Source organism: Schistocerca nitens, chromosome 2 (genome assembly GCF_023898315.1).
Source record: "Schistocerca nitens isolate TAMUIC-IGC-003100 chromosome 2, iqSchNite1.1, whole genome shotgun sequence".
In the NCBI taxonomy this organism is placed as follows: domain Eukaryota; kingdom Metazoa; phylum Arthropoda; class Insecta; order Orthoptera; family Acrididae; genus Schistocerca; species Schistocerca nitens.
In genome coordinates, this window is record NC_064615.1 from 233822212 (window position 1) to 233894300 (window position 72089).

Consider the following 72089-nt stretch of genomic DNA (forward strand, 5'->3'; position numbering starts at 1 on the left):
AAGTTGATCTTGGTGGTTGTTGTAAACATGAAATTACAATTTAATGTGTTTTTCTTTGTCTGAACGTGAATTTTCAACTCTGAGAATACTGTTTCAGTGTTACGAGAATTAAAAGCTAACGTTAGTAGCAGCATTTGTGTGAATTTAACGTGTATCACAATTTCTATTTGAGACGTAATTTACGTAATCAATACTTGAAATTTATCGCAACCAAACAGATTTGACATTATCTAAACTGCATTGTATGTATTCTGCCCTCAATACTTTTCACTTAGATATAAATTATCGAAAAGCAGTAATTTGTAAAAGCGCCTAAATTTTTATGATAACTTTTTCATCATTTTGTAATGAGTCAATTTTGTATTCCTTAACAGTTTGGCTGACTTTACGGCTTTCTACTTATTATGTAATCATTTGTGAATTGAATCAAGTATTACTCACAAGTAAATTGCTTCTCAAGATTCTATCTTTAGATATGTAGCCAGTCACAAACATGGCTGTGATAGTTAAGCTCAGGAGCCCTTCTCTAGTTTATCAGAAGAGAGGGAATATACGAGGTGCATTCAAGTTCTAAGGCCTCCGATTTTTTTTCTAATTAACTACTCACCCGAAATCGATGAAACTGGCGTTACTTCTCGACGTAATCGCCCTGCAGACGTACACATTTTTCACAATGCTGACGCTATGATTCCATGGCAGCGGCGAAGGCTTCTTTAGGAGTCTGTTTTGACCACTGGAAAATCGCTGAGGCATTAGCAGCACGGCTGGTGAATGTGCGGCCACGGAGAGTGTCTTTCATTGTTGGAAAACGCAAAAAGTCACTAGGAGCCAGGTCAGGTGAGTAGGGAGCATGAGGAATCACTTCAAAGTTGTTATCACGAAGAAACTGTTGCGTAACGTTAGCTCGATGTGCGGGTGCGTTGTCTTGGTGAAACAGCACACGCGCAGCCCTTCCCGGACGTTTTTGTTGCAGTGCAGGAAGGAATTTGTTCTTCAAAACATTTTCGTAGGATGCACCTGTTACCGTAGTGCCCTTTGGAACGCAATGGGTAAGCGCCCTCGCTGTCCCAGAACATGGACACCATCATTTTTTCAGCACTGGCGATTACCCGAAATTTTTTTGGTGGCGGTGAATCTGTGTGCTTCCATTGAGCTGACTGGCGCTTTGTTTCTGGATTGAAAAATGGCATCCACGTCTCATCCATTGTCACAACCGACGAAAAGAAAGTCCCATTCATGCTGTCGTTGCGCGTCAACATTGCTTGGCAACGTGCCACACGGGCAGCCATGTGGTCGTCCGTCAGCATTCGTGGCACCCACCTGGATGACACTTTTCGCATTTTCAGGTCGTCATGCAGGATTGTGTGCACAGAACCCACAGAAATGCCAACTCTAGAGGCGATCTGTTCAACAGTCATTCGGCGATCCCCCAAAACAATTCTCTCCACTTTCTCGATCATGTCGTCAGACCAGCTTGTACGAGCCCGAGGTTGTTTCGGTTTGTTGTCAGACGATTTTCTGCCTTCATTAAACTGTCGCACCCACGAACGCACTTTCGACACATCCATAACTCCATCACCAAATGTCTCCTTCAACTGTCGATGAATTTGAATTGGTTTCACACCACGCAAATTCAGAAAACGAATGATTGCACGCTGTTCACGTAAGGAAAACGTCGCCATTTTAAGTATTTAAAACACTCATTCTCGCCGCTGGCGGTAAAATTCCATCTGACGTACGGTGCTGCCATCTCTGGGACGTATTGAAAATGAACGCGGCCTCATTTTAAAACAATGCGCATGTTTCTATCTCTTTCCAGTCCGGAGAAAAATAATCGGAGGCCTTAGAACTTGAATGAACCTAGTAAATTGAACATTATAAAATTCTAGAAGTATACGTATCACGGACAGTATTCTGATGAGTGGATTTTATTTCCATGGGTGACCGTTCAAAAGAGTATTGTAGTATCCGGTACACAGTCTAATTCGTTACGACTGACAGTCCCTACACCTTAGTCTGCCTGGGTGTACATTCCCTAGACGCATTCTCCTCCGCGGTAATCTGGTTCCGATACACTCAAGTGCTCCTTTGGCTCCGGTCTCTAAGTTACACACACTCGCGTATCAGCGTACCGCAACCGGCCATCCGTGCATCGCTTGCTGCTCCTTTCCGCGTTCGAGCCGCGCCCACCGATCGCAGCCATCGCTTCCTGCGATCGTCTTTACGGACCTAATGGCGATAAGGGCCAACCGCTGGACACGGCTCACTAGCCGCTGTCGGCGCTATCGTGTGTTACACGAGCGGCCGGGCAGTGCTCGCGGTCCTGGGTGCGCTACTCGGCGCGCGCCACTTGCCAAGTAGGCCTAACCGAGTCGGTGCCGCTCCGTGAGGTGTCTGTCGTGCGCGCGGAGCATTAGCCGGCCGCGCCAGACACGGGGGAACCGGCACCTCGGCCGGCCTGCTCACGGAAACCAGTCTCGCGACCCGGGGTCACCGTGCCGGCCACACGCGGCGCCAGTCCTCGTCCGCAGCGTGGCGCGAAAGTACCCAAACCGAGAGGCAGATTCCGCCACTCTGATACACGACCATCCGATTACAACCTCTTTCTAACCATCCTGATTTGATAGTCACATCTTGTGAGGCGAACATAAGTGAACGACCGTATTTACATGAATTTAGTAAGACCCTCAGTGAAAGTCTAGAGACCGCTCGCACAAAACTGGAAAAGACTTCTTATTTCTTAAAAAAACAAAAAAAAGACAGGTGCAATAGCACTCGCGCACTCAGGGTTACGTATAAACCTAATTGTGAATGCAGATAGTTGATCCACTCCGAGAATCGAGAATCGACAATTTCATTGATATTGTCGAGTTATCAGTCCCTGGAATTACAAGACGTTCGAGAGTGTTTAATTTCAGTAATATAATGTGACATAAAATCATGCTGGAGACAGGCAAACATTATAATACACTGAAGCGTCAAAGAAATTGGAGAGGTATGCATACTCAAATACTGAGATATCATAAGGGTTGGATTCCCTCAACTTCCAAATCAAAGGATTACGCCGCCTGGACTCCTCTCAGGGTGCAACTGACGTTTTTGGCAGAGGCCGCCGACGCCGCCGTCCGTTCGCCTCTCCGCCCGTCCGTCAGTCGTCGCCCGGTGCTCGCCGCCGCCGCCACCTCTCGGTGCTCCCCACCGCCGCCGCCACCACCGCCTGGTGCTTGCCACGGCCGCAGCCACCCGGTGGTCGCCGTCGCCGCCGCCACCACCGCCCGGCGCTCATCAAAGTCTCCGACCCGTGCTCGCCACCGCTGCCGCCGCACCCACTACCGCTCGATCCTCGCCGCCGCTGCCACCGCCCCGCCCCCTGGTGCTCGCCGCCACCGCCTCCACCACCACCGCCTGGTGCTCACTGCCACCGCCGCCACTGCCACAGCCTGGTGCTCGCCGCCACGGCGCGGTGGTGGCCGCCGTCGTCGCCTGGTGCTCGCCAGCGCCACCGCCCGGTGCTTGCTGCATCCACCATCGCCTGGTGCTCGCCCCCACCACCGCTCGGTGCTCGCTGCCGCTGCCGCCGCTGCCCGGTGCTCGCTCCTGCCGCCACCGCCCGGTGATCGCTGCCACCATTACCTGGTGCTCGCCGCCAGAGCGCCCCACTTCCATTCACAGTGCTGCCACCTCACAAGAGGGACTTGCCTCCCATCACCTCCCAATCCGTCCAGTCCCTCACCCCTCCTCCCAGGCCACACCTGCAAAAAAAACTCCCAAGCGCCAAGTGGCGACCTCACCTCCATCCTCTCCTCAAAACAAGCACTGCCCACCCCTCTTCCTTCTGATCCCCCCATCGACACCTCCCCTCCTGCACATCCCCAGCCCCCACCCTGTATGCCTTCATCCTTGCCAACCCCAATCAATTCCTTGAAGCCCACACCCTCACCCTCGAAATCCATAAGTACATCCCCAATGCCTCCATTACCCAACTTATCCCCCACAGAGACTCTGTGCTTATCAAATCGTCCTCACCCTGTTTCCACACTGGTCTCCTCCAGCAACTTCCCTGCATCTCCCTTGGCCTCCAAGCATCCCTCACCCCTTTCCTTACATCCTCCTCTCCTCATCAGCCCCAAACCCCTCGTTTTCCGCCAACCCTCACCGCCATGATCACAAAACTCAGCCCTGTGGGCATGGAGGCGGAGGTGTTGATGGGACTGAATGCCCACTCTGGGAATCTTCTCGGCCCTCTGTGTTTGCAACAACTCCAGCCCTACCTTCCTCATGCACGTCTTTACCGAGTCTGTCTCCTCCACAGATCACCTCCTCACACACTGCTGACCCACCCAATTCCCCTCCTCAACCCTACTGCTTCCAATGCTGTCTCCTCTACAACAACCACCTCACCCAAAACTGCAAGAACCCTCCCACCTGCCCCCATTGTAAAGCCTCCCACATCCTTAAACAGTGTCCTAACCTCATTTCTCCTCCTCGCTGCAACACCTGCAATGAAACCTACCCTACCTACTCCTCAAAATGCAAAGCCAAACCCCCTCCCACCATCCCTGATCTTACTGTCTCCATTCACCCCATCGACCAGCCAATCCTCCCCAACAGTTACCTCTGCCCTCCTCCTGCAGCTGAAGACATCATCCAGTTCCTGACCATCATCCTTCAGTATCTGCGAATGCCCCCACACCCTGCAGCATATCTCCCTTGCTGCACACTCCATCTTCCATTTGAATACCTACACCATCGACTCCCACAACCGTGCCCACTTTACCTTCACTCGCCTCAACACCCTCGTTTAAGCCCCTCTCTCTGCCCCCTGCTCCCTTTCCCCCCTCCCCTTCTGCTGGTACATAAATGGTATCATCTCCTCTACTGAAACATTCGATTCCTCCCTGCCAAAATGGCTCTGAGCACTATGTGACTTAACATCTGAGGTCATCAGTCCCCTAGAACGTAGAACTACTTAAACCAAACTAACCTAAGGACATCACACACATCCATGCCCGAGGCAGGATTCGAACTGGTGACCATAGTGGTCGCGCGATTCCAGACTGAAGCACCTAGAACTGCTCGGCCACACCGGCTGGCTCCCTGCCAACAAATACCTCCTCATGCATATTCTGTCCCAGCACCAGGTCGACTCCATCCTTAATGAAACCTTCCTCCAATCTCACCATGTTGTCTGCACGTCTCTATATCTCCTTCACTGCACCAAAAACCCCTTCCCCTTGCATGAGGTCGGGTTGCTATTGGCCACCTCAAGCACCTCTCTGTTTGGCCACAACTTCTACTCAATAATGACCTGATGGAACAACTTCTCCTCAGCATCTTTTTTTCCTCCCTCACGATCACCTGTGCTACTATCTATATCCATCCCACAGCTCCTCTCCCCTATGACTTCAGTTCCCACATAATATCATCTCCCCCTATGTGAATGCCGCCAATGTCAACATCCACAGCCATGACCCTGCCACCCTTTGGCGCTGGGATCAGTTCCTTTCCACCCTCCATGATGACCTTGTTCCTCTCTCACACCCATTCTGAAAGTAACTCCACCCCAGATGTCATCCATACTTCTCCCAACTTTCTTGGTCGTGCCACTGCAAACATCCTCGATCCCACTGGTAGTGACCACCTTCCAATGCTTCTCACCATCTCCTCCACCCATGGCTCCCCTCAAGCCTCCCACCCTGTTGTCCCTCCAAAGTCCATCCACGACTACCACTGTGTTGACTGGGATGCCTTCTGGGAATCCATTGCCTCGCAGGTCGAAAGCCACCCCCTTACCTTTCACCATCCCACTGACATCACCCATGCCTCTTCCTTCCTCCACAAGATGCTGTGGAGGTCCATGTTCCTACCAAACTCAGCCACCCTCACCACCCTATGCTTCCTCCACAGGCAGTTAGTCTTCTCTGTGAATCCCGCAGGCTCAACAGCTCCTTCCTTTGCACCTATGACCAGGATACATTCCTCTGCCACTGGCAATTACGAAACATTTGGAAGCTCCTTACAGCAAAGAAGCGCTGGGACTAGCTCCAGACATGTACATGCCTCAACTCCAACAATCCCTGTCAACTCCTCCAAGTACTGGTCAGCCTTCCATTGCCTTACTGGTAGCCATCCCACCCTGCATTACCCTGTTTCCACGACAACCACCCCTTCCCTGACAGCCTGAGTAAGGCTAACCATTTTACTTCCGACCTATCTGATCCCCATTTTGATTACTCTCTCTTCCCCACTGTTCTTGAATGCACTGATACCTTGGTCCCACTGCTCGCCCTTAGTTTTCGGTACTTGGATCGCTTACCCCCTTCAGACATAAACACTCCCATCACAACACATGACATCAAACTCGTCCTCAGCTTCATGCACAACACCGCCCCTGGTCATGATGGTGTCACCACCACCTCAAGGAATTCCTCCCCCCCCCCCACCCTTCGTGGCTCCCCTTGCTACCCTGTACAACATCCTCCCCTCCACTGGCTTTCACCCTGACCTGTGAATAACTTCCTGTGTCCTGCTGTTTCCTAAACCCAACAGACCCACCTCTGACACCTCTTCCTATTGTCCCATCTGGCTCACCTCAGTGTTCAGTAAGGTCTTAAGAGCCCATCCTCTCTCGCCATATTCATCACCACCTTAACCAGCATCACTTCCTTCCCCTACCCAGTGTGGCTTCTGGCCCTCCTTCTCAGCCAACAGCCAGCTCCTTAACCTAACCAATCTTCTTTCCCTCCAACGTAACTCCTGTCACTCTGCTATCTTTGTTTCCCTCTACCTCCAGAAGGCCTACGACAGTGTCTGGCATCCTGGGCTCCCCTCATACCCCAGACTTAACGCTCTCCCCATCAATTTTATCCGTCTCATTTCTTCCTTCCTCTCCCATCGTCCTTCCTATGTCACTATCCTGTACTTTCTATCCCATCACCAGTCTGCCCCAAGGCTCCATCCTTTCCCATCTCCTGTATACTGCTGATATGCCCAAACCTCCCCACCTGATCACCTCCTCCAATTTGCTGATGACACTGCCTTCGTGGCCCTTTATCCTAACCTTAAACGGTCCGAACGTAACCTTCAAATGCACCTTGTCCAGTTCACCACATCGTGCAACCAGTGGTTCCTTCGCATCAACCATTCCAAGACCCAGGCAATCATCATAGGTCATACCGTCTGCTCCTTTCGGCTCCACAATTCTTACCTCACCATACGTGGTCGTCCTATCCACATCATTCCTACGCTGAAATACCTTAGCCTCACACTCGACTGTCACGTCACCTGGACTCCCCATCTGCTTATGATCCAACAAAAAGCCCACAATAGACTCCGCCTCCTGAAACACCGGTCCAGCCAGATATGGGGACCGCATCCCTCCACCATCCTTCACACCAACAAATCCTTGACCTGCCCCATCCTTTGTTATGTCAATTTTGCTTGGATTTCCACCTCCAAATCCTATAGCACCATGCACTCTACCTCACTTTCCGTATCTGCCTTCTGTCCCCCCACATGAATCCTCTATGACCTCATCCCCTTCCCCCATCTCTTCTTTTCCTCGAACACATTCGCATCCTGTACATTGTCTGCAGACTCGATCCCTTACACCCCTTGGCATCTTCGCTCCTCTCCACCCCCAGCCCGTTCCGCGCCTGTGCTTTTGTGTCCCACACTCTCTCCATCTCCACACCCTTTGCACATGCAACTTCCAGCACCTACCCCTCCTGGATGATGAGCTTTGCCCTGATATCTACCCTTCCTACCAACTCTAATCCCACCTTCCCCCTCCTCCACCTCATGACTCCCTCTCCCTTCCTCTTCCCTTCCCCTGAGTGGATTTCCTCCCTCCTATGTCCACCCTTTAATGCGCTCACTTCTGTGTCTCTGCACTACCTCCTGACTTGCCTTCCCTTTTCATCTCCCACCCAACCAAATCCTGCTCTTGGTGAGCCCACAGCCCCCTTTTTACTTTTCCTCCAACCCCCTCCAGGCCCTTCCCCACTGCACCTTCCTCTCCCCTCTTTATTCCTCCTCTCAGGCCTCCCGTCCTTCGGCAGGTTCCTATCAGCATTTGTGTGCTCCTTCGCTTACACTGGTTTTATAAGTATCTCTTCTATGTATGTTTTTATACTGTGGCCGACTTTTAACTTGTGTGTGTGACTCCAGTGTATTTTAAGTGCCCCACAAATACCGACTGTGTTATTTTAACTTAATGTCGATTTTTTAACTGACCCTCAATAAACGTCCCTGTGTTAGTGCATATTTTAACTTGCATTATCTCCATTTACGGTGTGTTATAGCACCTTTTTTCGCCCTTTTTTATGTATAGGATTCCTCTTTTATTATTTGTACGTCACTCGGCTGAAGCGCTCCGGCTAGTGTCACTGCCAGTCCTCTTCTGCACAGGAACATGAAACTACAGTAAAGGGAAAAGAAGAGCATGGAATGCCTTGCGGCGTGCTGTTCAGAAGAGATCTCCACCCCCTCTTCCTTTTACAGATTTATGGACAGCCCTGAAGAATTCATACTGTCAGTTCCATCCAGCACTACTTCACACATTAGTCGAGTCCAAGGCATGTCGTGTTGCGGCACTTCTGCGTGCTCGCGGGGGCCCTACACGATATTAGGCAGGTATACCAGTTTCTTTGCCTCTTCACTGTAATATGATGTTTTTCGGAATTTATCTATCATCAGATATCCTGGACTGATAAATCACGGAATCCTAAAACTACAAGTTCTTGAATTTTGTAGACCCGCTTTCGTTTATTTATACATTTAACATGTTTCATTACATTTTAAGATTACATATGTGAAGGTTAACTTGAAATGTTATCAGCAGAATTTTAGATTAACAAAGTCAATACAACTAATACGGCTACAATGGGTGCATTTCTTTCCAAACACTAATTCAGAGTATACAATTTACTGAAGAACTGCATTTATACAGGATGTTTCAGCTGCTCCTTCCGGTGGCTTTTTGTGCAAATTGCAACCGCTTCAAAAACACGCGTGAGATCCCTACAGAAAAAATGAGCAACATCCTTTTGTAGGGAATTTAATGTAGTTAAAATTTGTGATGGGACTCTCTCCTATCACAGTACAAAAATTTCTCTTCAGAGAAAACAGAATATCTTGAACGACTAGAGAGAGGACGTGGAGTTTCATATTCACAAGAGATGTACGTTAGTATGCTCTGCAGAAATGATTGGCATTTGAAATGTGTCGGCCCGCGGGTTTAGGGTCAACATCGATATCGCGGCGAAACACCACCTGCCGGTAAAATGTACCTGCGGTTCTGATTATCTCTATAAACCGGAGATAATGGATCAGTGTGACTTGAGCAAACGTGCAGTTTACCACGCAGACGTATGGGTGAATCGGGCCGTCAGATCAAAAAATTGGCTCTGAGCACTATGGGACTTAACATCTATGGCCATCAGTCCCCTAGACCTTAGAACTACTTAAACCTAACTAACCTAAGGACATCACACAACACTCAGTCATCACGAGGCAGAGAAAATCCCTGACCCCGCCGGGAATCGAACCCGGGAACGTGCCGTCAGATCAGTGAGTCTGAAAGAGGGTGCATTACTGGCATGAAAGAATGTGATACATTCGTCCGAGAAACTGTCCCACCTGCGAGACGAACTATTTCGGCAGTGCGAAGGGTGTGTGGAGAACGGTTCACGGAAGGCCGTAGAAAGCGACGAGATGGGTCAGGTCGCACCAATCAGACCACCCCCCCCCCCTCCGACCCTTTCCCCCCAAGAAAATCGATACCCTGTCCGAATGGTACTGAAGGACAGATCTGCGTCCTCCTCGGCTCTGGCGCAACAGTGGAACAGTGTAACACATCGTACGCCGTCAGGAGGGACAGTCCGTTGTCGTTTATTACGGCGCGGGCTACGCGCGCGTCTTCCATTTCGCCGCCTGCCTTTGACGAATGTGCAGAAACATGCTAGATGGCAACGGTGTATGGAATGACGTCATTGGGGACAGGAATGACATAAGATAATGTTTTCGGACCAATCAAAGTTCTGTTTGTCTGAAAATGATGACCGCATTTTGGTTCGCCGCAGACGGGTAGCAGCTCACAATGACTGCAGTCGCACAAGACATACGGCGCCAAATCAAGGCCTTATGGTGTGGGCTGCTACTGGGAACAGCCACAAATCAGAGCTGGTGCGTGTCCAAGGCATTGTGTCCAGTGTGACATACGTAACTGACATCCTGCGGCCTGCAGACATACTCTTTCTACACAAAACCTCTGACGCCATTTTTCAGCAAGACAATGCATGACCACATGTTGCGCAACGAACACGTGCCTTCTTGGTGTCACAGTGTGTTAGTCTTTTGCCGTGCCCGATAGATCACCAGACTTGTCACCAACAGAAAATGTGTGGGACATGGTGAAACGACAGATGCAGCACTGTGACCCAATGCTGATCACCACAGATGAACTTTGGAACCAGGTCAAAGCAGCATGGATGGCTATATCACAGTGTAACGCCGGAAATGCATATCCTCCTATTTCCATCGATTGTACTATAATTTTTTTTCCTTGCTTTGTTACCTCAAGATATGACATTTCTGTCTCTTTATATATTGTAATTGTTTTACTGTTTGTATATATATATATTTATTCATTTATGTTTGTTTGTTTCGTAAATATTATTTGTATTTTTACGCTGGGTCTTGCCTAGGGAAAACTGCTATCGAACGATTACATCGATAGGTCGTGTGAAGAATCAAAGTGTGTAGGATCTTTGGAAGTGTTAACTCTGCCGCGTGGAGCGCGGGCAGAGAGGGAGTCTGGCGGGAGTAGCGAGTGGAGCAGGTGTGTTGTGTGAAGCTCCCGCGAGTTGCCGCGCTTTCGGGGTTTGGCAGCATGTAATTGCACTCGACTTGCGGTGATAGTTTCTGACCTGGTGTCGCGGACGGGAAGCATCAGCTGGCGCACATCAAGAGCCCGTTTCGTCTGGTGACCGTGTCGAGAAGAAGGCGCGCCAACATCCAGCTTCTGCAACAGCGACGGCCGACAATGAGTGACTGTCGCCACCTCCTCGATCGACGGCTTCAAACCTTCAATCAACCAACAAGGAAGACTGGAAGCACGTAAAGCTTCAGAACTGTATGGCAGACCTCAGATTTTCAAACTGTTCAAATCACAAAATTACAGCAATGTAGCATGAACCTTTGTTGCTCATTGTCCCAACTGCATTGCCAAGCAGGGTCCCTTCCTTTTTCCGAAATGAACCCGAGTGTCGTTGAAATTCAAACGCCAGCATAATTCCATTTCACTGCTTTAATTTCAAAGTTCACTTTAAGTATTCATAGCTGGCTACAATATTTAGATTACACAAGCACAAATTAAGAGTGCGAGTTTTGTTTGCATATTTTAGCTTACCTGCGACTCCAGCTCAGCTTGGTACGTACTAAATTTTACTATTGTTAATTGTTCAGAATCATTAAATTCAAGTTCAAAGTTAAATCTCTTATTTCTAAATCGTGTAGAGTCAAGTTGCTTTTGAAATGATTGTTGAGGTAGTCCAAGACTAACCGTATTTTACTGAATTTCGATGTGCTTCAGAAAGAAAGCTCACTATTAACTTCAGTCACTAAATTAACTTCCGATTTTCCGGTTTTATTAATTCTTTTGCTAAATTAAGTCAGAGTGTAGCGAAATTTATTACTTCTAACAAACTTTCAGTTTTCACACTACACGTGTCAACCTTCAGTTGCCACGCTTCTAGTGCTAATTATATGTGTAATAACCTTTCTTTTTTAGTTACTATAGTAATTGTCCTTAGGACTGGCGACCGTAATTTCCTCCAAATCTCAAATATCTAATTACTGCTAGTCAATTGTTAACGTAACGGCCGCACATTTACTTTTTTTATAACTTTACCCCTTTTCAAAATTAATTTCCACCAGTTTCATTGGCATTTTTCCTTTCATAAAGATGTACCCTTTCCTCCCTCTTTACCGACAAATTAACTTCGGTGACGATTGCTTTTTTCCAAATTTCCATTAGGTACACACGGTTTAATTTTTCACTGTCATTAAGGTCGATAAGTGGGGGGGGGGGGGGGGAGGTTACAACAGGACGCCATTCGCGCCTATATGCGTTGATGAGTTCACGCATGGAACAAGTTACCAGGGCCTTTGGCGGATCCCGTGCATACTAGGCAACATGACACATGCCGAACCGAAGTAACTGAAATTCTAATCGTTTCTGCAGAAAATACTAATGTACATGTCCCTTGAATATCAACGTCCTGTCTATAGTCGTTCAGGGTGTTCTGTCTTTTTCAAACATGAGTGTGTTCCTGATGTTAGCCCTTTTATGGTCGCTATTCACCGGGCTATTGCGCCACCAGCGTGGTAGGATGCTTTTTAACATTATTAATTTAAGCTTGCACTAGAGAGTGATGAAAGAAAAACGATTTTTGTTAACGTTGCGCTAAAATTAATTACGTTGAAAATTCGATCAAAACTTAACCCTTGCAAGCATAGTAGTTTAGCCAGAAGGTCTGACGAATACAATGACATAATTATTTTATGCTTCTAGAATTAACGAATTTGTTTCGTAAAATTTACACAAAACGCCAGTTTTACAGTTTTTCCGTGCTAGACTAAGCCGTTGGCGTAATAAGGCCAGTCAATGAAGACCAAAACAGATCGAACCAGGGAAGTAATTCGTGTAGTCGCAAATTTTAGTACGGTGGTAGGAGGGGGTGCCATGAGCAACGTACTAGAAATCCTGACTGTTGGGGGCTGAGTTTGGGAATGCAGGTGAGTCTGAAGGTCACTTTTGCAGATTTTTTAGCGTAACACGAAAATTACGGCCTCAATCAAAAACGTATCAGAGTGCAAACCTTCAGTACATTAAATTTTCTCCGTGAAAGTCGTGTTCATTTTTTTCTGTGGGTCTAATAGTTTGCACGTAGCGAGCGAGCGGATATGATAAACTCGCGCACGGTATTTGAAGGCATTGTGGGTTGTATAAAACCCATCAGTAGAAACAGCTGGCTCACCCTGTATGAACATGCACGGATCTTTATCTTCAGTTATAATTACAAATTGTTAGCCTTCTAGCATACATCCAGGTTTTGTCAGGGTATGTGTAAAGCTACAGCCGCGTGGGATTAGCCGAGCGGTCTAAAGCGCTGCAGTCATGGACTGTGCGGCTGGTCCCGGCGGAGGTTCGAGTCCTCCCTTGGGCATGGTTGTGTGTATTTGTCCTTAGGATAATTTATGTTAAGTAGTGTGTAAGCTTATGGACTGATGACCTTAGCAGTTAAGTCCCATAAGATTTCACACACATTTGAACACATTTTGTAAAGTTACAGTTGACACCAAAGGACTGTCATGCGGCTGAAAGTCTTACTCAATTGCAAAAGTTGTAAAAACTTGTTGTGAGTTTATGAACTAAGTCTGATGTATTGATGGGTGATCCTCTTCCTTTTTCAGTAATTTGTTTCCTGAGATTGTCCTCTCTTTTCTTAAATCATTGCAAGCTAGAAGCAAGTGGGCAATAGTTTGGTCTCCTCCATTAAATGTGCACAGTGCATCTTTAATTATTTAGAACCGTTTATAATAGGCTTTCAGTTTTTCATGACCTGAGGACATGGCTGTAAAGTTCAGTAATAGTGGTAGCTTAATCGTTAAATGTCGGATGATGGTAGAAAAATAGAGCTGTGTGTTTTCCCCATTTGAAGTCCGTGATCACTCACTCTCCATTTGTTACGAAACTCTGTAACTTACTCCTTTCAAACTGCTCTCTTTGCTAGATTATCAGCTACTTAACTGCCCAACACCCTTTTATGATTACCTGTCAGTTGTGCATGTGCAATCCTCTGATTTTGCATCGTATTTCTTCATACTTCGGATTTCGTAACGAATACAATGTTACCCTGCTGTGAGAACTCTGCAACTCTGTCAATATTCGTTAAGTGTTCATTGAATCAAGCGCTTTTTGAATGCTAAATTTTTCCGCTTGGTTATTTTTAGCTTTCATCATGCAATCTGAACTGTACTTGATGAGTAAGCTTCTTGTTGTTAAGTATTACTGTCCCTGCAGCCACCCTGTTGTCTAATTTGCGACTATTTGTATATAGTTCTACAGACTAGTACTTATTTTCGCCCTTCTCAGTTATTCTAGAAAACTCGGCTGGATTTAGCCAGATTCTGCACGCTACAAGGAACGAGTGGTTTTCTTTAGCGACTTTAGATTTTTACTGTTCTAGCGTTAGGCCATTTCTACTATATTCATACTTACGGGCGAGAGACCTGCTAAAACATACAGCCCTACATTGGATATCGTCCTCTAAAGCGGGCTACAGAAGGAATACCTTTGAAATTCACTAACTTATTCATTAGAGCATAACTTTTCATTTGAAGTAGCAATAGTTATTTCAGCAACTGTAGCAGGTAGCCTAAGCCACGAAAACAGACTCAAAGTGTCCCTAGCACTTTAAACAACTAATTCAACAATTTATATCAATGCTGTGGCGTCTGCGTCTCCTTAGAGTTGTTACGACTCGGTGGTGATGGTTGTCCCAGTCGGTATGACGTGGAACGGCGTCCGTCGCTCACGACAACGCCACCCTGTAACTAGTAGAAAAACACAAACTCCTCGCATGGTTTTCTTTTGTAGTGGGACCGCGACAGACTTTTCAGCTTGCGCAAAATGGCTAACTGTAGTTCTTCTTTTGATTATGCCCGGTTAGATAATGGATGTTGAATATTAATCATATAAAGTCTTTAGTCTTCAATCCATCACCCAAGTCGTAGCCACATTATGGAATTGCGAGGATGTAAGTTAATGAATGGTTATTCCGTCGTCAAGACGTCGCTACATCGCGTGTTCAATAACTACACGACGTAATTCCAGAGATAACATATACTTAAGTGATGTTCAGAATGCGTCGTAATCTTGGAACAAATCGATGACTGTTGACTGTTAAATAACCATGAATCCACTTTTCACTTCATAATATTCTAATAGTCAATTAATTGTCACTAATTCAATGATAATGTCTATTCAATTATGTAGGTGACACGAATAATTAAAATTTGAATCCAATTTTATTGTTTCTTGTAATTAATTGTCCCCACGCTGAGCACACACATCGATTACTCACGCAGGGAATTGCTTCCGTTTGCATCAGTAGTCCTGTCGTTAACGACAACTTCTGACAACTCGGCGCAATTGTACGTTCTTCGTGTTTGCGTTTGTCTGTTACCTACTCGAGACTAATAATTGTTTTTCTGTCGGCGATCTTTCTTTTTCAATGTCCTTGAATGTTCGTGCTTATTCAATATCACGAAGGCTAAGTCCCATCAAAATTCTCACACGATTTAATTTCGTCGCGAATCTCTGTATCCCGTTGTCTTGCTAACGGTAAAGATGACTTTGCTTTAGTATGACTTCTGAATAATACTTCAGTCTATATCGCAAAACTTTCAAACTTCCGATTAGCTTAAAACAATCTTGTAGCGCTTAAATGCGTGCTACTATCGCAATAGTACTAGAGAGCGACTAGATAGCAACTGAAGCTAACATTTCCATTCCCGAGTTACATTGGAGTCATATCGAACTTCCTTCGCGATGCGGCTGCAACTCTCTTCTATGGTAAATGTTATCTTTGACCAGTTTAACATCTGGGCTTTAACCTTCGTTATTAATTATTCTGCAATTCTTTCTTTGATGTTTTTGTTGCGTATCCTATCATGGTCTTTTATTCAGTCTCTATTCCATTATAAATATTACTATTCACATGACATTCCTGTTGATCAAATTATCACAAGTGTAAATTTTGTCGTCAGTAGCTGCTGTCACTGTCAGGATGACTAATTTTCCTACTTCTTTTACAACGAAGGGTTGTTTACTATGTTTCTGTAATTGGGGTGCTACAATGCTCTTTCTTTTGAGAACGTTAAAACTCCTTTCTTGTCCCACTCGGGGAAAAATTCAAAGGCATTTTGTGAAATACTACAAACAAGTCCTTGCACCATGTGGCCACTTTAGACCCAGAAATCAAATCACACAAACTTTAAGAAGTCGCGCTCTCGAGGTAGAGCTGTTCAAACTTTGAAGATCAGAATCAAGATTCCTTCCAGTCTTGACACCCAAAAGCAGCTCTGCAATTGCGACTTGAAGTCACGCATGAGATATGTGAGCAGATCGTGGATGCTCCGTAGAAATGTTGTATAGAACCCAAACGCGTTTTGGGGGTGACGCATCCACAGACAGTCCGTTAAAAAATATACATCACGATGCACATATTTTTTAACAGATTGTGTGATGATGGGCCATGCTCGAAACACGTAATAAAGAGATTGGATTCAATACACCATTTTTATGGAACACCCAGGCTCTGATATTAGCGAGCAGTCAGCACTGTATATGTTTTTTGCAACCCCCACTACTCGTTTTAGCTTGCTTCCTGTTTTTTGCCACAGTCATCTCATCCTTACCACGCTATTCTGTCGTACTGATGTGCATTACATTAGTGTTCATTGCAAAGTTAGGACAAATCGACCAACATTAATAAAAAAAGTTTCTTGATGAACGGTCCTTGAATACTCAGAAACATGACATCAAACACAATACACAGGGTGATTCAGCTGCGCCTACATTTGGGTTTTATGCAACCAGGAATGGTTTGAAGCGGCCCGCCACGAATTCCTCTCCTGTGCCAACCTCTTCATCTCAGAGTAGCACTCGCAACCTGTAACCTCACCCTTCCTAATCGGCCTATTGTATTCCATACGAATAATACTGTGAATATGGCTATCATTACCGAAGGGAAACAACGCTGGTTAGTTTGAGGAAGTGTAAAACAGACTCTTCTGAAGGAAGAATCTATTCTAAATTTAAGCTAAATTTAGATGACAATGTGGAATTTAGTGTAATTGCTCACGAACCGTACAGGGAGGGAAAACGAAACCACTTAATTTTTACTAAAAAATTCACTGATAACACAAAGAAAACGCTGATTAGCTGAAAAGGGGATAATTAAACGGTCGCCCGCCCGATAGGGCAATGAGTCTCCAGAATCTTGAGAAAGGTAATGGCAAAGAACTTTCAGCAAATAATCACTGGCGTGGCAACATAATGTTGTCGCACTCTTCCACAGCACAACAGTTCACGAGAAAATAAAAAGATCAGAAACCACTGAGTTTGCAGTTACTTATTCTGAAAGTAACGTTGAAAATTAGTGGTTAAATAAATGACTGGCTTAACTTAAACTTTGTTATGTAAAAAAATAACTTTCAATAACCTCAGTGTACCGTAATGCAAAATTTAGAGAAAGGCAAGCAATTTACTTTTGATTATTGAGACACTGAACTGAATTTACTTTAAGCAAATGAGCAATTGGTTTTGCTCTTAAAATAACAACAATAAAATACATACGAAGCCAGCAGAAGTCGCTCGCTAAGCTAAATACAGAAGAAATGAAATTGCGCAGCCATAATTTGTGCTACGTATATCTTTAGTTATTAGTTTTGCCAGTGAAATTTTACTTTCCTTTAAGTAGCCTCTGTTATGTAATACAAGAGCGAACATTTACTGTGGCAGAAAAATTAGACTGAAACTGGCAGAAAATATTTAATTTTTGATATCGTTACGACACTCGCTGATTGCATGGAAAGGAAAGGGACGCTGCTTGGTAATAAATCCAGAGGATAAGGACAACACACGTGCCCTACAAGTTTTAACTATTGCAAGTTATTATTCAAGTTATTCATACTTTGTGAAAGAAATGTTGCTGGGTAGAACCTCCACATTTCTATGTTTGTCAGTTAACAGCCTTACGATGTTGCAGCTGTTTGCGGACGACGAAGAACGTAACCAGCGACAATGCTGGGCTGGCGTTGTTGTTGCTGCTGCTGCTTCCATGAGAAGAGCCCCGAGTCGTCTCCAGAGCCACAGATAATTATGGGACAGAAAATAGCTGGATTTGCAGATTCCTCCGCCTGCCATCTCTTACCGTACTCTCAATACTCGCGGGTTTGCAAATCAGGCGCGTGTGCATTGGTGCGAGCACAGCTTCACACGGCGGCGCCCAACAAAAAATTCCGCACTCTTTTCATAACTCAAGCTGCTCTGCTTCCTCTCTGCTTGCAGCGCGACAGAGACTCCTTGTACACAAAGATAAACAACGGCACAGCTACTACCATTTTGTTGTTGATATCGATACATTTATTCATAAAGTTCCCTCGGCTATTACCCAGCAGTTTGCAATATTTTCATCATAATTACAATCAGTTACATACAGTCAAAAATAAATACACTAGAAGATCGCTTATGTATTAAATATAGTTTCTGTAATACAGCTTACAGCTTCAGAATCAAAAGTACAATTATCAACGAAAATTAAACGGCGAAATTTTTGGATGGTGCAGAAAGCATTTTATTTGCATTTTCGGCGTTACAGTCCTACGTCCTCAATTATTTGCTGGATGTACTCCAATCTCTGCCTTCCTCTACAGTTTTTGACATCTACAGCTCCCTCTAGTACCATGAAAGTCATTCCCTCATGTCTTAACAGATGTCCTATCGTCCTGGCCCTTCTCCTTATCAGTGTTTTCTACATATTCCTTTCCTCTCCGATTCTGCGCACAACCTCCTCATTCGTTACCTTCTCAGCCCACCTAGTTTTCAACATTCGTCTGTAGCACCACACCTCAAATGCTGCGATTCTGTTCTGTTCCGGTTTCCCCACAGTCCATGTTTCACTACTACACAGCGTGAATCACTAACTATTGCCACCAAGAAAAACTCCGAAAGTATGATAGGAGCTGAAACGTATGTGGGACAAAAGCTGCATGGGACAACGGGGGCCATAATATGAGGTTGGTATTTTTGTCGCTAGGTGGGGTCGCTTCAGAGATATGAAGGTCAACTTTGTTTTTTTGAATTGGATGCTATATTTTGGCACTTACTTTCTGATAGCGGCTATCGAGACGTGATGTGTGACAATTAGGTCTTTGAAGGTCAACGAAAGTCAGAAAGGTGGCATGAACGTCCATTTACAGAAGGTGTTCGAAGTGATGACTATTAGTATCAATGCAGTGCTGCAATCTTCTTATCATGGATTGAGTAGTATTCCTTATCACTGTGGCACTTATCGAAGCACATGCTCTGACAGTTCTCTCTCGCATATCTTCAGGTGTAGTTTGAACCTCTCCATAAACAATGTCTTCTAGGAATACCCACAAGAAAAAATCCAGAGGGGTCAAGTCTGGCGAACGAGACAAATCCAACGATTTGGGAATTGTCTCTGCAGCTCATTTCTAGGCATCAGCGAAAAATGTGCCGGACACCCTTCGTGTTGTTACCACATTCTGTTCCTTGTTCTTAAAGGGATTTCTTCGCATAACAGACCTAATGTTTCTTGCAGGAATGTGGTGTACTTCCTACCATTAAGATTTCCTTCGATGAAATAGGGGCCTATGATTCTGTCCTCCAGAATCCCACACCATACATTCACCGACCACGGTTTTTGGTATGCAGCTTGCCGTAACATTTCCATGGTTCGTGAATGTAGCCTCGTCAGTAAATAAAGCCAAATTAATAAATGTGGAATCCCTCTGAGTCTGAAGTTGAGCCCATCGGCAGAATTCAATGCGACGCACACAATCCGTACCAGATAATTCTTGATAGAGACTGATATAGTAAGGATGATGTTTACGGCGATGCAAAACACGAACAACACTACTCTAGCACATGCCAGATTCCCTTGCTATTGGACGCGAACCAGCAAAAGGATCTCGAACCACAGTCTCAAGAATACCAATTTCCGTTCCCTCGTTAGTAACTTTCCTTTGCCGGATATGTTTTCTATGATTTAAAGATCCAGTTGTTCTCAATTTATCATACACATATTTAAATGTACGACGTGTGAGGTGAGTACGTTGAGGATGTCTTTCAGTGTATATGTCTTTAGCTCTCACTGAATTGCTTTGGCAAATGAGAAGCATTTCGACTTGTTCTTCGCTTGATTCGACGATAGTAGTCTTACCGTTCCTATTAGTGTTGCATTGCGAAACAGTCGAATGTTGTTTACATGCCAATGCCACGTTAGATGGATACGAAGTATTCGGCGATTATTTACTATTTGCACGATATACGAGAGAGAATTGTCAGAGCATGTGCTTCGATAAGTGCCTAAGTGATAAGGAATACCACTCAATCCATGATAAGAAGATTGCAGCACTGCATTGATACCAATGGTCATCACTTCGAACACCTTCTGTAAATGGACGTTCATGCCACCTTTTTGACCTTCGTTGACCTTCAAAGACATTACTATTACACCTCAATGGATTCGTCTCGATGGCCGCTATCCGAAAATAAGTACCAAAATATAGCATCCCATTTAAAAAAAAAAAAAACAAAGTTGACCTTCATATCTCTGACGCGACACCACCTAGCAACAAAAAACCAACGTCATATAATGGCCCTCGTTGTCCCATGCAACATTTGTCCGACAAACGTTTCAAGCACTATCACACTTTCGGAGTTATTCTAGGTGAGTTAGTGACTCACCCTGTATATTTCTGTACTCGAAACGTACATACTCAGAAATTTCTTCCTCAAATTAAGGCCGTCATTTGATACTAGTAGATTCCTCTTGGTCAGGAATGTCCTTTTTTCCATTTCTAGTCTGCTTTTGGTGTCTTCCTTGCTCTGTCCGACATTGGTTATTTTACTACCTAGGTGGTAAAATTCCTTAACTTCATATACTTCGTGATCATCAATCCTGATATTAAGTTTCTCTCCGTTCTCATTTCTGCTACTGCGCATTACTTTCGTCTTTCTTGTATCTACTTTCAACCCATTAGATTGTTCATTCCATTCAGCAGATCATGTTATTCTTCTTCACTTTCACTCAGGATAGCAATGCCATCAGCGAATCGTATCACTGATATCTTTTCATCTTGAATTTTAATTCCACTTTTTGTAACGTCTCCTGGCAAAACACATATTACATGTGTTAAAAAGGAGAAAATAATAATTTAACTGGATGATTGTAATTGCGTGGACATTGATTGTATGAACTTTATGTAATAAAGAGAAACTACTATGTGTCACGTTTTATACTTGTATAGAATTATGTACCGATTTTTTTAAAGATAATATCTGTGTCGGCGAGTACTGAAACCGCCACAGACGATACTTATTAAATCTCAAACAAAGTTGAGAATATGTCACAACGAGTGTAAATAGTAGTGACCGAGCATTAATTTCTCTGTCGTCTTCTTGGAGTTACGTGAGTAGGAAGTGCCTGTGACGTTGTATTGTATGCTTGTGTATCATTCTTTTGTCAAGAGTGAGGAAAGGACGCCATTAGGTACTGATTGTAAAGATGTGTAATAATTTAATCTATCTAAATGTTTTGAATAGAGTTACTTAGTGAAAACTTGCATTATGATTTGTAATAAGCTTGCCCGGTATTTTATCCCATCCTTTTAAGATATTTTCAGCTATTTAAATATTATTCGTGGTGCAGAGCTGCGCTACGAACGAACGACCCGCTGCCGCGGCGCATTCAAACTCCATTAAATGAAACCAATATACCGCAAAGAAGCGGACAGGTAATAGTGAACTAAAATTATTTCTTTCAGCTTTCGGGATTGCAGGGCAGAGCAGCAGATTTTTATGATGTGTTTTACAGGTGGCCGCGGGCTGCGGATGATATATTATTAACAGTGCAAAAAGGTAATTTACCTTCAAAACATAAAAGAAATCTCGCTTTGCGTAGTTCTGGTCTGGCAAACATTATAGTAAAAACATCTTTTTCTCTGATAATAGTCTCATGTTCTCGTGTTAATTGTGGTACTTATTGGTGTTTTACTGTTAACAAAAATCCACTGCAAAATTTTGACGTTGAATAAACATTGCGTACTGTAAGATCAGTATTGATAATGAAATAACTTTCAGTAACCTTTTCAATAACTGTAAAGAAAGGAAGATATGTTGAACTTTATAGCGAGTTACAGTAACGCCGGCCGAAGTGGCCGTGCGGTTAAAGGCGCTGCAGTCTGGAACCGCAAGACCGCTACGGTCGCAGGTTCGAATCCTGCCTCGGGCATGGATGTTTGTGATGTCCTTAGGTTAGTTAGGTTTAACTAGTTCTAAGTTCTAGGGGACTAATGACCTCAGCAGTTGAGTCCCATAGTGCTCAGAGCCATTTTACAGTAACGAAACAATGTTACTTTAATAGAAAGCCAAATCCAGAATAATAAGAACATAATATATTTCGTTTTGTTGAAAATTAATGATCCAAAGAAAGTCACAGCACAGCATCCCTAAAAAGTATTTCAGGGCTCTTTTCGTAGCAACATATTTTATCCCATATACTAGTTGTTACGCGAGCAATAACAAAGCAGAGAGCCAGCGAAATCTTGAACCTTTCTTTTATTTCGATCATCGCTTCTTAGATGTACAGATTGACCATTGGGGGCGAAAGGCTACATCCCTGTTTTACACCTTTTTTAATCCGAGCACTTCGTTCATGGTCGTCCACTCATATTATTTCTTCTTGGCTGTTGTACGTATTGTATATTATCCGTTTCTCCCTCTAGCTTACCCTGTTTTTCTCAACATTTAGAACATCTTGCACCATTTTACACTGTCGAAAGCTTTTTCCCGGTCGACAAATCCTAAGAAAGTGTCTTGAGTTTTCTTTAGTCTGGCTTTCATTATTAGCTGCAGCGTCAGAATTGCCGTCGTGGTGCCTTTGCCTTTCCAAAAGCCAAACTGAACGTTACCTAACACATCCTCAATTTTCTTTTCCATTCTTCTGTATATCATTCTTGGATGCATGAGCTGTTAAGCTGATTGTGCGGTAATTCTCGCACTTGGCAACGTTTGCATCTTCGGGATTGTGTGGATGATATTTTTTCCGAAAATTAGATGGTAGGTCGCCAGACTCCTACATTCTACACACCAATGTGAATAGTTGTTTTGTTGCCACTTTCCCCAATTATTTTATAAATTATGATGGAATGTTATCTATCCCTTCTGCCATATTTTGTCTTAAGTCCTCCAAAGTTCTTTTAAAGGTTCAAATGGTTCAAATGGCTCTGAGCACTATGGGACTCAACTGCTGAGGTCATTAGTCCCCTAGAACTTAGAACTAGTTAAACCTAACTAACCTAAGGACTTCACACACATCTATGCCCTAGGCAGGATTCGAACCGGCGACCGTAGCGGTTGCGCGGTTCCAGGCTGAAGCGCCTAGAACCGCTCGGCCATTCCCATTGCACTCTGAATGTTACTACCCTTGCTTTTTGTTTTGACTTTCCTGTATGCTGCGTCTGTCCTGCGACTATCATTTCTTTTTCGATTTCTTCACATTTTTCATGCAGCCATTTCATCTTAGCTTCTCTGACTTCCTGTTTATTTCATTTCTCAACTACGTGTATTTCTCTATTCCTGAGTTTCCCGGAACATTTTTGCACTTCCTCCCTTCGTCGATCAACTGAAGTATTTCTTCTGTTACGCGAGGCTTCTTCACAGCTACCTTCTCTGTACCGATGATTTTCTTTCCAACTTCTGTGATCGCTCTTGTTAGGTCACATATGAGATTTTTGTGTTCTCTTGCTCCCTACGTGCAAAAAGAAATGTAGGGAATTACTTGTAGTTGAATTTTGGGCTACGATAGGTTTTCCTTGTAGGCCATGGTCAAGAAAAATTTGTTTGCAGGTCATTTTTGTACGACGTTCTTGAATAATTTGACAACTATGGCCTCTGGCAAAAACGTATACCAGTGCAAAATATAACTACTTTAAACGACCTACAAAAACGCCTGTTTAATTTTTTTCTGTAGAATTAATTGTTCGCGCGTAGTGAGAGAGAGAATATGAAATTCTCGCACATGATCTCTGAATAGGTAGCGGCTTGCATAACACCCGCAGGTAGGGGCAGACAGATCACCCTGTATACTGGACAGTAAAAGTATCTTTAATATGATGAAACTTGGACCTTACATAGAAGGAACTGATACAGAATAGTACAGAAAGTAAATGAGAGAAATACACAATGACACGAGCAGAAAAAACAGTTTTATTCAAAGAAAATAATTACACTGAAGCCATCGTGGTTGATGATAATTCACTGGGTATTAAATGGCGCCCGCATCTAGTGGTCGTGCGGTAGCGTTCTCGCTTCCCACGCCCGGGTTCCCGGGTTCGATTCCCGGCGGGGTCAGGGATTTTCTCTGCCTCGTGACGGCTGGGTGTTGTGTGCTGTCCTTAGGTTAGTTACGTTTAAGTAGTTCTAAGTTCTAGGGGACTTATGACCACAGCAGTTGAGTCCCATAGTGCTCAGAGCCATTTGAACCATATTAAATGGCGGGATGTGGTTCTTAATAGGATGTGTGATCCCCACAGACGGCAGTACATGCCGTGTAATTTGCTCCCGTGGTTGGCGGTCGAAGACTTCCGGGATCAGAATTCACCCTCATTCTGCCAACGGCCTTCTCAAAGAGGACGGAGGAGCGGAAAGAGGTTCAGGGCATTCTCTTGTCTTAGGTGTGGGAAACTGACTCTAAATGCGAAAGAATCAGCAATGATCAACGGCATGAGGCTGCAGAAAGTAATCGAAACCACTACATTAAAGACACATAACGTGAATCCACAGGACACGTGACCTGTAATTGGAAAAAAGTGACATGATGATCTCTCAATTGGCAAAAGATGCAGGAATATAGCCCCTTTCGGATCTCTGGGAGGGAATTGACAAGGAAAAGATGACCGTGAGAAAAAGATTGAATAACCAACGAAAAGATAACATTCTACGACCCGTAGTGTGGAATGTCATAAGCTAGAAAATCTGAAAATGGAAATGCAAACGCTCAATCTAGATATAGTAGGGGTCAAGAAGTTAAATGGAAAGAAGACAAGGATTTCTGGTGAGATGAATTTAGGCTAATATCAACAGCGGCAGAAAATGTTATAACGGGAGTAGGATTCATTCTGTATAGGATGGTAAGGACGAGAATGTGTTACTGTGAACAGTTCAATGATTGGGTTGTTATCAGGATCGGCAGCAAACTAACACCGACAACGATAGTTCAAGTATACATGCCGACGTCGCAAGCTGAAGATGAAGAGATAGAGAAAGTGTATGAGGATACTGAAACAGTAATACAGTACGTAAAGGGTTATGAAAATCTAATAGTTTCGGCGAATGGAATGCCGTTGAAGGGGAAGGAGCAGAGGAAAAGGTTACAGAAGAATATGGGCTTGCGACAAGGAATGAGAGGGGAGAAAGGCTAATTGAGCTCTGTAATAAATTTCAGTTAGTAATAGCAAATACTCTGTTCAAGAATCACAAGAGGAGGAGGTATACCTGGAAAACGCCGGGTGATATGGGAAGATTTCATTTAGATTAGATCATGGTCAGACAGAGATTCCGAAATCGGATAGTGGATTGTAAGGCATACCCAGGAGCAGATACAGACTCAGATAACTATTTAGTAATGATGGAGAATATGCTGAAGTTTAAGAGATTAGTCAGGACGAATCAACACGCAAGGAAATGGGATACGGAAGTACAGAGGAAAGACGAGATACACTGGAAGTTTTCTAAGGCTGTAGGTAGAGAAATAGCGAGTAGTTCAGTAGGTGGTACAGTTGAAGGGGAATGGAGATATCTGAAAACAGCAATCACAGAAGTTGGAAAGAAAACCATAAGCACAAAGAAAAGTACAGGGAAGCTAAGACGAAATGGCTGAATGAAAAATGAGAAGAAATCGGAAAAGAAATGACTGTCGGAAGGACCGACTGGTAAAATTAAAAGCAAGAGTAGTAACGCTAAGAGAGCATCGGGAATTTCACTGTTAAATGCAGAGGAGAAAGTTGATAGGTAGAAATAGTACATTGAAAGCCTCTAAGATGGCGAAAATTTCTGTGATGTGATAGAAGAAACAAGAGTCGATTTAGAAGAGATAGAGTATCCAGTACTAGGATCATAAAATAAGAGAGCTTTGGGGGACTTCAGATCAAATGAGGCAGAAGGAATAGATAACATTCCATCAGAATTTCTAAAATCGTGGGAGGAAGTGGCAACAAAATGACTATTCACGTTGGTGTATAAAATATATGAGTCTGGCTACATAACATCTGATTTTCGGAAAAATATCATCCACACAATTCCGAAGACTGCAAGAGATGCCAAGTGCGAGAATTACCGCACAATCAGCTTAACCTCTCATGCATCTAAGTTACTGACAATAATTATATACAGAAGAATGGGAAAGAAAATTGAGGATCTGTTAGATGACGTTCAGTTTGGCTTTAGGAAAGCTAAAGGCAACAGGAAGGCAATTCTGACGATGCGGTTAATAATGGAAGCAAGACTATAGAAAAATAATAGGATTTTGAAACGCCCGCCAAACCCGCTGGGCAGAACAGGTGATTAGGATTGTGGAAAGGGCCAAATAGGGTGTCGGTCAGGTTCACTCAAAATTGTATTTATTGTAATTTAATAACACATTTAAACCAAAACGGCACATAGCCGAACCTTTAGAACTACGAGTTTCAAAAGGGAAATTATTTCATGGCTGAAGGCCTTCAAGCAAGAAATCTTAAAGCAACAAGATAAATCTCTAGTGGTAAAAACATGCAGTTAAAATTGCAAATAAAATAAGTAACACACACACACACACACACACACACACACACATATATATATATATATATATATATATATATATATATATATATATATATATACAACATGCAATACAAACGGCTGAAGGCCCACAATAACATTTTCAAGATTTTAAAATAAATTACTATAACATTTCAAAGGCAGAAGCCCGCAATTTTTGGCACACAATTGATTTTTCAAAACTGAAAGATACATAAAATCCAGTAAAAGCAAGAATTTTTTAAATCATTGGCTATGATAGATTATAAACAGACAATTAAACACCGGTAAGGAGAACAACAAAGGAAACGGCACTCAGAAGCCCCCAGGGAGATCGGTCTGCCCTCGTTCACTTAGGCGAGACAGGTGGTGAGCCCAGCTGCACTTGATCCATCGGAACCCAGCCAGGGGACAGTCACGGACCGACCGACACAACGACTTGCTTGCCACCAATCGGTACATGAGATCTCAAATACAGAAGGTTACGAACGTGATTATCCACAATGAAATATGTATTAAGCTGTCAAGTGAGGAAAGGACGCTGCCTGAAATTACGTTAGTGGCCAGGGCAGGTAACCGGAACACTAACGGCATAAGGCAGAAAATTCCACTGGTACACTTGAATTTGAAATACGTTAATACAGTTAGCTTCACCCAAAAGGAACACTGCCTGAATTTACGTCAGTGGCCAGGGCAGGTAACCGGAACACTAACGGCCATAAGGCAGAAAATTCCACTATTGCACTTGAATTGTAGTCAACAAATATAGTTAATTGCACCGCATGGCAGCTAAATTTCAGCAATAGAAACACTCGGTGTTGTTCACAGGAAAACCTCCCCAACATGAATGGACGTGGCTTAGGTAGTTGAAACCACTACTCAACTTTGACGTCCTGGGTGAACCACGAAGCTCATAGCGATCGGACAGCTCCACACACGTTCCAACACTGCGCAGGGACCGCCAGCGGACCCAGACGACCGCACCGCGCAGAGATAACTTCCCTGGTCCGCAGCAACCGACCGACTCAGAATGCAGACAACATCTAAAATAGTCGTCAGTGGAAATTACGCCAACAACACACACAACGTGACAAACACTTGCATGAAGACCCGAACGATACCCAACACTAAGCACACACGAAGACAAATCAAGAAACTAATGATCCGGTGTGTAAACTCTGAAAAGGAATACAAAAAGCTGTAGCACGAAGTACAACAAAAGATATTTAGTTGTAGCTACTAACAGTAAGAATGAGACTCTATATCCCTCACATAAAATTATTTCTAAAATGAAATATTTATGACACTAGTTCATTTACGAAACTGATGTATGTTTCAGAAGGCGTCTTCTGTATATATCACGAATGTGCATGTGCAATGCTAATAGAATCAACCTGTGGGTCAGAAAAACTACTAAGTTGTTCTTCGATTCTTGTTTTGGACATTGTTCTTTAAAGCTTTGCGCAGTAATTCTGCCACACGAACTCTAATTGTTAGCTAAAGAGTAAATGGTTTCCTTGTTTTGCCGCTCATTGACCACTTTTACAGAGCTGCGGTTCCTCTGTTATTTTGTTTCGTTGGATGTGATCGCGGGACAGTCCAGCGCAGAGCAGTGGTGTGCGGTCTCACTCCCTCCGCAGCTCTCTCTCTCTCTCTCGCTCCTATGCCGACACTAGCGACACACGGTCGCGTGCGGGGCGCTGAACTTCAATGCCTTGCGCCCGGCGAGCGCAATTCTTGGATGAGCCTGTACTAGGTGTCAATGTGTCGTGTGGTCTGTCATTGCGCTGTCTGACTGGGCCATTCTTCTTTGAAGGTACTTTAACTGGTGAGGTGTGTGTTCATATGGCGCAAACATCGATTTTACCTGTCATGAGAGAGGTTTTAGGAAATGAAAGAGCCGGCCGAAGTGGCCGTGCGGTTAAAGGCGCTGCAGTCTGGAACCGCAAGACCGCTACGTCGCAGGTTCGAATCCTGCCTCGGGCATGGATGTTTGTGATGTCCTTAGGTTAGTTAGGTTTAACTAGTTCTAAGTTCTAGGGGACTAATGACCCCAGCAGTTGAGTCCCATAGTGCTCAGAGCCATTTGAACCATTTTGAAATGAAAGATTTTACCTACAACAAGATGGCTCTCCGCCTCGCTACCACAAACGTATTAGAGCATACATGCATCAAAACCTACCTGGACGATGGATAGGTCGAATGGGAGCTGTTGGGTATCCACCACGGTCTCTAGATCTTACACCTCTTGACTTCTACATATGGGGGACCTTGAAAAGAGAAGTTTGTCAGCAGAGGCCAGCTACACTGAACACTGTGCGGCTATCACACCGGAAACACTGACAGCCTAGTTCGGTCAGCATCGAGATTGTTTGGCTGCTAATGGGGCTCACTTTGAACACAAAAAATAACCTCCCATCGTGCAAGTATTGTAACGGTATGTCATTTTTTTTCTATTAATATTGACTATCAAAGAGTGTCTACATTTTTCTGGACCCCTCTGTATAACTATCGATAATTGGCATTCCACTGCTCCGCTCTCCACTCATCTTTCATTGCAACCTAAACTGATGGCCGTTGCAACATTGTAGAAAAACAAACCAGAGATTACGAAAGAGTTTGTTGAAATGAAGAAGGAACAAGTAGCTTCTTATTTATTTGGTTCCAAAGGTAACGCCACGCTAGCTTTCTAAGCCCCAAGAAAGGGAAAGTTTGTCGTTATTATCAACGATGCATCATGATAAACAGATAGATGAAGGACCAGCGGAGAAAAAAAAAGATGGAAATAATATTTGACTGAAGGAGGATTCTATGAATCTTAAACGATTATGTTTCCAGAAATTTAGGAAGCCGGGAATTAACTGTGCTATTTTCAACAATGAATATTGTTGCATTAGTGCACATATAAAGTGAAGAGAATGCGTAAGGAAATTTCAGAGGTTAGAAAGTAATATCCAACGTAAATCAGAGTCATCGGGTAGACTGTCGAGAGATATTCATCTGAGGTCGTAAAGAGAATCTAACATAAATTCCAATGAAGCTACCCCTGAAAGAACATCACAGGGATGGTGTATGATATATCCCAGTTCCAAAGATAGGGAAACTAAACATCGGTGCCATATATGCAGTAAATTTTCGTGCTTAGAAACATTGTTACAATGAGTGAAAGGTGCTTCTGTAATGAAAGACACATTGAATGAAAATCGTTTGCTCCAGGTATTAGGTATAAGCGAAGTGTACATTACAACTAAAATTGGGAAAATATAAGTTTAGAAAGAGGGCGCTACAAATGAAGAACAAAATAAAGTGGCACTGTAAGCAATAAGGAAATGAACGTATACCTCTAAAACCCTACGTAGTACTGTTAGAGAGAAATGTTCTTAAAGGTCGCTGTGGACTTGGAGCAATAGAAGGGTGTAATTGACGGCAAAAGTAAATGTAAAATACGGGGCGTGCTCAGAAGTATTTCCTCCGAATTTTTTATTCTGTTCTCAATATCAGTTGAGGTATGACATGTCAGGGGTAGTACACGGTCCACTTCCTCCCTTCGAAGACGCAATTTGCTACCCTGTGCCGGTCGAGGGCTGCGAATTGTAGCGTGCAACATTGTGTCTAACGTAGTTATGTCGGCGCGTGAGAAACAGCGTGCTGTAATTTGGTTTCTGAAAGCAGGAATTTGAAGAGTTCATCCACTCGTGGAACACCCTCTACTTCAGCGTGACAATGCCATATCGCACACGAGCGCTGCTGCATCTGCAAGAGTCCGATGCCTTGGTTTCGCCGGCATCGATCATCCTCCATACAGTTTCAACTTGGCCCCATCCGATTTTCAACTGTTTCCAAAACTTAAATAACAACTTCTAGCACTTCATTTCGATAGTGATGAAGTGGTGCAAGCTGCGGTGAGGTTGTGGCTCCGTCAACAAAGTCAAGCATTCTACAGTGACGGTGTCAACAAATTGATCTTTCTTTCTTTTGCTGGTGCCTTGTCCCGCGGTTTCGCAGGGTCGGAACGGTTAGGAACGGATTTGGCAAGGTTAGTTTTAAGGGGTGGCCGGATGCCCTTCCTGCCACCACCCTATACCCCCTGGGACGGAATTAGTGTACCCCAGCTGTCTGCCTCTAGTGTAATCCATGCCATAGTGCGAACGCGTTCAGATGCCTGCGAGTCGTGCAACTGAGGTTGAACGTGGGAACCAGCCCAGTATTCACCTCGCGGGATGTGGAAAACCGCCTAAAAACCACATCAAGGCTGGCCGACACACCGGCCGACGTCGCTAATCCGCCAGGCGGATTCGATCCGGGGCCGGCGCGCCTACCCGAGTCCAGGAAGCAGCTCCTTAGCGCTCTCGGCTAACCTGGCGGGTTTGTCAACAAATTGAACTCTCTTCATAGAAATTTGATCGTCGCTAGCATGAACGTGTTGAGAAATAAATAGGCAGACACGAAGAATAAAGATGTGTAATAATAATATTTATTTTACAAACGTAGGCTTCCACGGGCATTGTCACAGTAAATAAAAATTCTTTCTGGGCTTATGACTACATCGTCAATATGTAAAACTACCAACGTTTCGGTTACTGTTGCAAGTGACCTTCTTCAGGGTGTTTTTGTTTACAAACACAGAATTGAAAACTGTTAAGTCGGATATGAGGCGTGCTGGATAACAGAGATGGTAAGGGGTTTCTAGAAACATGTACATATTCAAATTCAAAAAAAAGAAAGTGAAGGTAAAGCGCTAGAAAAATACTGTACCAGCGAAGAAAGCACAGAGAATCATTAAACGCGTCTCTAGAAGCTTTCTAGTAGTCTTTTACTGGCGTGCGAGTGTAGACAGAAAGAGAGAGATTCGCCCTTGTCGCTATATCCTTATAATAGCATCATCTACCACTTCCGTGTCTTGAAATAATCATTGTCTTTCAGCGTAATTTCATACGGCGGTTAGAACGTGTTCTAACAGTATAGTACTCTTGTGATTACGACTGTGTGTGGTTTTACGACAGCGTGCCATTTCTCGTGAGGCTACCTAGCAGCTCGTAAACTGCACGAGACACGCTATACATTGTGCGAGCGAGCGGGGAGCGGCCAAGGAGGGAAGGGAGGGGGAGCCATGTCCGTACACGGGATTCCGCTACCTGGTGGCGAGGAGCGAAAGGAAACTTCATCAACGTGCACAGACGTCGGGACTAACATAGTGAAGACTGCGTAATAGAAGCCACGGCTCTTTGATAACCGTCAGAATACATCGCTCTAGAACTGGCGGCTGGTTATAACTAAACTGCGTCTACTCACGGAGCTCCAGCGTGGACTGTAATTTTCATATGGCAGCGAAACTTAGAAGACATGCTAATGCGTTAATACGAAACCGATTTACGTTGAGAAGAAATTAGTTCCATTTTGGCCACTAGATGCAAATCTGACGCTGTGCAGCATCTCGTCAACGTCTCTGGCGCTCATATTGTGGACAAATTGTGCAAGCCGTAGTTAACAATAGAATCAACGTAATGCCTTTCTCACTTGTTTGATCTATTCTATTCACGATCCGGCCCTAATCCATTATATATGGTAACATTTCTATACGTATTTCTTGCATTCACAGCGCCTTACTTGCACTGGTGCCCAAAATTGGAACAAATTTTTTCCACTGTAAATCGTTTCCTCATTAACAGGTTGGAATATCTACCAAGTAGCGCTGCCATATGATAATTACAGCCCACACTGGACCTCTGTGAGGAGCTGCACTTTAATTATAAACACCCACTCTTCTAGGGGCGTACACTCTCGGAACTTTAACAACAAAAAGTACAGTAATGCACAACGCCTCTCTTGCAGCGTCTGCCACTGGAGCTGCCACTGGAGTTGATTGATCATCTCTGTGACGGTTTCGTGCTTCCTAAATGAACCTGTAACGAAACGCGCTGCTCTTCTTTTGAATTTTCCTTTTTTTCTCCATTAGTCCTATCTGGTTCGGATCCGATATTGACGGGCGATACTCAAATATTGGTCGAACGAGTGTTCTGTAAGCTACACTACTGGTCATTAAAATTGCTACACCACGAAGATGACGTACTACAGACGCGAAATTTAACCGACAGGAAGAAGATGCTGTGATATGCAAATGATTAGCTTTTCAGAGCATTCACACAAGGTTGGCGCCGGTGCCGACACCTAAAACGTGCTGACATGAGGAAAGTTTGCAACCGATTTCTCATACACAAACAGCAGTTGACCGGCGTTGCCTGCTGAAACGTTGTTGTGATGCCTCGTGTAAGGAGGAGAAATGCGTACCAGCACGTTTCCGACTTTGATAAAGGTCGGATTGTAGACTATCGCGATTGCGGTTTATCGTATCGCGACATTGCTGCTCGCGTTGGTCGAGATCCAATGACTGTTAGCAGAATATGGAATCGGTGGGTTCAGCAGGGAAGTACGGAACGCCGTGCTGGATCCCAACGGCCTCGTATCACTAGCAGTCGAGATGACAGGCATCTTATCCGCATGGCTGTAACGGATCGTGCAGGCACGTCTCGATCCCTGAGTCAACAGATGGGGACGTTTGCAAGACAACAACCATCTGCACGAACAGTTCGACGACGTTTGCAACAACATGGACTACCAGCTCTGAGACTCGGAGACAATGGCTGCGGTTACCCTTGACGCTGCATCACAGACAGGAACCCCTGCGATGGTGTACTCAACGACGAACCTGGGTGTACGAATGGCAAAACGTCATTTTTTCGGATGAATCCAGGTTCTGTTTACAGCATCATGATGGTCGCATCCGTGTTTGGCGACATTGCGGTGAACACCCATTGGAAGCGTGTATTTGTCATAGCCATACTGGCGTATCATCCGGCGTGATGTTATGGGGTGCCATTGGTTACACGTCTCGGTCACCCCTTCTTCGCATTGACGGCACTTTGAACAGGGGACGCTACATTTCGGATGTATTTTCATTGTGATGAACTACGTGTCCTAAGGATTCGTCCAATGAATCTCAGCCTAGTAGCAGTTTTACTCGGGATAAACTTTATGTGGTCGTTCCACTTAAAATCGCTCCGTACGCATACTCCTTAATCTTTTTATGGAAGTAACTGCTTCCAGAGGCTGTTCTGCAGTTGTACTGTCCTACAATAAAGGATTCTTCTGTCCATATATTCGCAATATGTTACCTATCTTTATGCTGAGGGTCAACTGCTACGCACTGCACCAAGCGCCGATTCGCTGCAGGTCTTCCTGCACTTCGCTACAATTTTCTAGGTCCCGACTCCTCTATGTGCAACGGCATCATACGCGAAAACCATCATAAAATCTCCGATGTTGTCTAATAACATTCCCTTTGTTCACGCCCCAAATACTTCTATGTCTGAAGACCTCTCTCCATTTAGAATGGCATGCTATTCTGTCTGTTAGACTTCTCCAATCCAGTCACACAGTTGGCCTTATATTCCGTACAGTCGTATTTTGTTCATTAAGTGGCAGTGCGCAACTGCATCGAATGTCTTCCCGAAGTCAAGGAGCTTGGAATGTACCTAGGCGGCTGTATCTACTTCTTCCTGGGTCTCGCAGACGAACAGAGCGAGCTATGTTTCACATGGTGGTTGTTTTCAGAACCTACTGTATGTTGCTTCCTACAGATGAGATTTTGGGCCTCCAGAAACGTTATAATACGCTATCATAAAACATGTTCCAACATTCCACAACTGACCGACGTCAGAAACACATTTCTATTCTTTTATGTTCTACGACCCGTCTTGAAAACGGGAACGACCTGCGCTTTTTTCCAATCAACGCGAACACTTTGCACCTCCAAGGACCTACGATACATTGCCGCTATAAAAAGGCCAAGTTCGTTCGCATACCCTACGCAGGATAGTGTTGAGATGCGGTCAGGTCCAATGGCCTCCCCTGTCTTCAGTGGCTCTGGCTCTGAGCACTATGGGACTTAACATCTATGGTCATCAGTCCCCTAGAACTTAGAACTACTTAAACCTAACTAACCTAAGGACATCACACAACACCCAGTCGTCACGAGGCAGAGAAAATCTCTGACCCCGCCGGGAATCGAACCCGGGAACCCGGGCGTGGGAAGCCAGAACGCTACCGCACGACCACGAGCTGCGGACTGTCTTCAGTGATTTCAGTTACTTCTGTAGCCCATGGTCACTTATTTCGATATGGGCCATTTATTCTATCGTGCGACGATTTACAGAAGGCGCTACAACGTGATCTTCCTCTGTGAAACAGTTTTGGAAAAAGAGGTTTTGACCTTCTCGGTGTCATCCTCCGTTTCCATGTCATTATCGTCACAGTGTCTGGACAGCTAGATACGTTCTGTTTATTAATTTAACGTAAGACCAAAACATTTGGATTTTCTGTCGAGTCGGTAGACAGGATTTTACTTAAGAATTCGTTGAATGCTTCACGCATGGGTCTCCGTGCACTGATTTTTGGTTCGTTTAGTTTTTGTTTGTCTGTGAGACTTGGACTGCATTTAAATTTGCATTGAAGCTCCTTTTGTTTTCGTAGCAGTTTTCTAACATGGCTGTCGAACCATGCCGGGTCTTTTCCATCTCTCACAACTTTGCTGGGCACATAGCTGTCTAAAGCGTTTTGTACAATGCTCTTGATCTTTATCCATTGCTACTCAGTGTTGTTAGTGCTGTAGATGCTGACCGCTCAGGTAATCTGAAATCTGCTTCTTGTCGCCCTTGCTAAGCAGAAAGATCTTCCTGCCTTTGTTTCTGTCCCTTTTTATACCTGTTTCCAGATGCTGTAACAACTGATTCCCTGTCCTATACTAAATGAGTAGAAATTTTCGGATCTGTTTGTCACTAGCATGTCTAAGATGATGTGTTTGCGACTTGGTTCTCTGATTAAATGCTCTACATAAGTTTCAGTTAAAACACTTCGAACAATTTCCATTGATTTTCTGTCGCTACTACCTGTCATAATCACCTGAGTCTCTCAGTTTATAGCTGTTAAAGTTTAAATATCCAGCTAAAACTATAACAAGACCAGGAAATTTTCGGGAAGTACTTTCTAAGCTTACTTTGTTTTCCACTACAACTGCTGAGGCAGAGGATCTGTAAGAGCATCAGATGACCGCGTTTGATCTACCGTTAACAATCGTTTTCACTCAAATTATTTCGCATTCGGAATCTGCACTAATCTCACTAGATATTATTGTATTTTTTTATTGCTGTAAGAAGGTCTCCGCCATTAGCGTTTAGCCTGTCTTTGCGGTACACATTTCAAACGGAGTTTATAATTTCGTTGTTACTGGCATCTGGTTTCAGCCTGCCTTCTGTCCCTATCTATTTGTGGGCATTGTTACCGTCTATAAGCGAGATTAGTTCCGTGACCTCTCCATAGACGATCCTGCAGTTAACTAGTATTGTAATAACACTTTCTTTCTCCGATCTCCTATGACGAGTGCTACACGGTCTGGACTCAGAAGGAAACTTATCACGACTGAGAAAACCACATGCACGCGCCACGTGTACTCCGCTACCCTAGGAGCCGATTCTTGCATGTAGTTCACGTCTGACCTATTAAGGGGAACTCCACGGTTCTCCATCCTCCAAATCCTTCAGCTCGTGCACTGTCCGTTGATTGCCGCATCTGTTTATTGTTTCCCCACGTTTGTCCTCTACCATACCATCAAATTCTCACCTCTCCTCACCCATATAGAACACCTCCGCATGTCATATAATATCCGCAAACTACTTTCCAATAACCTCATTGTTTCCTGTCTGATCACAAATCCTGATATACTACCGTGCCTTTGCAAATAAGTCCCACCGTCCCTACAGCTACACACCCTTCATATCCTACCCGATTGCTGCTTCAACTGACTTTCTCTCCCAGACAGTGGAATCCTTCCCCATATTTATCCTTCCTACCGACTATAATTCCTCATCTCAGGGCTCCCCTCCTGTTAGCTCTCTTCATTTATCCCATTCTCTTCCCCTCTTCATGCGACAGCTCTACCGACGCACCAGACTCCTCGCTTTCCGTCTCCCCACTATCGAAGCTGAAACCTATCTTCATTACCTTAGATGTCACCGAAGGGGCGGTATATTCATGTCACACCTTTCTTCGATACAGAACACACAGTGTCTTCTCTTGCATAACCATTTTTCCCCAGTGCAAGTCATTAAGCTGTTTACGTTACTACAGTGCTCCCTTTCTAAAGAACATCGTCGTCTTTTTCACCGTGTTTTAACTATCGATTTTTCTTTTTATCTTTATCTGCTCGCCCTTCTGATTTTGCTAAAGAGAAGAAAAAAGAAAACGAAGATAAGAAAATCATATTTTTATGCATTTTGCAATGATTTTATAGTTTTTTTTTAAACCTCTTTAAATTTGAGTTCTTAAATTTTGTTGTTTAGCTTACCAGTGGAGAGATTTATTTCGAGACACATGTAGGCATTTTCAAGATTTGTAGCCCTCCAAATCTCCCTACCTAAATCCATGTGACTTCTGGTTGGAGGATATCTGAAAGATCACGTCTATCAGGGGTGTATCCGGATTCTTCCTGATCTGAGGAACAACATACAAAGACAGCATTCTGATTACATTGGAAATGCTGCGAGCAACTGTCGATCGTGCCATGTTGTGGATGCAATACGTTGCTGAATCGGGAGACCATACTGAACAACATTGTAACTTGTGACCATATCAGCCGGTAGCGGTGGCCGAGCTGTTCTAGGCGCTTCAGTCTGGAACCACGCGGCTGCTACGGTCGCAGGTTCCAATCCTGCCTCGGGCATGGATGTGTGTGATGTCCTTAGGTTAGTTAGGTTTAAGTAGTTCTAAGTCTAGGGGACTGATGATCCAGATGTTAAGTCCCATAATGCTCAGAGCCATTTGAACCATTTTTTGACCATATCCAAATAAACGTTATCGTGTGTTTGATCGTTCCTCTCCTTTTACTGCACCCACACCACATTCTGACTGCTTACAGCGGCAAACTTTCATCTGACGGCAGAAAGTGAAACTATTATTTTTTGCAGCTTGCTCCGCTAGCGCGCCAGTTAATATACCGACGATATTTCAGCGTCCTGCGATGTATACAGCCCGCACTGCAGCGCTCGCTAGTCAGAACTACTAGCTATAATTCTGTTTCTCCTCTACAAGTATGCTCAAAATAACTCGGGCTTGAACTGTTCACACGGAATGCTGATCTGCATACAAATTCAAGAAAATTTAAAAATCACTGTAGAAATGTAAGCGTTGTTACACGCGAGGACCCAACCTGAATTTAGCACAATAAACATGGCGTCTCGAGAATGCCTACAGTCTCTTAGGCCATTTAGTAACACGTAACAGAGTTGCTCACCATTTTCTTGGTACGCCTGTGATCGGTTGTAAGTTAATCCCGACAGCACAACATCCGCATGTAGAGGAAGAGAAGTAAGAAACGTGCCGACGCCGAAGACACAAACCCGCGACCATGAACGCGGAAGGAAGCAGTGATTCTTCAGCTGTCGTGTGCACACCGTTTCGTTTGTACGCCCATCCTTGGTTGCAAGTAAATACTGGAACTACGACATCCACAACCAAGGCAGCCAAACTGAGAAACGCGCTGACTCCGAAGACACAAACCTACGACCATACAAGGCGAGGGAAGGCAACAATTCTTCAACCGTCGCATGTTCACTGTTTTTACAGCATCCGATAACACGACGAATCAGACCTCTGTTCTAGGTGAACGGCCCCCGTTACTAAACCGAAAGCCACACACACGGTCGGCCGTGGTGGCCGAGCGGTTCTAGGCGCTATAGTCTGGAACCGCGCGACACTCATCAGTGCGTCGGTTGTTACGGTCGCAGGTTCGAATCCTGCCTCGGGCGTGGATGTGTGTGATGTCCTTAGGTTAGATAGGTTTAAGTAGTTATAAGTTCTAGGGGATTGATGACCTCAGACGTTAAGTCCCATAGTGCTCAGAACCAGTTGAACCACACACACGTTGAGACCAGTTAAAAGAATGCATATTAAGTGAGTTCGGCGAGCGACTCCATGCCCTCTCGCGAGACGCCCACCAACGTGTTGCTTGGAAACGCCAAGCAAAGAAGTTTTATGAGCGGCATGAATCAATTTTATCATGTGCACGGCTCACTGACAAAGGATTGGTGAGTAGATAAGAAGGATGATATGAAGCGTACGTTGTTAACTGGAAGTACGTACTGTAGATCTGGAGTTTGAGAAACAGACCAGAATGCCATACGTGATCATCCGTATTCTCCAGGTCGAGAAATACAAAAAATAGCGGAGTTTCGGTGGTCGAGGTGGTGGGGTAGGAGATGAGTGAGTTACAGCAGCTGGTCATCAGAGAAGAAGATGGAACATTAACGACACCCCCCTGATGTGTTGGTCCAGGTTTTGTTGTATATGTCCGTAGATGATGGGTTCAAAGACCTCACTAAAGACTAAGTTCGGGGTTAATGGGGCGGTAAGAGGAAGTATCGGCAGAGGGTATGTGCAGCTTGAAGAAAAGTAGGATTTTTAAGGTGAGGTGGGAGGAGAAGGGAGTGATGGAGTCAGTTGGTGGACAGCGAATATCGGGAGGCCTTCTCCATAGTTGGTGCACCGAGACAGGCCGCTGTATGGATAGAAGAAAGCCAGTACTGGAGCAGATAGTATCTTTTCCTGGGCCAGAATACAGCAGTTCCAGAGGATACGCAGACATTACAAGAGATGCACTAGCTTTAATGACAGCCATATTTTCCTCGGTTGTGGTGATTCAGCGTATTGAGCAATGAAGAGTGTAGGCTATACATTCAATGTGACGAATCATGAGTAATATTGCACGTGGAAGGTCCGTGGGTATAGTGCGGCGCGTCGAGGGTATTCTCTGTTGACACGCTGGGTGTGCAGTTGTGTTCTCCAAGCGAAAGCCTTAGTGATTTAGTTCAGTTTATCCTCTGAGAGAGATAGGTTTGCATTTGCAGTACAGAAATTATTATTATAATTATTATTATTAATATTATTCTATCAGCAGGCTTGATTGTGTAAGTGCGATTGTACAGCACTGTATAGAAACTTCCTGGCAGATTAAAACTGTGCCGGATCGAGACTCGAACTCGGGACGTTTGCCTTTCGCTGGCGAGTTCGAGTCTCGGTCCGGCACACAGTTTCAATCTGCCAGGAAGTTTCGTATCAGCGCACACTCCGCTGCAGAGTGAAAATCTCATTCTGGAATATGTACAGAAAATTATCTTTTCATTATCACTCTGACATCGTGATTGATTTATGAATGTGCCATTGTACAGAAAATTGTAATTGATACGATCATATCAGTACTTACCGGTAGCGCATTGCTGATTCAAAGTGTTTAGCCTCAGACTGGTAGGTACGCGGGCGATCTCGCCTGATGAACAGGCGGGGTACCGGTCGGAGTACATAGAAGTCGTTTATTGTTGAGTTCTGAAGCGAGCCTCTGGCGTCTGGGAGGTCAGGGGTACTGTCGCTGAGCCCACATTCTGAAGCCGTACAGAAGATTTTTGGCATCTGCCGACGGCTAGTGGGGGTTACTTGTGGATCAACAGGTTGCTGTGTTGCTAGTTAATAGTTAGACGGCTCATTCCTCACATCTACATCGGTACTCTGCAAATCACATTTAAGTGCCTGGCAGAGGGTATTTAGCTGGAATTAGAGCCTCTCCTGAGGCGAGATTGATCATTGGTTGATAAAAGGGCCCTGTGCCCGTGTAGTAACTCAAGGTTAATAATAGTTGCTAAAAGATATTTGGCCCGTGATTAATTGGAAATCTTATCTGTCTCTTGTGTACTTACTGTGTAATTTGACTGTAGAAATAATTTCTTAAAGTAGGGGCAGTGACCGAGTTCTAAGGTAGTCGTTTTGTCCAGTAATTCAGAATTTAATATGTTTTGCTCATTTGGGCCCGTGATTAAGCGTAAGTCTTACTTATGTCTCGTGTACCTCTTGTGTATGTATTTTGACTGTAGAAATCATTTCTTAAGGACAGTGCCGGAGGTCTAAGTCAGCTCCGTTGAATAACCCAGTATTAAATAATATTCCTCAAAGGGCTGTTTTAGTATAAATCTGACTTTTTCTCTGGTGTACCTACTACGTATTTGAATGTAAATGGTATTTTCTTAGAAGGGGCAGAGCCTGATGTCTAAGTCAAGACTAAAATTGTAATTATCGTGTCGTCTAAGACAGGTGTCCTTAGAGTAGCTCAAGTTTTAATAGTATTTGCTAAAGCGGCTAAGGGACGCTGACTATGTGTATCTCTTATCAAAACTGTCCCCATTAGTACCAAATGACTGTAGAAAGGAAATTGTTTGTCAAGTAAATATTATATCACGGTGCCCAGAGGTTATCCGCTAAAGAAACCTTGAGTTCAATTATGACCTGCAACAAAAGTTGCTTCCAGTTTCCTATCCCTGTCCTGGAGATCTCAGTAATTGCGAAATTTGTAAATGTGGTATTGAAATGTGTTTATAGTAGACGTTGTTTTGATGAGCAATTGGTGACGGGTGCCGTAGAGCTAGATTTATTTTAGTGCTCATGTAAGTGAGTGCTAATTTTTTGCTTGTTGTAAGTGGTTATTTGGGGACTCAACTTTCATTTGTCAGTTTTACGTCTGTGGCTATGAGTATGGAAGAGAGTGAAACAAGATTCATCGCACGAAATGACTAATTTCTGTTGCTCCATAGTATAGGTTTTCTGGTTTCGGCACACCGTTTCATTGATGTGTGGTTTTGGAATTCACACAGACTGTGCGGCACCGACACGCCCCTGCGAGCAATTTATTGGTTCTACAGCAAGACGGAGCTACACTGTGACACAAAAAAGGTAAGCACCTAAAAGAGGAACAGGAAACGAAAAGTAACTTTAATTATTGAGAGGGCATGTGATGTTATTGCAGTGTTTGCAAAATCAAGGCAAATTTACAAATAATATGGTAGTATGAGCGCACTTACCAGTATAGTCCCCTCTGACCTGGCTGCATCCAGTATTTCGGTATGGAAGGTTGTCACAAAGCCACTGACGGAAGCTGCCCCACAACTGTTGCAACTGGTCCTTCAATTTCTGAATGCTGCCACTGTGTAGGAATTGACGTCCGAGTTGGTTCCACACATTTTCTATCGAGGACAGAGCTGGGGATCTTGCTGGCCGTCCGAGTGCCTGAAGATCACGTAGACATTACATAGCCGCTCGTGCCGTTTGTGGAGGAGCGTTATCCCCTTGAAAAATGGCAGCACCATACTGTCGCATGAGAGGTGACACATGAGGACGCAGGAAGTCCGTGACGTACCATTGTGACGTAAGAATTCCTTCAACCACTAAGGCTGTGACCTGAAATCATAACTGATTGTTCCCCACACCATGAGGCCAGAAGTACGAGCTATACAGAAAGTGAGGAACGATCGGTCACGAAATAGAAACCACTGTGAAAATCCGACGAGGCTTTTCACAGACGCTTTGAGCACTGTCTCTACTATGCCCGTCGATCGCATCAAGACGCTCTTTTCAGTTGCGAGAGCACTGTGAGCGAGTAAATGTGCCTAGATCAACAATGTCTCCCGCCAAGTAGGAGGGCCCGCTGAGAGGCTTCGCCTTAATGAATGCAGCCCACCTAACTCAAATGCCACGCACTTCCTTCTTCACGGAAATTCTCAGCCGCACTCTGCAGGGGCAATGAAGACGCACCTGCACCGATGGGGAGTGTTCGATCACTCACGACATAGCAAACTTGGCTCGTCCTGTGTATCGTCTCTGTTCACATGAAACGCTGGATATGGAGACAACAGACCAGCGTAGAGAATTATCGGAAAGCACAGGCAACTGCCTTCTATGGCGATGGTGTTGGAAATTTGGTATAACGCTCCGACAAGTGTCTAAGTCGGAGCGGCGACTATTTAGAGAAGTCCTGGAAGGTGTAGCTAGATGTGCAAACAAAACAGTTTTGATTTTCACTGTGGTTTCCATTTCGCGATCGATCGTTCCTTACTTTCCGAAAAACCCTCGTAACACTGCTGCGCCTCTCCAATATGATGTATAAAGGCACATTTGCATGCCGTGCGTGAGTTTCCTCGGAAACGCGAAATCTTAATTAAATAATTAATCTCTGACAAATAAATAAAGCCTATGGCACAGAACTGCAGCGCTATGTCGCTGATAAAACAAAATACAATTAGGACACTGATGTTTCATTAAGAAGGGGGAGGTCTTGCAGAACAACTGGTGCGGGAAGCACGTATATTTTATTAACTGGCACACCGCCATATTTGAAGTTATATAAGAACACTGCGAGTTGCAATCTTACTAGGCACTCGATTCTGTAAAGAATTTATATTTATGAAAGTAAGTAGAATTATTTAACTGTAGGCTTATTCGTTGAATATATCTGATTTAACTAACTGTGTAAACTTTTTATGTTTAGTAGACAGTCACCTCTGTACGACGTATTGACATGGCTGGCAAATTATTCTAATATTGAGATTTAGATTTGAGTCCGCACCTACCGCAGCAGTCTTTGGAGACGATTTAAATACGAAGTCCGATTATTTGAATCACATTTCACGGTCAACTACGAATAACATTGCATTTACGAAAAAGCCATTGTCAAGCGTCTGATACCAAATAATTAAACGTCCACGTTCCAGATAAGCAAATATTAATTACATCCAATCACTATCATACATATACAATAATTAATAATTAATATTTTATTTTATTTATTTATTTTATAGACGGAAGATCGGGACAACTCCCCAAGTGCCCAACGTATTCCAAGATGATACTCACAGTGTAGTGCAGATGTGGCGTTACAACCGTATTAAAATATTTCCTCCTTTTATGGAAGTGAACGACAGCGTCAAGTACGTGCAGCAAAAAAAATATTTAATTTTTTGAAATTTGTCGTCTGTAAAATACAGCAATATGTGAATCTTGTTACTAATATCTATTGTTAAAACAAAGATACTGACGTTTATGAAACCACCATAAATATAATGTATCAATGTAAAACTCTCGCATATAAGTCTCGTGGGCGATTAGGACCTGTTGGGAATTAGGCCTTTCTTGCTCGCTGTCGCTGAGACGTATTATTAAATGTGAGTCTGATTTATGAATATAGACTGAATGTTCATCAAAAGTATAAAAATATTTTTGTGCGTTAAGTCTACTTCATTTGAAGAATCTATTTAATCTGGGACAAAACGGAAAGATAAATTTCGTTGGGTACAAGTGAGATAATTAAATACGGAAGCTTTCAGTTTGGTTCGCGATTATTTTATGAGGAATCACTATTTGTGTAGTACACCAAGTTCACAAAAGTCATGGGATATTGCCAATATCATGTCGTACCTCCTTTCCCCGGCATAGTGCAACAACTCGATATGGCATGGAAATAACAAGTTGATGGAAGGCATCTTCAGAAATACTGAGCCATATGGCCTCTATAGCCGTCCATAACTGCGGAAGTGTTGCCGGTGCAGGATTTTGTGCACGAACGGACATCTCGATTATGGCCCATATATGTTGGATAGGACTCATGTCAGGCGATCTGGGTGGCCAGATCATTCGCTCGAATCGTCCAGAATGTTGTTCGAAACAAACGCGAACAATTGTGGCCCGGTGACATGGCGTATTGTCATCCATAAAAATCCCATCGTTATTTTGGAACATTAAGTCCGTGAATGGTTGCAGATGACCTCGAAGTAGCCGAACATAAACATTTCCTGTCCCCGATCGGTTCAGTTGGTATAGAGGAAGCAGTGCATTCCTTGTAAAGACTACCCACACATTACGGAGCCACAACCAGCTTGCAAAGTGCATTGTTGACAACTTGGGGACGCGGCTAGGTAGGATCTGCACCACACTCGAAATCTACCATCAGCTTTACCAATTGAAGTTGGTAGTCGTCTGACCAGGTCACAGTTTACCAGTCGTCTAGGGTCCAACCAATATGGTCACGAGCCCAGGAGAGGCGCTGCAGGCGGAAGTACTCGCATCAGTCGTCTGCTTCCATAGCCCATTTCGCCGCACTGTCCTACGTCGTACGTTCGCCGTACGCTCCACAATGATTTCTGCGGTTATATCACACTGTGTTGCTTGTCTGTTAGCACTCGCAAGTCTACGGAACCGCTGCCGTACTCGATCGATAAGTGAAAGCTGTCGGTCACTGTGCTGTCCGTGCCTGAAAATTGGTGTTCTCGGCACACTATTGACACTGTGAATCTCGGAATGTTCAATTCCCTAATGATAGCCGAAATGGAATGTCCCGTGCATCTAGCTGCAACTACCATTCCGCGTTCAAGGTCTGTTAATTCCCATCGTGCGGCCGTGATCACGTCGCAATGACCTGAGTACAAATGGCAGCTCCGCCAGTGCACTGTCCTTTTGTACCTTTTGTACACTAATCTACCGCTCTGTGTGTATGTGCATATAGCTATCGCATGCCTTTGTCACCTCAGAGTATCGTCATTAGAATCTGCAGTCGTATATTTCTCTCGAAATCCGGTAACTTTTCTGACAAGGGAACCTCCCCATCGCACCCCCCCCCCCCCCCCCCCCCTCAGATTTAGTTATGAGTTGGCACAGTGGATACGCCTTGAAAAACTGAACACAGATCAATCGAGAAAACAGGAAGAAGTTGTGTGGAACTATGAAAAAAATAACTAAAATATACAAACTGAGAAGTCCATGTGGAAGATATGCAACATCAAGGAGAGTGTGAGACCAGGAGCGCCGTGGTCCCGTGGTTAGCGTGAGCAGCTGCGGAACGCGAGGTCCTTAGTTCGAGTCCTCTCTCGAGTGAAAAATTTAATTTCTTTATTTTCGCAGTTATGATCTGTCCGTTCGTTCATTGACGTCTTTGTTCACTGTAATAAGTTTAGTGTCTGTGTTTTGCGACCGCACCGCAAAACAGAGCGATTAGTAGACGAAAGGACGTGCCTCTCCAATGGGGACCGAAAACATTTAATCGCAAGGTCATAGGTCAACCGATTCCTCCACAGGAAAACACGTCTGATATATTCTATACGACACTGGTGACGGCATGTGCGTCACATGACAGGAATATGTTGTCGACCCACCTAATTTGAACACTTGGCGAATGGGTAAAAAGATTCTTCTACCTTGCCCGATTTAGGTTTTCTTGTGGATGTGGTAATCACTCCCAAAAAAGTGATGAAAACATAAGAGTTTGCCACATAAACTGCAACAAATGACTGCAACAGTCACACAGTTTTCCCTGTGCTCTGTCAAAACATATGTTTTTAACGTTTTGAAATTTTTCCGTGTGTAGACCGTCAAATCCTGCATACGTCCAAGCAAATCTGAACATGTCCTGGAATTTTGGAGAGCGAAGTTGATTGTGTGTGTGTGCCTGAACTTTGATAATTGTCTGAAAATAAAAAATTAAAATTTTCACTCGGGGGAAGATTCGAACCAAGGACCTCTCATTCCACAGCTGCTCACGCTAACCACAAGACCACGGCGCCACTGATGTAGTACTATCCTAATGTTATATATGTTGATCATGGACTACTCAGTTTGTATATTTTGCTTATTTTTTTCATAGTTCCACACAACTTCTTCCTGTTTTCTCGATTGATCTGTGTTCAGTTTTTCCAGGCCTATCCACTGTGCCAACCTATAACTAAATCTGAGGGGGGTGCGATGGGGAGGTTCCCTTGTGAGTGCAACTATTACGAAAGGAAACTTCTTTTCTTTCGATAGTCAGTAAAATACCAAGAGAACTGTTTGCAAGCTAACTGTGGGCCTTAGTTGTTTTGCAGTTTACAGCAACTGAAAGTTAAGAGTATTATTATCATTCTTGACTTATACGAAAGTAATTGAGATTAAACCAAAGATATAGTTTGGCCTCCGTTTCCTTACAGCGTTGCCGCTAAAGACGGAGTTCCAATAAATCATTTTATGTAACATTTAATGCTTTTGATTGTAGGACTCAGAATAAAAACTCATTTTCTCGAAATCACTGCCGGTAATGTGATACAGATACGGGAGTTATCGCTGAATACAGTGCGATGCAGTTCACCAGCAGTGTGTGCTTCCCGTTCACGACACCACTCCGGACGCAGCCGTTTATGTTGCGCCGTTAACAGCAGCCTGCGCTTGGGACGATAATTCTCTACTCTGGTTGCTGCTGGCCTATTTTCAGTGGTGCGGGACGACACAGAATATTGCAGAGAATCCATTACCAGGTCTCGGAAGGCAAGCGCAGGCGTGAAGGTATTACGATGTGCCAGCTGCACAACACGGCGAGGTTTCCTTGTGCTGGTTAGACGTGTTCGACTAACACTTGACGACGAGTATGCCTGCGCTACCGTTCCCATGCAGTCCGACTTAGGGCCACTGCCTCATTCGAGTGCCCCACCAGTCTGAAAATTGCACCATTCGACCAAACGTCCAAATGGGGACCCACAGAGGGACCTGTTTCAAAACTCTGTCAGGTGTCATTTACTCTGTATTACCGAGAACGCATCATCTCTATGTCCTACACAGGGTTTAATCAAATCTGACGCTGTTCATGCCCTTTATAAACCGATCAGCCAGACATTATGACCACCTACCCAATAGGCAATGTGTCCACCTTTGCCACGGATAACAGCGGCGACTGGTCCTGTCATGGAAGCAGTGAGGCTTTGGTAGGACGCTGGAGGGAGTTTGCATCGCTATCTGCACGCACAAGTAAGTAATTCCCGTAAATTCCGTGGAGAGGGGTGTTGAAATCTGGTGCCACGTTCAATCACATCCCATATGTGTTCGATCGGATTTAGATCTGGCGAGTTGGGAGGCCAGCACATAACTGGAACTCGCCACTGTATTCCTCGAACCACTCCATCATGCTCATGTCCTGGTGACACGGCGTATTATCTTGTTGAAAAACGTCACTGCCCTCAGGGAACATGATCGTCATGAAGGGGTGTACGTGGTCTGCTACCTGTGTACGCTACTCCTTCGCCGTCATGGAGCGTTGCACCAGCTCCACTGGACCCATGGATGTCCACGTGACTGTTCCCCACAGCGTAATGGAACCGCCGTCAGCTTGTCTCTGTCCAGCAGTACAGGTGTCAGGAGCTGTTACCCTGGAAGACGGCGGATTCATATTCCCCCATCGGTATGATGAAGAAGCAGTCGGGATTCACCAGACAATGCAACGCTCTGCCACTGTGTCAGCGTCCAGTGCCAATGGTCACGTGTCCATTTCAGACGTAGTTGCCGACATCGTGGTCACATGCATAGGAGGTCGGCTGCGGAGGCCCATCCTTACGAGTGTTTGGTGAACTGTGTGTTCAAACACACAGCATTAAAGCATTAAAGTCTGGTGTTAGTTCCGCCACAGTTCGTCATCTCTCGTATTTTAGCAGTCTGATCAGCCTACGACGTCCGATATCTGTAATGAGGGGTGGCCACCCAACCCCACGACGTTTGGACCTGCTTTCGCCTTGGTGTGGCCACGCATTGAAAATACTCACCACAGCAATCCTTGAACACCCGTCAAGTCGTGCAGTTTCCGAAACGCTCGTGCCGAGCCTCCGGCTCATCACAATCTGGCCTCGGTCAGACTCAGATAAACCGCTCACTTTCCCCATTCTACACTCGGACAGATTACTCACCGACTACATGCACCATGCACGTGTCTGACTATCAGTCATTCCTCGCCAGGTGACGTGCTATCTCCTGAAATGGTTTATGTCGATAGTAGGACGGTGGTCATCATGTTGTGGCTGGCGTATACCATGGCAAGCCTGGTAGCAACACTACACACGAACAACACTTATGCACTCTGGTGGTCATTCTATCAGTCACAGAGAACTGCAGTTAATCATTTATATAACCAGTCCGCGGCTCGTCGTCTTGCGTAGCGTTCTCGCTTCCCGCGCACGGGGTCCCGGGTTCGATTCCCGGCGGGGTCAGGGATTTTCTCTGCCTCGAGATGACTGGGTGTTGTGTGTCTTTCATCATAATTTCATCCTCATTCACTCGCAAGTGGCCGTAGTGGCGTTAAATAACTTGTGGAGCGGCGGCCGAACCGCCCCGCGAGGGGTCTCCCGGCCACCAATGCCATACGCTCATTATTATTAATATAACCGTTGATGTAGGACAGGTGTACGAAGTTACACTAACGTCAGACCACATCTTCTGGGTGCTTCACTGTTTTTGCCAGACAGACTATTTAAATTTATAAACCATATTATGTAATCTATTTCAGTATACTGTTTGGCTAAGTTTTAGTCATAGAGCCAATGGCTTTGCCGGAGTGATAACACCGGTTCCCGTCAGATCACCGAGGTTAAGCGCTGTCGGGCGGGGCTAGCACTCGAATGAGTGAGCCTACGGTCTGCTAAGCGCTCTTGGCAAGCGGGGAGCACTCAGCCCTTGTGAGGTAAACTGAGGAGCTACTTGACAGAAAAGCAGCGTCTCTGGACTCGTAAACTGACCTACGGGTGCTGACCACATGCCCCTCTATATCCGCATCCAGTGACACCTGTGGCATGAGGATGAAACGGCTGCCGGTCGGTACCGTCGGGCATTCATGGTCTGTTCAGACGGAGTTTAGTTTAGTTTTAGTATCAGGGCACATTTTATATGTATCGGACAGTTATACGTATCGGATACGCGTAATCATTAGAAAAATAATATATATTCACAACAGCACTTTACAGCAAAATGTACTTATTACACAGATTCAACTGTGAAGCATATTTCATGAATACTTGTTGTCAAATTTAGATGTACCGCACACGGACTTATAGGAGGATGGACAAAAATGCAGGAACATCACAAATAGAACACATTACCGTTACGGCATAGGAAAACTGTTGCGATACAAAATACACTCCTGGAAATGGAAAAAAGAACACATTGACCCGGTGTGTCAGACCCACCATACTTGCTCCGGACACTGCGAGAGGGCTGTACAAGCAATGATCACACGCACGGCACAGCGGACACACCAGGAACCGCGGTGTTGGCCGTCGAATGGCGCTAGCTGCGCAGCATTTGTGCACCGCCGCCGTCAGTGTCAGCCAGTTTGCCGTGGCATACGGAGCTCCATCGCAGTCTTTAACACTGGTAGCATGCCGCGGCAGCGTGGACGTGTACCGTATGTGCAGTTGACGGACTTTGAGCGAGGGCGTATAGTGGGCATGCGGGAGGCCGGGTGGACGTACCGCCGAATTGCTCAACACGTGGGGCGTGAGGTCTCCACAGTACATCGATGTTGTCGCCAGTGGTCGGCGGAATGTGCACGTGCCCGTCGACCTTGGACCGGACCGCAGCGACGCACGGATGCACGCCAAGACCGTAGGACACTGTTGCTCCTGGGGTATCGGCGAGGACCATTCGCAACCGTCTCCATGAAGCTGGGCTACGGTCCCGCACACCGTTAGGCCGTCTTCCGCTCACGCCCCAACATCGTGCAGCCCGCCTCCAGTGGTGTCGCGACAGGCGTGAATGGAGGGACGAATGGAGACGTGTCGTCTTCAGCGATGAGAGTCGCTTCTGCCTTGGTGCCAATGATGGTCGTATGTGTGTTTGGCGCCGTGCAGGTGAGCGCCACAATCAGGACTGCATACGACCGAGGCACACAGGGCCAACACCCGGCATCATGGTGTGGGGAGCGATCTCCTACACTGGCCGTACACCACTGGTGATCGTCGAGGGGACACTGAATAGTGCACGGTACATCCAAACCGTCATCGAACCCATCGTTCTACCATTCCTAGACCGGCAAGGGAACTTGCTGTTCCAACAGGACAATGCACGTCCGCATGTATCCCGTGCCACCCAACGTGCTCTAGAAGGTGTAAGTCAACTACCCTGGCCAGCAAGATCTCCGGATCTGTCCCCCATTGAGCATGTTTGGGACTGGATGAAGCGTCGTCTCACGCGGTCTGCATGTCCAGCACGAACGCTGGTCCAACTGAGGCGCCAGGTGGAAATGGCATGGCAAGCCGTTCCACAGGACTACATCCAGCATCTCTACGATCGTCTCCATGGGAGAATAGCAGCCTGCATTGCTGCGAAAGGTGGATATACACTGTACTAGTGCCGACATTGTGCATGCTCTGTTGCCTGTGTCTATGTGCCTGTGGTTCTGTCAGTGTGATCATGTGATGTATCTGACCCCAGGAATGTGTCAATAAAGTTTCCCCTTCCTGGGACAATGAATTCACGGTGTTCTTATTTCAATTTCCAGGAGTGTAGCTTCCAGTCATCTCGTAATGGATAAATCATACATCCTGTATGATTTTCGAGTGAATCTTAACCAGTACTTCCTGCAAAATAGGGGCAAGCTAAGGTAATAATGATGAAGGTAGATAGCGATCACGCAGCCTTCTTTCCAAAGTGGACAGAATCAACTGTGAAGCATATTTCATGAATACTTGTTGTCAAATTTAGATGTACCCCACACGGACTTACAGGAGGATGGAGAAAAAATGCAAGAACACCACAAATAGAACACATTACCATGCCTAATACGGCATAGGAGAACTGTTGCGATACAAAATAGCTTCCAGTCGTCTCGGAATGGATAACCCGTCCTTCATGCAAAATAGGGGCAATAGCCTGCTTCACAAGCATAAGATTTTATTTGAAGAAACCAGAGTAATAGCCCACGCATCGAATTACTGGGACTCTGTGATCCGGGAAGCAGTCGAAATTAGACTCAGCGATAATAACTTTAATAGAGACAACGGCTATGCACTTAGCAACACTTGGAAGAGTGCACTGGATAAAGAAAAATCGCAGAGAAAAACTTCTCGCACTTTACCTCCTGATTCAAGGGATGGCGCTGCAAGCAACGCGGGATAGCAACTACATCTATGGAAGTAGATGGCACCACTTCACTACACGCCATATCGCTGACGTATTCCAGCCAATCAGAAGCCGTCCTTTGCATATAAAAGTGGGAACCTCGCTAGTTCACGACAGTCAGTTTTAGCCCTGACGACGACCATGGAGGTAGTGGTCGAAAGCTTGGAGTTTTATCCTGAATTGACGCGGCATGTACACCGAGAGATTTTTACTTGAGTAATGATGATGGAGGTAGATAGTGATCACGTAGCCTTCTTTCCAAAGTGGAAAGCTCAATAATATCTAGTGACTACGAAGGCCAGAGGAGACGCGAGAGTTCATAACTGTGGTAGCAAAACCAGTCCTATATGATGCTAAGTCATCTTGGAACGCAGCGTCAACATTGGCGAACATATATTGCACCATGAAATGGACGTGATCAGCCAAAATGGTCACCTAATTTTTGACAGTAATGCCACATTCCACAGTATTCATGATCCAATGGAGTATCACGATATGGCTTCCAAACCACCACCGAACCACCACCCTGATTCACTCATGGCAGCAAGTAATTGGCATCGTAGGCTTGGGAGGTGGTATGCAAGACGCAAACTTGGCCATAAATTGGAAACAGTTTGAAACAAGACTCATCAGACAAAACGAATTTTTTTCCATTGCTCCATTGTCCAGGTTATATGGCTTCGGCGCCAAGTTTTCCTGTTACGGGCATTTGTATTACTGATGTGTAGCTTTGGAATTCCAGCTCCCCCAGCAATTCCCTGTTTATGGAGCTCCCTTCGTGTCGGCAGCGAGGGATAGCCGCGCGGTCTCAGGCGTCTTGTCACGGTCCACGCGGCTACTCCCGTCTGAGATTCGAGTCCTCCCTCGGGAATGGGTGTGTGTGTTGTCCTTAGCGTAAGTTAGTTTTAAGCTAGATTAAGTAGTGTGTAAGCTTAGGGACCGATGTCCTCAGCAGTGCCCCGGCGGGCACGCAGAAGTGCCGCAACACGACATGGCATTTACCTGACTAATGTCAGAAGCAGAGCTGGAAGGCAGGGCTGTCCTTAGACACGAGGGGGTGGAGATCTCTTCTGAACAACACGTTCCAAGGTATCCCAGATATACTCAATAATGTTCATATCTGGGGTGTTTGGCGGCCAGCTGGTGAAGAGTTTAAACTCAGAGGAGTGTTCCTTGAGCCACTCTGCAGCAATTCTAGACATGTGAGGTATCGTATTGTTCTGCTGGAATTTCCCAAGTCCGTCGGGACGCACAAGGACATGAATGGTGCAGATCATAAGACAGGATGCTTACTTACGTGTCACCTGTCAGAGTCGTATGTAGACTATCAGGGGTCCGATATCACTCCAACATGCCCCACACCATTACGGATCCTCCACCAGCTTGAACAGTCCCCTGCTGACATGAAGAGTACGTGGATTTGTGAGGTTGTCTCCGTACTCATACACGTCCGTCAGCTCCATACAGTTTGAAACCAGACTCGTCCGAGCAGCCGACATGTTTCCAGTCATGCTATGTCAGAGTTGACGGTCCCAGGCGAGGCGTAAAGCTATGTGTCGTGCAATCATCAAGGGTACACGAGTGGGCCCTCAGCTCCGAAAGCCCATATCGATGATGTTTCGTTGAATGGTTCACACGTTGACACTTGTTGATGACCCAGCATTGAAATCTGCAGCAATCTGCGGAAGGGTTGCACTCCTGTCACGCTGAAGATTCTCTTCAGTTGTCATTGTTCCCGTTCCTGTAGAATCTTTTTCGGCCGCAGCGATGTCGGAGATTTGACGTTTTACCGGATACCTGATATTTGCGGTGCGCTCCTGAAATGGTCGTATGGAAAAATCCCCACGTCATCGCTACCTCGGAGACGCTGTGTCCCATCGCTACTGCACCGACTATAACACCACGTTCAAAATCACTTAAATCTTAATACCCCGCCACTGTAGCAGAAGTAACTGGTCTAACAACTGCGCCAGACACTTTTTGCGTTATGTAGGCGTTGCCGACCGCAGCGCCGTATTCTGCCTGTTTACATATTTCTGTAATGCATGCCTATACCAGTTTCTTTGGCGCTTCAGTGCATAATTGATATTCAGCCGCAGTGGTGCTTTTTCCGTCGTGGAACCCATATTAGCAGTGTTTCGACACCAGAGACTGAAAACTCAGTGACAATGAACGTTTACGTCAGGCTGGAGGGGAACTCAGTTAATGTAACGGTTAAGGCGACTACTCGCAGCGTAACAGTAACGCTTTAACAGAACAAGCAGCACAAAGTAATATTAAACTCATCGTCACGGATCTCAAAACAGTCTTGGTAAAATTCTGTAGCTGTTACTTGTGAGAAAGTACGATCTACACCAAACGTTGCGCGAATTCTCTCTTCTAAAAAAATAAAAAAAATTATAATCTGTTCCACACTGCAGCATGTTCCAGAAGTGTGGTATTGACGGACTGTCGGAAGTCTTCGCAAAATCTAGGTCGTCCTGAACGACATGACGTCTCGTGGCGCGGCGAGGAAACTGTCAGCAGTTTTCCTTTTTGCTGTACCCGTGTCAGGATGTCCATGACGACTAGCCCTACTTACACCAGTGTTGTTCCACCGTCCCTAACTCGCCGAACAGACGCTGTCGGCAGCCGTCCGTGCGGAACACAAGCCGCGAAAACCTGTCTGCACACGAAGATCCAATTTTCTTTCGCCACCTGCAGGACGGGGGCGGATTCCGCCGAAGAGGGAGCACGAGCGCAGCTGATGAAGGATGGGGGGGGGGGGGGGGGTCGGGGGGTCGGTAGAGACCTGTCGAAGTAACATGTCACCGTTCATCAGACGCGCGTAACGAAATCTACGTAAGTGCGTATTATTTCACTGATTTTGGAAATCGGGCGAAATGCTCTCAAACTTCAAGAGGACTATAATAGTTACATTTCAAAACGACGCAGGACCCATCAGGTGTAAATGTAACAGAATCATCCGTATAATAGGCCAGGGTTGTAAAATATTGACGCGAATTATATTACAGAAGATTGGAAAGGCTGGTAGAGAGAAAGATCAATTAGAGTCACGGAAACATATAGGAAAACGCTAAGCGATTGTAACCTCCCCGCAAAAATTTTAAATGAAAAGAATTGAATGAAAATGCAAATAGAGCCAAATGTTAGCTTCCCACAGTAATAAAACTCAATGATCATAAAAATGTGCAAAAATGTTAAGTCCCCACTAAATTAACGTTAAGATGAACCTGATAAATTTTATAAGGGCAGCTGCGCTGACCTTCGGCCCTGTGCAATAATTAAACCTGAACACAAAAACCAAAATTCTTACCTCAGTAAACTGCCTCTATATCTGCTCTTATTTATCGGCACAGCTCCGTGCAATGCTGGCCCATGTTTAATTTTGATTCTTGGAGGGAATGCATAGGAAATATTATTTAACTTGAAATGAATCTTTTTCTTTAAAAAGGGTTACTTTGTAGATAAATTATTATTAGGGCAATTCTTGAACAAATTAATTACAATTAACATATGTTATTATCTGAGTGCAATGCTGCTTCATTACCTTCGATAACAATATACCTTGTCCAGAACCGTGACCAGAGATGTAAGGAGAGCACGCCGCCGACCCATGTCGACGCCCGCTCAGTACAACCGTCCACTCGCTACTAGTACTGCCGACTGACAGCAACTCGCAACTGACTACTCGCTCTTCCGACTCCTCACACACAACTGCACTCTCGCGCGGTCAAGCGCGGACTAGCAACGATAAATAACTCTCTGGCCAGAGATTCTGTCATGCCTCGCCATCGCTGTTAATGAATACATACGTGTTTCACGATAATTAATTGAAACCCTCAGCTGCCGACAGGTGTTGTTTATATACCTCGATAGGGACAGCTGAAAATGCGTGCTCCGACCGGGACTCGAACCAGGGATCTCCTACTTACATGTTAGACGCTCTATTCATCTGAGCCACGGAGGACACTGATGAATAACGCGACTGCAGGGACTTATCCCTTGTACGCTTCCCGTGAGACGCACATTCCCAACTGTCCACAATCTACATACGTAATGTAGGTAATAGATATTTCCCATCTACTCATTACTCGCACACACTAAGGTGACGATTCCATCTGTGTCCTCGATGGCTCAGATGGACAGAACGTCTGCCATGTAAGCAGGAGATCCCGGATTCGAGTCCCGGTCGGGACACACATTTTCAGCTATCCCCATCGAGGTATATCAATACCACCTGTCGGCAGCTGAGGGTTTCAATTAATTATCATTTAGTCTAGAGAAGCTGCACGGTCAACAATGGTATCTGTTCTTTCGAGAACAGTTACCACCTTCATAGATATAAAACGCTAAGCAATGCTGACCGTACGTTTTATCTCAAAAGATAGGCTGAAAAAAGGCACAGGTACGTTTGTGGAATTTGTATATTTAGAGAAAGCTATTGACAATCTTTATAGGATACACTCCTTGAAATCCTGAGTATGACAGAAATAAAGTACAGGTAGTGAAAAGCTATCTCAACTTGTACTGAAACCAGACTGCAGTTACAAGTGTCAAAAGACATGAAAAGGAAGCAGTAGCTGAAAATGAAGTGAGACAGAGTTATAGTCTCTCTCCGATGTTACTGAGCAGCCAATAAAGCACACCAAGGAGTACTTTGGAAAGAGAATTAAAGATCAGGGAGAAGAAATGTTAATATTGCCGTTTTACGATGACAGAGTAATTATGTAAGAGATGTCGTAGGCCCTCTAAGTTGAGTTGAACAGAAATAATTACTGCATTGAAAAGAGTTCAGAAGACGAATATCAACAACAGGTAAATAGAGGTAACTGAATAAAATCAAATTAAATCAGTTGATGCTGATGGAAATAACGAGATGAAAAATAGGATAGATGTAGTTTACTGACTGGATAGGGAAATGGTTGACGAAGACAGAAGTAGAGAGAATATGTAATGATGACTAGTAGCAACAAGAAAAGCGATTCTGAAAAAGGGAAATTTCTTAACACTGATTATAAGTTAAATTTAAGTGTTACGAAATCGCTGCTGAAACTGTCTGGAGTGTAGCCTTCTAATAGTGAGGGGGGGGGGGGGGCGGTCGACTAATCAAAATAAACAGAAAGGGAAAAGGAAATAGGTACAAACTGAACAAATGCTACAACAAATAATACTGAGGATTTGAACACGATCTCGGCTGTTTGGACACCAATTGTAGAACGTTAAATGGGAGTACTCGGGATCTGTGAGACGAGGCTAAAAGGCGAAGGTACTTCTATCCTCAATTCCAGGTACCTCCAATTTCAGAATAACTCGAACGTAAATTTTGAAGTCGTAATCCTGCTAATTCACAACAGGAGAAAACATCTTATCACGAAGACAATGGGACTGACACCGTACCTCATTCTCATTTCCGTATGTCTTAACTTTTTATACCGGCAGTAATAATACTGTACCTTTACGTTTCTGGTCAAGTCTTGCGTTTTTGTATCGGTATTATGGAAACAGATCTTTCCGTTTCACAATACTTTTTTCTACATAACATGATTTGTTACTTGTATTGTGACACCTCCTTCTCTTCCTTCCATCGCCCCCAACCCCTATCCCTCCCGCCAGCCCTTTCTGCTATGAACACTTTGCACACAATCGTTACTGTTCTACGAATAGTTTGTATCATATCACGAAACTCAGTTTACATTGACATTTTACTTCATTTCCATTTCTAGCCCGCATCTCGTGGTCGTGCGGTAGCGTTCTCGCTTCCCACGCCCGGGTTCCCGGGTTCGGTTCCCGGCGGGGTCAGGGATTTTCTCTGCCTCGTGATGGCTGGGTGTTGTGTGCTGTCTTTAGGTTAGTTAGGTTTAAGTAGTTCTTAGTTCTAGGGGACTTATGACCACAGCAGTTGAGTCCCATAGTGCTCAGAGTCATTTCTATTTCTATATGTCCTAACTTTTTATACTAGCTTTAACAAACTGTACCTTTATGTTTCTTGGGAAGGTTTGCGTCTTTGTACTGTGGTACATTTATTTGTTTATTCTATATCTATGCGTAACTGGTTTTGTAAGGACACTCACCGTAGCTCTAGTGTTCCTTTCATCTGCTAGTTTTTATTACAAGCTGTCGTCAGCCAATATGGCTCTGTAAATTCGTTTTGTTATTTGTTTTGTAATTTTTTATTATTTTGTTATTATAGCTTTCATTATATCCATTGTCAACTGCGACAGAGTAAGGTGTCAATGTTGCCACAATTCTGCAACCTGAGGTCAGCCAATATGGCTTAGTTTATTGGTTTATTGGTTTATTATATACTTATTGTGGCGGTAGGAGATATGTCTGGAGCGATAAGGTGCTCGTTTAGAAGTAAAGACAGTCTAAGGCTAACAATAAATTTATTAAAAATTTCAGAATGAGAAAGAAATTCTTTCAGAGGGCAACAAATTTCAAGTCACAAATTTTTTATCCAATTAAGAAAAAGGCAGGTAAAATAAATTTTCAGTTTAAATTTCCCTTGCGTCTGTACTTCACCAAATATTTTAGTAAGTTGTTCGAGCCACAGAACAATAGTTAACGGCTGACCAATAGTAGACACAATGATTAGATAACAAAATCCAAACAGCAATAATTACCACAGAAAGTTTACAATAAAAAAGAACGACCCCTTTTTGGAGCTCAAGAGCGCAACACGATTCCGAAATATTCCTAATCTGAAACACAAGGCAACAAGTCCCAATATAACCAACACACGGTACAGTAACAGTTATCTAAGGATGGTGACAGCTTAAACAGCAATCAGTGAGAGTCAGTTACAACTTCCTATATTTGACGCCAGCGCCGGAGCGCGTAACAAGAATTTCAGTAAGACAACCTTTAAAGTAGTTACCTTACCAGCACAGGCCTCGAGCTAGCAAAACTGATGGTTGTTTTTCTATTCACCAGGGTGTTTATAAGAGACTGCTCTTGATGATACTCGCAAAGCGCCTTTCGAACGGCCACACAAGCCGGGACTTCAGAAACAAGGAAATGCTCAAAGAATTTATACAGGCGCCAAGTGCAGTATCGTCAATGACCGCACAGCGTTTCACGGTCAGGAATCAGACGGCGTTCAGGTCACGGCCGATAGGCGACGGCACCACCTTAGCTTAAGGATACAGGGTACTTTTCCGGCTCAATATAATGTAAAAATCAACACCTATTTCTTTCAGGCACTGTTTATAATGTATATGTTTTACAGATTTTTTTGTTGACATCAGGTATGCAGCACACTTTCTAAACAAATTAGAAGTATTTTGAATATTTTTGAACCTGCTTAGGGTTATTAAAAAGAATTACAAAGAAACTGATGCAATTTTCATTTCCAAATCGCTTCCTCAAATTGAAGCACCATTTAAACCAAAGTTATAAATCTCAAGGAGGCCAAAGTTTTACCAGATATGCATGACGTGATGGCTCAGGTACCGTACTAGACCTATTTAATTCCACCTATTATGTATATTACAAGGATGAAAAAATGTCACATCTTTCATTTTAATTTTTATAATTTTTTTCCTAGTAAAAATGTTATTTTTTCTATAATTTAGTAGATTTTGCAATAAAGCTTAGGTCTACTACATAAGTATGGACTGTTGCAAGTTACAGAAAAAAATTAGAGCAATGCTTTATAGACTTTAGGAAATATTTTTACCTGAATTCTTGAAAATACAACTTGCGGGAAATTGTGAATGAAGATATGAGTCCAATTAAACTGTGCCTCAGAACATTCCTGAAACATAGCCTTCATCCTGCAGCATTTCTTCATCTTCGAGCTTTCTCTTGGCATTCCTTTCAGCATTTATTGCTTCTTTGGTAACTTGAAGAGCGAATCTTTCGGCTTCATGCACCCATTGCATATCACAAGCAAGCAATTGATCTTCCGTATTAGAGCCACATTTTATGCCAAAATTTCTCAGGACTCCGTCATTGAAACATATCACTGCATCTAGTACACCTACCTTTATTGTATTTAGTCCTACAAAACATTATTGGGTAGTCTTTTCCATTTGCAGTGGTTGAAACATTCATTTCTATTCTGAGTGCCCCCATGAAGACATTTACTAAGCAAAACAGGGTCAGTCAGGTCTCTAAAAACTGGTTTTATTTCATTCATAACTGGCTCAGGAAGAGAGCGCTTATGATGGTATATTTGACAACTTTCTTTTGCTTTTTCGTACCAACACCAAGAATCTGCTACTTTAGGGCAAAGTCCGTGAACAGGGGGTCATCTGTGGACAACTTATGAAAGTAGGTGGCCCATACTGCTTTTCTCGTTGCTGTAACATCATTGAGAGGTGCAGTTCGTCTAATGCCCAGTCTATAATGGCTCTGAAGAAAGTCTATTTCAGTTTCTGTCAATCTGCCTCGGCCAGACAGATATTAACTTTCCCTTCATTTCTCCTCGTAACTTCCTCAATCTAGCACCCATCCTCTTTTGCACACGTCCACAACACTCCAGTTTTGTTACCAAGCTATCGCCATAAACATTTAACTCATTAATTTTACTGAAAGCTTTAGAGTCCCCATCACCTAGGTACTTCGTGTATCTAACGTTATAATCGGGCACCAATCCCTGAAATACTTTTAGAGGTCCACCACACTCCATACCTCCACTGTTACCATCACAAGTCTTAGAACACTGATGTTCAATATGTCCTTCAGTGTTACTATAGCAGGTGTGGCAGTACATACACAAGCACCCAGCACCAACAACTTTTCCATTCTCCAATGAAGTTGCACTCACAACACCATTCAAGGAACGATGTCCTCGACGTTGTGATGTCCCATCAAATGCAACAACAACGTCCCTGGATCCAATAATATTTACAGTTTGCTATACTTCACGTTTCATAGATACTTTGGAAACAACCATAAAGGCACCTAAAAGTATTTTTATGTACTTGCTGAATCTACTGGGAAGAGAAGGTCCATCAAACCACAAAACGTTTGAGCAGCCTTTTTTCTTTTCCTATTGCATGCATTGCATACACTAACTTCAAATTCACATCATATGAATTATGCACAATCTTCAAAGTCATTTTCGAGGTAGATTTATTGTAGAATCTACACAGAACAACTAATTTTGGCACTAAACCCTTTCTACTGTTTTGTTGTTCAGCTATTTCCAGACAGCCTACACCATCACATTGTTTACATTTCGCCACTTCCTTTATCAAAGAAGATAAGATGCCCACATCAACAACAACAAATCCACTACAAACAGCGTCATTGTTAACACAAAAATTTTAATCACCTGGAGGCGTACCATGTGGGAGTTTCTTCCCTGAAGAACTGATACATAGGTTATTTCCAACAGTGTGGCTTGCTTTGTTTGTGAACTGGCTACCATCCAATTTCCTTTTATTGAATTTCTTGATGCGTGGCATAGTTCCAATTAATTGCACACTAAATGATATGTACTTCCACAAATATAATATGTAGCACTTGGGCAACAAACATTCTGTAACACGTGAACAAACTGCTTCAGCGAAACAAAAGTAAATAACAGCAAAGATAATCATTTACAGACACTAGAAACCTGCACTGTTACCAACATATACAATGTATCATACGTATAATCGCTGGAAACAGAACGTTCACAGTTCTTTTCGAAATAATACTGGTTTCTTTAACAGAAATAAAGGGGGCAAGGCAGCATACATGACTGTAACCATAAAATTTGGCATATAGAGGTAATTTTTCATTTGAAATGCATATATCAATGTAATGCATATATCAATGTAATCAGGAAAAACTATAGAATTTAATAAAGCCATAAAGAATACGAATTTTTCCACCATTTATAAGTACCCTGTATCCTTAACAGCGCCGGTGCAACCACCCCTAAGCCGTTTCCGCGGTAATCCCAGCAACGCAAGTGTACGTACGCGAAATAACATCCTACCAACTACAGGCCAATCACGACGTACCACGCCACTGCGTGCTCACAGGCGGCCTGTGTACTCCTGCGCTCCCGAACTAGCTAAAGGCAAAGCCCCGCTGTTCGAAATCAGGCTGCAGTCTCTCGAAGTGTTTGGACTCACCGCATATAGCTACAGACATTCCAGACTTGAGGTGGTGGTGGTTAGTGTTTAACGTCCCGTCGACAACGAGGTCATTAGTGACGGAACGCAAGCTAGGGTTAGGGAAGGATTGGGAAGTAAATCGGCCGTGCCCTTTCAAAGGAACCATCCCGGCATTTGCCTGAAACGATTTAGGGAAATCACGGAAAACCTAAATCAGGATGGCCGGAGACGGGATTGAACCGTCGTCCTCCCGAATGCGAGTCCAGTGTGCTAACCACTGCGCCACCTCGCTCGGTACAGACTTGAGGTGACAGTGATGTAAGTTTGTTATAGGGACTCAGTCTGTAGTTCGATGTGACAGTGTTTGTATTCAGATCTTGTGTGAACTTCAGCTGAGAGATGACACTTTTTCCACTCACGCCCTCAGTCTTCGTTCTTCCGTACTTCCCGGATACAACACCAATACCTAGCAGTAAAACGGCGCATAATACAACAGTAAGACGGCGCATACAACAATCACACTAAGAACGCAAACCAAGAACTATAGATCAACGCACAAGTACAGAACTTTTAAGGGACACTAACAGCAATCTGATAAAAGAATTCCACAACGTTCCAAAGCAATATCAAACAAACGTCCACACGTTTAACACGGCTTCGTTAAAGCACCGAAAAATAAGTACTAGCTTAAGGTAAGCACTCCAGCGGCAAACCAATATCCAGACAGGTTGACGTACTATCCCTATACAGCAAGCCGTGTTTCGAAACTAAATAATCACAAGAGTACTGCAAAGTTAACTTTCTCGGCAACTTGAAAAGAGAGCAAAATATAACTTCTTCCTAGTGTGATCGCTTGCTGTTTACATAGTCATTCAGTGCCAATTGCTTCACCTTCTCAACTAATAAGTGTCCAAGCCACAACAAAACTCCAGCCATAGTAGCGTCATCGCACGAGCAGCTGAAGAGACGGAAAGATAAACAAAATCAAGTTACACAACGGTAAACACAACCTACAACATAAATTTGGCTGAAGCAGATACTAAGTAGAAAACACCGTAGTCTCGAGCGGCCAGCTAATACCCAACAGGACGAGTAGTATACACTGAAGAGCCAAAGTAACTGGTACATCTGCCCAATATCGTATAGGGCCCCCGCCATCAGGCAGAAGTGTCGCAACACGGCGTGGCATGGACCTGACTAATGTATGAAGCAGTGTTGGGGGGAATTGACACCATGAATCCTGCAGGGCTGTCCATAAATACGAGGGGGTGGAGATTTCTTCTGCACAGCATGTTGCAAAGCATCCAAGATATGCTTAAATAATGTTCACGTCTGGGGAGTTTGGTGGCCAGCGCAAGTGTTTAAACTCTGAAGAGTGTTCCTGGAGCCACTCTGTAGCAATTCTGGACGTGTGTAGTGTCGCATTGTCCTGCTGGAATTGCCCTAGACCCACAGAATACACAGCGGCCATGAACGGATTCAGGTTATCAGACTGGCTGCATACAGAGGTGTCACCTGTCGGAGTCGTTTCTGGACGTATAAGGGGTCCCATGTAACTCCAACTACACATACCCCACACCACCACAGAGCCTCCACCAGTTTGATCAGTCCGCTGCTATGCAGGGTCCATGGATTCATGAGGTTGTCTCCATACCTGTACACATCCACCCGCTCGATACAAAAATGTGTGTGAAATCTTATGGGACTTAACTCCTAACGTCATCAGTCCCTAAGCGTACACAGTACTTAACCTAAATTATCCTAAGGGCAAACACACACACCCATGCCCGAGGGAGGGCTCGAACCTCCGCTTGGACCAGCCGCACAGTCCATGACTGCAGCACCTTAGGCCGCTCGGCTAATCGCTCGATACAATTTAAAACGAGACTCGTCCAACCTGGCAACATTTTTCCAGACATAAACAGTCCAGTGTCGGTGTTGACAAGCCCAGGCGAGGCGTAAAGCTTTGCGTCGTGCAGTCATCAAGGGTACACGAGTGGGCCTTCGGCTCCGAAAGCCCATATTGATGATGTTTCGTTGAACGGTTCGCACGCGGACACTTGTTGATGACCCAGCACTGAAGTGTGCAGCAATTTGCGGAAGGGTTGCGCTTCTGTCACGTTGAACGATTCCCTTGAGTCGTGGTTGGTCCCGTTCTTGCAGGACCTTTTTCTGGACGCAGCGATGTTGGAGATTTGGTGTTTTACCGGATTCCTGAGTTTCATGATACACTCGTGAAATGGTCGTACTGGAAAATCCCCACTTCATCGCTGCTTAGGGAAGGCTGTGTCCTATCGCTCGTGCGCCGACTATAACACCACGTTCAAACTCACAGAAATCTTGATAACCTGCCATTGTAGCAGCAGTAACCGATCTAACAACTGCGCCAGACGCTTGTTGTCTTATATAGCCGTTGCCGACCGCAGCGGCATATTCTTCCTATTTACATATCTCTGTGTTTGAATACGCATGCCTATACCAGTTTCTTTGGTGCTTCAGTGTAATTTCAAACAGAAAATACCCAGTCCCCTGTGGCCGTCTTTACTCAACACAGGTTCTCAAAATTCTATAGCCAGTAATGCGTGTCGGTCGCGCCATTTAAACAGAAGACGCTAACCTCACACAGACATGAAATTTTACCAATCATACAATAAAGCAATTGTTAAACATACATTAAGCCAGGTAATAAACAAGAAAAGGACACGCGCACGGTTACTAACTGTTGAAGTCCTAACAGTCAGCAGAGCAAAGGAGTTACACTGTAACATGACTTGCCAAACTACTTACTAAAGGCATACGACTGACAACTAAATAAAATACTAGATTAGATTAGATTTACTTTCATTCCAATTGATCCGTAGTGAGGATGTCCTCCAGGATGTAGAACACGTCAGAAAAACAATAATACATGACAAATATTTACAACTAAAACAAATAAGCTAATGTACCTTCACAAGTCCCAAGTGAAAAGATCGTCTTTTTTTATGAACACTGTATGAAAGGATCATTTTACAAGACTCATTTACTAAGATCCCATTAATGGATTGAATTTAAATTAAAAAAACTTGTTTTTTTATTTATAAGGTAATAAACATGTAATACAACTACTACAATGCTTATTTACAAAGAACACACTACTGGTCTGAAAAGGTGCAGAAGTTAGATTCTACTTTATATCATTTGGTTCTATTGAGAAATTCCTTAATGAAGTGGAAGGAGTTGGCCACCAATTAATCCTTTAGGGTTTACTTAAACTGAATTTCATTTGTTGTTAAGCTTTTTATGGCTGCTGACAAGTTACTGAAAATGTGTCTTCCTGAATAATGCACACCTTTTTGTACAAGAGTAAATGACTTTAATCATTGTGAAGATTATTCTTATTTCTAGTATTGATTCCATGAACTGAACTGTTGGTTTAAAGAAGGGATATATTTTTAATGACAAATTTTATTAAGGAATAAATATAAAGGGAAGCAGTAGTTACTATCCCTACTTCCCTAAACAGGCCTCTGCAGGATGTTCTTGAGTTAACACGACATATAACTCTTATTGCACGTTTTTCTGCCCCGAAAACTTCAGTTTGGCTTGATGAATTACACCAAAAAATAATCGCATATGACATTGTGGAGTGAAAGTAAGCATAGTATGCCAGCTTTTTCAAAATGGTTCTGAGCACTATGGGACTTAACTTCTTAGGTTATCAGTCCCCTAGAACTTAGAACTACCTAACCCTAACTAACCTAAGGACAACACACACATCCATGCCCGAAGCAGGATTCGAACCTGCGACCGTAGCGGTCGCGCGGTTCCAAACTGTAGCGCCTAGAACCGCTCGGCCACTCCGGCCGGCTCCAGCTTTTTCATTTTTATATCCCCTATGTCTGACATAATTCGCACTGCAGATAGAGATCTGTTTAGACGCTTCAGCAGCTCTGTGGTGTGGTCGTCCCAGTTGAATTTAACATCAAGCTGTAATCCCAAGAATTTAACACTGTCCACTTCTTCTATCTGCTTATCATCATATGTTAGGCATATACTTGTGGAACACCCCTTGAAGTTCTGAACTGCATATAGTGTGTTTTTTCAAAGTTTAGTGACAAAGAATTGGCTAGGAACCAGTGATTAACGTCCACTAATATTTTAGTAGCCAATCTTTCTAAGACTACACTTGATGTGCTATTTATAGCAATGTTTGTATCATCGGAAAACAAAACAAACTTGGCATCTGGTAATGTTACTGATGGAAGGTCATTGATATACGCAAGAAAATGTAAGGGCCCTAAGATGGAACCTTGTGGGACGCCACATGTAATTAGTTCCCAGTTGAATGAAGCCTGATAGCTTAATACATGTCTCTTTCCTAATAACAGCGTTTGTTTACTGCCAGAGATATAAGACTTGAACCATTTGCAGCATTTCCTGTTACACCACGATATTCTTACTTAAAATGATATTGCGATTTACACAGTCAAATGCCTCTCACAGATCACAAAATATACCAGTTGCCTGCAATTTTTTGTATTATGAATTAAGCACATTTTCACTGTAAGTGTAGATGGCCTTCTCAATATCAGAGCCCTTAGAAATCCGAACTGCGACTCTGACAGTATGTTATTTGTGATAAGATGGTTCAAATGTTCAAATGTGTGTGAAATCTTATGGGACTTAACTGCTAAGGTCATCAGTCCCTAAGCTTACACAATACTTAACCTAAATTATCCTAAGGACAAACACACACACACACCCATGCCCAAGGGAGGACTCGAACCTCCGCCGGGACCAGCCGCACAGTCCATGACTGTAGCGCCTTAGACCGCGCGGTGATAAGATGGTTATAAAGCCGATTGTACATTACCTTTTCTAAAATGTTTGAGAATGCTGGAAAAAGTGAAATTGGTCGAAAATTTGACGCTAATTCTTTATCTCCCTTCTTAAACAGTGGCTTAACTTCAGCATATTTCAACTATTCAGGAAATATCCGCTGATAAACGACTGGTTACACAGATAGCTTAATATGTTACTTAACTCAGAATCATATTCTTTAATTAATTTTTTGATATTTCATCATACCCACTAGATGCTTTTCATTTTAAAGAATTTATGAAGGACATTACATCTGCTGGAGAAGTGAGGGTCAAATTCACTGGCGCAAGATACAGTAAAACCACTTGCAAAACCAGTAAGGTATGCGAAAACAAGTAAACAGTCACTCGCTGTTCAACTCTGCACTCTCAGAGGTACATAGGAGTTGCCCAAAGCGCCCTATGGCTAGCGACACTATTTAATCAAGGTACACAGCGCGGACAACCAAGAATTACTGCCGGCCGCGGTGGTCTCGCGGTTCTAGGCGCGCAGTCCGGAACCGTGAGACTGCTACGGTCGCAGGTTCGAATCCTGCCTCGGGCATGGATGTGTGTGATGTCCTTAGGTTAGTTAGGTTTAAGTAGTCCTAAGTTCTAGGGGACTGATGACCACAGCAGTTAAGTCCCATAGTGCTCAGAGCCATTTGAACCAAGAATTACTCATCAAACAGAAATGTGGCACTGACCAGCTAGTGATAAAAGTATATTCAGGCCACATGGAGTCAGCAAAAATTCAAGAAATGACCAAGAGTTAACTCTTCCTAACCACATAACAAAACGAAGCAGTTAGTCCACTGACAAAATAATAAATCCAACTCTTCCTGATAAATCCGGTACACGTAGCCACACGGCATAACTGTTTCCCTGCCCACCAGCACCTGCCGACAGTGACAATACTCATCCTCCTCTAGTAGAGTGGCACATTGTCCACCGATACTAGGCTCGTACAGGCGCCCTCATGGCGTTAGCACTTCGCTCACAAGGAAGCAACTGCTTCACCAAAGAGCTCTCGCGTCTTAAATACACTTTATATAAATTGAGGGTGAAAGGGGATGAATGGAAAGAAAAAGGGAGGAACTAATGCTATCTACTGCATCGGGACTTTATGTGGAATCAGCGGCAACGAATGAAAAAGGTGGGCCGGAGCGGGACTCGAACCCAGGACCTGCCACTTACTAGGCAGTTGCGTTAACCTCTGCACCGGCACTTTGCCCAGTCGAGTCGCAAGCCCACCAAGCGCCACGTATCCGCAGTTCCCGTCTAATTCCTCCATGCTTGCTAATTCTAGGTTCCCACTGCAGATCGAGTGTAAATGTGATCTGCTGTCCAAAAGAACAGACACCATGCAGTCATATAATTGATTCGTCTCGATAGGCAATGAGTCCACAACCTTCAGGAAGGATACACATTTACGTTCGACATCCGGCAGAAATATAAAATTAGCGAGCGTGGAGGACATGTACGGGGACTGCAGATAGGTGGCACTCGATGGGAGTGTGGGTCAGCTGGGGAGCGTGCCCAGATAGTCCGCGCGTTTACGTAATATGTATGACAGCTGCAGACACCATGTATTCATATAATAGATTCGCCTCGATGAACAATGAATCCACAGCTTTCAGTGCGGATGCAGATTTACGTTCGACCTCCCGTGGGAATCTAAAATTAGAGACTATGGAGAAAAAGGACGGGGGAAGCGGATAGATACGTTACGTGAGAATGTAGGTCGGCCGGGTGCAAGCCGAAATAGTACGCGCGTTTTCACTAAACACTGTGTCCAGATGGCGCAGTGGTTGACGCAAATGCCTATAAACAGGAAATTCCGGGTTCGGGTCTCGGTGCGGCACACATTTTTCAGTTGTCGCTGCTCATTCCGTATAAAGTCCCGATGCAGCCTATATCATTGGTTCCTTTCCTTTCTCCCCCCTACACCCTCGACTTACATAATATGTATCACAGCTGCGGAATGGATTCCGTGAGTTGATTATTCTTTCCGAAATGTCCGAAAGAACAGACACAACGCATTCGTATTATTCAGTACACTTTCGTAACGGCTTTCATGCCCTCAGCAGGCTCCGCCAAAGATAAGCTTATGGCCAAAGCTGAGCCGACAATGAGCAATGCGCAGTTGCACTATTAGTCTTCATGAATAAAATTTACTGTCGGGACGAGGTGCGGCGCCACGCCGGCCGGTGTGAGCGAACGGTTCTAGGCACTTAAGTCTGGAAAAGTGCGACCGCTACGGTCGCAGGTTCGAATCCTGCCTCGGGCATAGATGTTTGTGATGTCCTTAGGCAGGATTCGAACCTGCGACCGTGGCAACACCGCGGTTCCGGACGAAGCGCCAAGAACCGCACGGCCACAACCGCCGGCGTTGCATGAAGGACCCTATGTGTACAACTGACAGCTGCTCTTTTATTTCACTGTTCTGATTCTGTTTTGTAAGTTCCATGTATCTTTACTATTTTGCAACAAATATCTGAATATTGATAAGGCCGGAATACGTCGTATTACGAGTAATAAAATCCTTCTATTCTGAAGCATAACTTTTTGATTAGCTACCAAACCAGCTATTATGCAGTACTTCTGTACAGTTCGTAAGATTTGACAACAGAAAATATTCCGGAAACATCATATCTTCCTTAATACCTGTGCGATTTTAATAGCAATTTAGGGTCGAAGACCCCAGAAGACACTCCCTTCACTGGAAATGTTGTGCTTGGTACGTGAAACCACAGTAGACAGATGATGATGAATTTTCTCAAAAATAAAGCGCATACAGCATGAGCAAATTTTAAATGAAAAATCCGAAAAGGAAGAGGGCCTGGAGGATACCTGACGGCTCGGTTAAGAAAGAAACAGACTGCACCCTCACATCGAAGAACGTAATATGCTCAGACGTTTGGTCTTAAGTCACTTCAATGCAAGTAGCAAAAACAGACTGCTTAGAGCCAAGACCCTCGTTAACACTCGGCTCTAGACAAAATGTGTGATGGAAAGCAAGATCCGACCCTCAATAAATGTGCTGAAAGGCAAAATAAAGGAGTTCAGCTAGAGCATAGGCAAGAAACTACTAATAGAAAAGTTAAGAGGATTGGAACTGAACGAACTCTCTTCGGAAATTACCAACAGTATTCGAACAGCAGTAAAGAAAGTAATTGCACTCCGAAAACTGAAAAATTCGAAATTCACCCTCGAAAGAAAGTAGTTAATAGAAGAATGAAGGAAGACTGGCAGAGACTCGCCCAGATACAGAGATCTCAACAAAATCGTGAAGAACGTGATCAGAAGATGTCAGAGGACGCAAATCAAGAAGATCTGTTACGCATCTAAGATAGGAAGAACTGGATCCTATCGATAATAATGTAATGAAAACAGAACTAATACAACTTAAGAATTGTAAGACACGAACTCCTGATTCTATTAAATAAATGTCTGGATGAAGGGAACATTCCGGAGTCGTCGAAAAATGAAAAGTCATTCTCCCTTTCAAAAAAAGATGATTACACGGTCATGAAGAATCACAGCCTTATTAAACTTTTAAACTTTTATCCGTCATTGCAGATTGCTAACAAAAATCATTACGTTCCGTCTTGACTTTTGCCAGTCAGTCGAACAGGTGGGATTCAGAAAACATTTTAGTACAACAGAGCTTATTCAAGTAGTACGCACAGTGGTAGAGAAATGTGCTGAATGTAGTATCCCACTTCACATGGCCTTCATAGACTACCAGAAAGCGTTCGAAGCGATCGAAACTTGGCCATTACTGAGGCTCATGAACAGAGCACATAGTCCGCAGCTCGTTGTCGTGCGGTAGCGTTCTCGCTTCCCGCGCCCGGGTTCCCGGGTTCGATTCCCGGCGGGGTCAGGGATTTTCTCTGCCTCGTGATGACTGGGTGTTGTGTGCTGTCCTTAGGTTAGTTAGGTTTAAGTAGTTCTAAGTTCTAGGGGACTGATGACCATAGATGTTAAGTCCCATAGTCCTCAGAGCCATTTGAACCATTTTGAACAGAGCACATATTTACCACAGCTACACCAATTTAACCCATAAAATCTACGACAGTGCCACTCAGCATGTGAAAGCAAAGGAAGAATGGATCACTGGAAAGGTTCCCGTGACAAGAGGTGTCGAACAAGGAGATACACTTATTCAGGCCGGCCGAAGTGGCCGAGCGGTTAAAGGCGCTGCAGTCTGGAACCGCAAGACCGCTACGGTCGCAGGTTCGAATCCTGCCTCGGGCATGGATGTTTGTGATGTCCTTAGCTTAGTTAGGTTTAACTAGTTCTAAGTTCTAGGGGACTAATGACCTCAGCAGTTGAGTCCCATAGTGCTCAGAGCCATTTTGAACACTTATTCACCTAGGCTCTAGATGATGTTTTCAAGTGTCTATCCTGGGGTCCGAAGGATATGAAGAGAGACGGATGGTGTCTCATACAACTTTTGTTGGCTGATTATACTATCAACTTAAGCAGTAACACAAACAAAATGTCAATAATGATCGGAGATCTCAAAGGCGCTCCCTAAGCTGTAGGCCTCAAAATTAACTTCCAAAAGAGCAGTCATGACCTTTAAATATTATGATATCCATACAAAACCATGCTCTGGAAGTAATAAATGAATATATTTATCTCAGACCTAAAATCGAACTTGAAAAAGATAACCAGATATATGAGATCAACCGGTAAATTGGCCTCACCTGGATGGCAATCGGAAAACTTTGTAACGTTGTTCCTATAAACTTAAAAAGTCAAGTTTATGACACAAGCATACTGACAGTAAAAACATACTGGCTCGAAACAATGACACTTGCAACAGGAAGAGCAAATTGGCTCCCGATCTGTCAGAGCGCAGTAGAGAGAGCAATACTTGGAATGAGTCTGATAAACACCACAGCTCACATGCTTAAATTTTCTTCTGTTCCAATTTCCCCGTAGTCCATGTTTCCCTACCATAAAATGCTGTGCTCCAAACGTATATTCTGAGATGTTTCTTCCTCAGATTAAGGCCAACGTTTGATACTAGTAGACTTCTCTTGGCCATAATGGCCTTTTTGAAAGCGCTACTCTGCTTTTTATGTCCTCCTTGCTTCATCCAGCATGCATTATTTCGCTGCCTAGGCAGAAGAATTCCTTAACTTAGTCTACTTTGTGATCCCCAAGTCTGATCTTAAGTTTATCACTGTTCTCATTTCTGCTACTTCTCATTACTTTCACCTTTCTTCGGTTTACCATCCGTACATTTCTGTACTCATTAGGCCATTCCATTCAAAGGATCTTGTAGTTATTCTTTACTTTCACTGAGGACAGCAACGTCGTCAATCAATTTTTCATTGATATTTTTCACACTGAATTTTAACATCACTCATGAACCTTTTATTTTCGTGATTACTTCTTCGATATATTGGTTGAACAGCAGGGTTGAAACACTGGATCCCTTTTTAATCATTCTTGATCTTCCACTCTTATTGATCGCTCTCGGCTCTTGTACATATTGTCTTGTACATATTGTATTTTATCTGTCGCTCCAGTCAGCTTACTGCTATTTTTCTCAGAATTTCGGACACCTTGCACCATTTTATGTTGTCGAACGTTCTACAATTCAATAAATCCTATGAACGTGTGTTGATTTCTCTTCAGTCTTGTTTCAATTATCAACTGGAAGGTCAGAATTATCTC